Raw genomic sequence first — 72,089 nt, 5'->3', positions numbered from 1 at the left:
ACTAGTCATCTCACATGACTCTATGGCACTTGAACTTGCCATCAATCGCATCACACTCTAGTCACTTCGAGACGTCACCTCATACAAGTGACTATGGGCAAATACTATGTTAATCCGTGTTCACTTTAACGGGGTTCAATTGTCACTACAACCCGTTTGGATGTAACAATGTATAAATTAAAGATAAAAGACAAATGTGATTATGAACATGAACAAAAACAACACTTTTATTTCATTTCAAAATCTAACAAAAACTTGGTACACGTTTAAGTCCCATGGACGTAACATGTCCATCATGCTTAGCCTGCGATAAAGGCTTGGTGAGTGGATCGGCTATGTTGTCATCCGTCCCAACCTTACAAATCGCAATTTCCTTTCTTTCAATGAAATCTCTTATTACATGATATTTTCTAAGTACATGTCTAGATCTATTACTAGACTTCGGCTCCTTAGCTTGGAAGATCGTCCCACTATTATCACAATAGAGAGTGATGGGATCATTGGCGGTAGGTACTTTTAGACCTTCCGTGAATTGCCTGATCCAAACAGCTTCCTTAGCGACTTCCGATCTTTGCGATGTACTCGACCTCCGTTGTAGAATCATGATTCTGACTTCCTTGAAGCTTCTCCACTCTACGGCACCACCATTGAGCATAAACACGAAACCAGCTTGTGATTTCAAGTCATCTCTATCTGTTTGAAAACTTGAGTCCGTGTATCCATTAACACGCAACTCAGTGTCTCCTCCAAACACTAGGATAGAATCCTTAGTTCTTCTCAAGTACTTAAGGATGTTCTTGTGAGCAATCCGTGACTCTCACCTGGATTTCCTTGATATCTACTCGTCATGCTCAAGGCATACGAGACATCAGGACGTGTGCATATCATGGCATACATGATTGATCCAACAGCGGAAGCATAAGGGATCAACTTCATGCGTTCAACATCATGGGGTTCGGAGGGACATTGAGTCTTGCTCAATATCGTCCCGGTTACCATAGGTACCAAACCCCTTTTGGATTTGTCCATGCTGAACCATCGAATAATCTTATCAACATAAGACTCTTGAATTAGTGCCAATATCCTCTTGGATCTATCTCTATGGATCCGGATACCTAATATGCGTTGTGCCTCTCCTAAATCCTTCATTTGGAAGTGGTTACCTAACCACTTCTTAACAGAAGACAACATTGGAATATCATTTCCAATGAGTAGTATGTCATCGACATACAAGATTAGGAACACAACATTGCTCCCACTGAATTTCATGTATAAACATGGTTCCTCAACACTTCGAGTGAAACCATTTTCCTTTATAACATGATTGAATCGATGATTCCAACTTCTAGATGCTTGCTTAAGACCATAAATAGATCTCTTAAGCTTGCACACTTTGTTAGGATTTTTAGAATCAACAAAACCTTCGGGTTGTATTCATGTACACCTCCTCTTCTAAATGCCCATTTAGAAAAGCGGTTTTGACATCCATTTGCCATATTTCATAGTCATGAAATGCGGCAATCGCTAACAAAATCCGTATGGATCTTAGCATGGCTACGGGGGCGAAGGTCTCATCATAATGGAGACCTTGGACTTGGGTAAATCCTTTTGCCACTAGCCTAGCTTTGTAGACATCGTCATGTCCTTCTATTCCATTCTTGATCTTGAATATCCATTTGCATTGGAGGGGTCTTGCCCCTTTAGGCAAATCTACCAAGTCCCAAACTTGGTTTTCATGCATAGAATCCATTTTGGACTTCATGGCTTCAAGCCATAAGGAGGAATTTGGACTAGAGATTGCAGCCTTGTAGGTGGCGGGCTCGTCACTTTCCATAAGTAACACATCGAGTGTTCCATCTTCCTCGATAAGTCCCACATATCAATCGGGATGGCGAATTACTCGACCCGTCCTTCTTGGTGGAGGAGGTACAACCGCATTAGACGACGAAGGAACTTCTTCTTGCGTCTCTACCTTGGTTTGTGGCTCTTGAATTTCATCAAGTTCAAAATTTCTCTCACTCTGTCTCTTAGAAATAAATTCTCTTTCTAAGAAGACAGCCTCATAAGACACAAACACTTTGTTATCTTGAGGTTTGTAGAAGTAGTATCCTCGAGAGGTCGAGGGGTAACTTACAAAGATGCATTTTTCGGATCTTGGGGCAAGCTTGTTGTCGTTCTTAGTTTTGACGTAAGCATCACATCCCCAAATCTTCATATAGGATATATTGGGGATTTTTCCCGTCCACATCTCATATGGAGTCTTTTCGGTGGACTTAGTGGGACTATTGTTCAAAGATCGAATTGCGGTTTGAATCGCAAATCCCCAAAACGAGTTCGGTAACTCGGTTTGACTCATCATGGAGCGAACCATATCAAGTAGGGTTCGATTCCTCCTTTCGGCAACACCATTGAGTTGTGGTGTTCCGGGTGGAGTAAGTTGTGATATAATACCACAACCTTTCAAGTGTGAATCAAATTCAAGGCTAAGGTATTCACCACCACGATCGGATCGTAGTGCCTTAATCCTTTTGTTCAATTGGTTCTCTACTTCGATTTGAAATTCTTTGAATTTCCCAAACGCTTCACTCTTATGCTTCATTAAATAGACATACCCATGTCTACTCAAGTCGTCGGTGAAAGTTATAAAGTAGTCATAATTTCCACAGCGGTGATACTCGTTGGTCCACATACATCGGTGTGTATGAGTCCCAATAGTTCACTAGCTCGTGTCCCTTTACCACTAAAAGGATTACGAGTCATTTTGCCAAGTAGGCAATATTCGCATGTACCATATGATTGATAATCAAATGGTGTAATCACATTAGTCGAAATTAATCTTTTGATGCGATTCTCGTTTATGTGACCTAATCGACAATGCCAAATGAACGCTTCACTTGGGTCACTTGTTTTCTTTGATTGAATGTTATAAATATCATTAGTCGGATTTGAGGTCTCTAAAATGTAAATGCCATTGATAGAGGAAGCTTGGCCTATAACCAAGTCGTTCCTAGAAATAGTACAACGATTGTTCTTAATGACAAAACAAAAATCGTCCATGTCTAGCATGGCGATTGAAATAATGTTTTTAGAGAGCGTAGGCACATAAAAACAATTATGCAAATACAACTCAAATCCATTAGGCAAAGCTAAAACATAAGTTCCCTTGGATTCGGCCGCTACCCGAGCTCCATTTCCAAGGCGTAGATCCACATCTCCCTTGCTAAGCCTCTCCACATCTCTTAAACCCTGTAAATGATTACAAAGGTGAGAACCACAACCGGTATCTAGTACCCATGTCGTAGTGGAAGTATAATTTATATCAATAACATAAATTTCTTTAGGAATTGTACCTTTTGGAGTAATGAGTCCTTCCCTTATATTTCGCAAATATACGGGATAATTCCTAAGCCAATGTCCCATGCCATAGCAATAATGACACTCATCATTAACTTGCTTGAAGTTTTTGATTTTCTTTCCTTTCTTCTTGAACCTTTTGCCCTTAGAAGCAAGAGCTTGATTGCTTGAGCTCCCACTAGCTTTGGCATCTTTATCTTCCAGAGACAAAGACCCTATAGATTGTATGAGGTAGTCTTCCTGAGACGGACTCACATGAGGTCTAGTAGTAGTAGGTGGTTTAGAAGAAGTGATGAAGTTAAGGTTTCCATCCGAACCTATCCCGAAATGAAGTTCTCTAGTAGTATCGAAATCATTGTTGGAGCATACGTCGTCAAGAATATTGTGATAAGATTCAATAGTTATTGGTGCGGTAGCATTTGATGGATTCATTGTAAAGAACTACAAATATGGAGGAAAAGGAAATATTAACATTTGTCTTTTTAAATCATACTTGTAAAATATTAACAAGATATGAACATTTATATAGTGACCTCTACCCAACTATAATAAATGATTCCAAGACCCAAATTCATATCGATTTAGGCACGGTAGGGCCGATTCATCCTTTATCAATATAACTCGGTGGATTAACGTTTAATCGATTCTACTTTTAGAACTCTTGGTCGATAATATTACATTTAACAATTATCTTTAGCCCAAAACACATTCGACAAGGGCACGGTAGGGCCGATACATCCCTTATCAAAAACTTTTGTTGAGTTCAATCCAAATTTCGAATAAATGTGTCCATGATCCAAATCCATATCAACTTGGGCACGGTAGGGCCGATTCATCCCTTATCAACATGAATTCGGTGGATTAACATTCATCACCCACTTCCCCTACGTAACAAGGTTTGTACCCCGGTAGGGCCGAGTGCACTCCCTCGCGAAATAGGTTTTCATGGTTTCTACTATTTGGTAAGGCTATGTCTCAATTAATTGTTTTAGCGAGAGGTCATGTCAATTTATTATCTATCACGTTTTAAGTGAACTAAAGCGGTGAACTACGATAATTCTAATTGACACGGTCGATAAACTCGATGAAAAGATGCATGTTTTAGTTATGGCGATTTAGCGATGCATGTGACATAAAATAAAATGCAAGCATAAAAATAAATAAATAAATCCTAGTATGGCCTTTCCCAAAATAGAAAAACTATTTAACTATTACAAATTCGGAAACCAACTCCATTGGTCCCTTGAACTTCGGTTGTGGCACGCATCTCGAGGTAACACCGTCTTTATGTATCGTCATTCTTGAAGAAATCAGTCTTGGGAACTCCGGAATGAATAAAATTACATAATAAATTACATAATTTCCTATTATACATTTGTAACTAAAATAAAATAAATCTATTAAATTACAAAACGGTGATACGAGATCACAATAAAATTACAACCGAATCGATATTCCCATACATTTCGGGAAATACCAATTAAAATCTAAGGCCATACTAAGTAAAATTACATAATTCAAAATTACATAAATTAAAATTATGACAATCATAAAGGAAAAATGCAGCATTATAATATGTAAGAATATGCTCAATTTTATGCTAAATCGCCTTTAATTAGCCAATATCGTATATTACTCGGTTTTTACGGATTTGCGTGATTTCAACATTTTTATAATCACAAAAATACATAAACTCATATTTATGCATAAGTTAATTACCCTAACCTCTTAGGACTCAAAATTTAGTCTTCACTAATAATTTGACCATAATTAACTCATATTTACAAAATTGTTCATTAATGGACTAAAATTACAAAAATAAGCTATAAACTTCAAATAAATCACAAAATTTCAAATAAATTCAAAATTTGAATTTTAAACTCATGAACATTCTGGAAAAATACCATGACACTCATAATGTTCAAAATCTTAGGTTAAAAATTTCGAAATTTTTCCGGAAAAACAATGTTGCGGTTTATCGGTTTTAACTAAAATAATCATAAAAACATGGAAAAATTATATTCATTAACTTTTCAATTTTAGATCTGAAAACAAATAATAAAATGCAACATTAGACGTTTTTCCTAAGTCATAGATTATGTTTTATTAATTTTTCACTAATAATGTCACTATTTATGCTATTTTTCTTCAAAAATCCATAAATCATGCAAAAAGACTTCTTTATAGCCAATTATTTTACACACATATTGTAAAATTGCATGTGATAACATATTAAATTTCTATGACCAGATTCGAAATTTAACTCATATTAACCTATTTTTCACCTAAATCCGAATTTAATAATGAAAAATTCATTTTTCGAGCATTACAAGTCCAAAAATTATGAAATTTTACAGGTTATCTCAAAATAATATATGTGACAACATATCCAAAAATCAATGGAAAATTCGAAGTATAGCTAATTTTAGACTGAAAATGACATTTTTACTCATAAAATCATATTTAAATGCCATTATTGTATAATATGAACAATAAAAATCCGTAAAACTAACCAAAATATCCTAAAACATTTTAGGACCAGAAATATTAACATGCATGGATTAATTTCGTGATATCTCATAATAACACAAATTTTACAAGTTTTATATGTTATTCTTATAACTCGGAAAAACTTTTAACCGATTTGCATGCAAACAACCGTGGCTCATGATACCGATTGAAGGAAATGTAGATTTATATACATACTAACATACTCATATATGTTTAAACTAATTTGTCATAAAATTAATAAAGGTCTTATGCATGCAAACTAATTAACAAAATAAAGAAGAAATCATCCTTACATTGTGATTTCGGTTCTAATGGGCACAAAAGAAATCTCCTTTTCTTTTGTTCTTGAGCTCTCCTTTTGGATGAACAAAAGATCCAAGTGTAGGATCTCTCCCAAGGAATGATACCCAAGGCTTACTCTTAATTAGAATTAATATTATATGAACTAGTACAATATTAATCTTGTGAAAAATGACCCAAAAAAATTTTGGTATTTTTGCTCTCTAAAACTGGTTAGAGGAGAGGAATTTTGGAGGATTTTTATCTTTCTAAAACTTAATCTTTTTAGAAGTTGGAATGAATAATAATTATCACACACCCATTCATATGGTGAATGATAATTAAAATAAGCAAAAGAACCCTTGTTCTTTTCAAGGGAAAACCGGGTAGGGTGGAGTGGGATGGCCAATGCATGGTCTTTGTGCTCTTACACAAAAGACACTAGGTATGCATGCCTAAATTAGAGTAATAATAATGAATTCCACTAATCTTAATTAACACAATACAATTTGTTACTCACACCCATATTTCGGTCCATTTGGAGATAAAATGGAATCCATTTTATTTTTGTCAATTGTCAATATGTCACATGTCATATGTGACATAAATTTGTTATGTATTTTTAACATATTAAAAATCAACGTATTAATAAAAATACGTCATAAACAAAAATCGACTTAGTAATTCATAATTACTTGTACCAAAATATTTTACCATTTATAAAATCACAACAGATTGTATTTATAATAATTCATTCAAATTTAATTGTTATCTTAAACAATTATTTCATCCGAGTAATGATACGATTCAATTACTCAGACCGTATCTTATTTAATCACATTTCAATATGATACGTAAATTTTACTTCCAAAATCGTCCGTCAATTTTCAAATAATTTAATTAACTCATAACATTATACGATTAATTAAATAATCAATTAAGAGTGTCGTCCTATAGGTATGACCTAGGTGGTCAACTGATCACCACCCACGCACGCAATAATGTCAAACTCTAGTCGACCCAATCATTACCGATATATGTTGACCAGTTGACAGTAACAATACTTCCCAATTGTATTCTTTAAAATGAGATTTAATAATGATATTTAAATCATGTGATCGCACTATTGTTGAGGACACATTTCCCAACACTATCCCCCTCCACCTCTAATGCCGCTCCTCACCTTTAACTGTTCTTTCACTTATAAATTCGCCCTTTCACTTAAAATATATGAAATTTTAAACGCCTTTTTCTCCCTTACTCAAGATCATCCTTAACCAAGCCATTTGATTTAAGGATATAATAAGAATTTCAAATAAAAGTATTTATAGATCTTATTGTAAACGTTTCCTTGGTAATCTAGACAACGATTCCCCATTCTCAATTCATAGTTTTGTATATGCATACCATTAACACATTTTTTCAATCATTTTTATTTTTCTAGAAAATTAGTTTTTTTGCCTTTTGAAAATTCTAATAATTTCTACAATCTTAATAACTTTTATATTATTTTTTCATTTCATGCAAATTGAACATATTTGAATATTTTGCACCTTATTTAAAAAGTTGTTTATGTGAATATTTTACTCATAACTTTGTAGATCTAATACCTGGTACGTGTCGTTAAGCGTATACAAATTAATAATTTATAAACCTTACTTTTGTCTAAGTTTCATATCAGATTTAGGTAGTATAGAACAAGTAAGGGTCGATCCCACGGAGAGACTGGAAAACTAATTAACTATGGAGTAATATTTACACACTAACTTACATATATACCATTCTATTAACATATTTATGGAATTGGGGGGTTTCATTTAGTGAGTTTAAGTAATATGAGATTATCCTAGTATATATATGTGGAACAAGCAACTCAATTAAGCTCATAATATTCCAGTTATGTGTCGATTCGTCTAGCAAATATTCAGCTTAACAATAGGTTAATTGTAGAGAATTTAGCCGCTAAAATCTCCCTATCTTTCCTTACTTTTTAATCGGTAGCGAGCCGCTCGACTACCAATACTAACTAACCAATTATACGCAAGTTTCAAGGTTCCGCAAGCTGACTAGCCGCATTAAGAATTAGAAAGACCTCATTAACCATATTAATTATCTAAGTGTTATCAATACTCAAACAATTAACATATCTAATTATACTCCCAGTTTAGTCTAGTGACATCATTGCAGTACTAAAATAAACTAGTCGCTACTCGGTTAATTAATCTAACGCCGCGCCAAATTAATCAACTAGCAATCGGTTTGTACCATCCACGATTAAAACGAGTATAATGAGAATACCATAAAACGAATATAGCTAAGACGAAATTAACAATTACTAACTGAAAGATTAGTTCAACAAGGTTCCAAAGTTCACAGCAACAAACTAAAATTAACTAGTAATTAAGATGAGAACTAATAAATTGAGTACAAAAAACCGTCCCTTGTTTCGGTTGCAACGCCTCCGCAAGTCAGGCCTCCTATCTTCCTCCGGGTCGGAGCCGCTCCACCCGTTGGACTGCTCCATCTTGCATTACATCATCGTCGATTCCCGTCGCCGGATTTTGGGTTTATTCTGCGTATACTTGCTTGCGTCAATTCTGATTGGGAACTCGGGTATTTATACTCGAACAAAAATCGGTATTTGGGATTGATTTCGGAAAAGATTATGGATATAATTTGTGGGTGAATTATGGAAGGAGATAGAATTTGAGAATCTGTTGAGCTGAGTTTCCGTCTTCTGATCTTCGTGTAACTTCTGGAGTTGGATTTCTATTTCTTTCTTTTTTTCCTCTTTTGTTTAATGCTTGTTAATGTCACACGTGCAAACCCATGCTTACTCTTCCTTCTGATTTCTTATTACTTGCTGTTGGTCCACTTAATTGCACAAATTGAAGCCTACTTCTTTATTTTTTGCACCCATAATTTGGGTGGTCAGTAATGCATACCACCCGTCTGTTATTCCAAATTAGACGTAAATTAATTCATTTAACACTAAAATAACAATTTTAATTATTAAATAAGCAAAGTGAGAAACATATATTATATAGCTCAAATAGTACGAGGGATAACTATAAAAATATATAATTAAGGGGTATAAACATTGGTAAATATCGCGTTATCAAATTCCCCCACACTTAGCTTATTGTCGCCCTCGACAATGACAAAACATGAGCTATAAACAAATTATCAACCTCAAAGATTTTAGACTTACTAAGACAAAGTTTATCGACGACAAACTAAAATATTTTTAGAAATCATTTTAAGTTAGTGCGTCAACGGAAAACATATTTGTAGTTAGATTAGAAAGCAACATATACCAAATTTTACCTCCACTCTAAACTATACAACCAACTAATTAGCCAACATAAATATTTTAAACCGCTTCTAAATTATAATGATAAATAAATGCATTAGCAATACACTCGGTCCAACTATCTTCGTGCGCATGTGCAAGTGTATCGACTCGTAGAGGAGGGGCTCAGCAGTTTAAGGTCCTAGGGAAAGGGGATTTACTTTCTTGTACATAGTACGAGGATAGTTCTCCCGAGCATTCAAGTGTATCCGTCATACCTCAATTAACTTACCACCAACATTCCATAATCACTATCATTCACGTTTTTTCTCTTTTCATTTTTTTTCTTTTCATCTTCTTTTTTTCATATTTTTCTTCTGTTTTGAACTTTTTTTCTGTTTTTCTTCAACTTTTTTCTTTTTTTTTCTTTTTTTTTTTTTTTTTGAATCTCCACCATCCGCATTCCGTGGATATATCCAGTGTCCCTTGTAGCGAGCTTTCGACCAATGGATCCCGCCCATCCGGACAAGTCATTAGGCATTCTCCCAATACATTGATTGGGTTCCCCTAAGGGTCTAATTACTCGGGCACCGGATAGAATTGAGGTCAAGAACTTAAAGCGGGAGTCACCTATGAAAGTAAATTGGTTAATAAGACCGGCTTACGCTCCCACACTCTAGAGTCAACGAAAAGTGTAATAAAGATAGCCAAATTAAGTGCTTTATAATTCTAATTTAAAGGAGACTTAAAATACGTATGTTACTTAATTAATCAATCCAAGTTCAAAATGGAGGAAAAACTCATGTATACACAACTTCAAAACATTTTTTTTTTTTAGTATTACTAATAATATTAGTGAAATTATTTTAAGTTAGTATTTTGAAAAGTTAGATTAGAGCTTGTCGTCGACTTCCTAGTCTAGCTAGTCCAATAAAAACAAGGTCTTTTTTAGTTATCAAGTACAAATTTCTGACAAAATTTTGACAGCATCTCCCCTAAAAATGGTCATATCCAAAAAAAAATTTAAAACCTGTAAAACATATTAAAGACCAATGGCCACCCGCCAACTCCAATTTCAGCATCAAAAACCCAAGTTTCAGCACAATTTACCTCTCCCCCATACTTAAATTCGACATCGTCCTCGATGTTCCAGCATATATAAATTCAGCATATAATAAAAATAAGAGGGAAAAAGGAACTTAGCGGATTCATGTGAAGCATTCACAGCAAGATGCTCCAGATTTGGTGATGATAATGTTCTGTCCTGGCCAACTAAGCTCTCAGTAGCAGCAGTCAGTATAAGTACGAACCATTAAGGAAGGCGCCCCGTAGTTTGTGTCAGCCTCCAGCCTCCAAGTAGAGCTGATCAACTTCTATCCATGGCGTTTAGCAAGGCAGCAGTGCCTGCTTTATCTCATCATCAACTCGCAGCGTCTCAACAGCCATACACCCTGCAAAAAGAAACACTCAACCAAGACAAGTGAAATGAAAACAAGCAAATTACCCAGAAAATCCAACAGTAGTAATAATATCTCTTTTTGTATTTTTATATTTTCTAATTTTTTTGTTGCTACCGACACTATTAACATCCCCCTACAAAGGTAGCGAAACTCGGGGAGGCACTTAAGCCAACTCAACTAAGTAACTTATAAAGCATATTAAATTAAACAAACATGAAAGCAATAAATAATTAAGCTTGGGTTGCCTCCCAAGAAGCGCCTTGGTTTAATGTCCTGGCTCGACATACTTCGAATATCCTCAAAACTCAGTAAGCTCTACAGCCAACTAGCTCCTCTACAGCCAACTGCAAATGTTACTAGCAGCCGCCTTATAAATTAACCAGCTCCTCTCAAAAGTCAGCTTAAACATCCATGTCTTCCAACAACTCACACTTAAACCAGCTCAGCCATAATTAAATCTCACACTCAGCAGCAGCAACAACCGCTAAATTTCAGACAATACTCCTTATTTTATCATCAATCATACTCAGTAAGTACAGTTCAAAGCATGCAATTCCCCAGAATATTCAGCTCCTTACATTTCCTCAAATATCAGCTTATCGATGTCCCAGCTTCAAACACTCACTCCCCCACACTTAATATTAACAACAAAGGAAATTTTAACGTCAACTAAGGTACCATAAATACTATGTAGGGAAGCTAGCAACTTAGGCATTTTAAGTAGAGATCAACAGCCATAATTCAATAAGGGTCAAGTAGACGTAAAACAGAATACAAGTAGTTAGCTAGGCTGCGAGTTCCCTAAAAATAACGTCACTCAACCCATTATTCGCTCATTACTTGTTGCTAAATTTCTCTGAACTCTCATTTTCAACCACCAATGTCATCCTGCTACTTTAACCAAACTCAGCTTAACGATTATAGTTTAGCTAGCTCGAATATTACATAAAAATCTTTTAGAGGACAGTAAACCTCAAACGCTGAAGTACCATCACCACAATACTATTGCCAAATCCTTTAAATGACTGACGGGAAGCTTAATGTCTAAGTTCTAAATTCACCAGCAAGTAGAATCCGACCTAATAATCACTAGCCTCAGAAAAATATAGGAAACTCCAATAAAGGATACACCTGTACACAAGGACACATCCAAAAATATCAAATGATTTACATTCAAATAACAAAAATTTCCACTAAACAAAGCTGAGTCAAAATATTGGTGTAGCTGGATTCAAAAATACAAAGGGAAAAATATAAGCAAACAACATGCAAAAAGTGCTACCAAACATGTTATCTACTCAAAAATTTCCACCTTCAACAAATCCAGCCAGAAAAAACCCAAATTATATATAAATGGAAGGTAGTGTCAAATTTACAACTACATAGAAAATTAATTCTAGCATCAATCTCCCCGGCAACGGCGCCAAAATTTGGTACGTGTCGTTAAGCGTATACAAATTAATAATTTATAAACCTTACTCTTGTCTAAGTTTCATATCAGATTTAGGTAGTATAGAACAAGTAAGGGTCGATCCCACGGAGAGACTGGAAAACTAATTAACTATGGAGTAATATTTACACACTAACTTACATATATACCATTCTATTAACATATTTATGGAATTGGGGGGTTTCATTTAGTGAGTTTAAGTAATATGAGATTATCCTAGTATATATATGTGGAACAAGCAACTCAATTAAGCTCATAATATTCCAGTTATGTGTCGATTCGTCTAGCAAATATTCAGCTTAACAATAGGTTAATTGTAGAGAATTTAGCCGCTAAAATCTCCCTATCTTTCCTTACTTTTTAATCGGTAGCGAGCCGCTCGACTACCAATACTAACTAACCAATTATACGCAAGTTTCAAGGTTCCGCAAGCTGACTAGCCGCATTAAGAATTAGAAAGACCTCATTAACCATATTAATTATCTAAGTGTTATCAATACTCAAACAATTAACATATCTAATTATACTCCCAGTTTAGTCTAGTGACATCATTGCAGTACTAAAATAAACTAGTCGCTACTCGGTTAATTAATCTAACGCCGCGCCAAATTAATCAACTAGCAATCGGTTTGTACCATCCACGATTAAAACGAGTATAATGAGAATACCATAAAACGAATATAGCTAAGACGAAATTAACAATTACTAACTGAAAGATTAGTTCAACAAGGTTCCAAAGTTCACAGCAACAAACTAAAATTAACTAGTAATTAAGATGAGAACTAATAAATTGAGTACAAAAAACCGTCCCTTGTTTCGGTTGCAACGCCTCCGCAAGTCAGGCCTCCTATCTTCCTCCGGGTAGGAGCCGCTCCACCGTTGGACTCGCTCCATCTTGCATTACATCATCGTCAATTCCGTCGCCGGATTTTGGGTTTATTCTGCGTATACTTGCTTGCGTCAATTCTGATTGGGAACTCGGGTATTTATACTCGAACAAAAATCGGTATTTGGGATTGATTTCGGAAAAGATTATGGATATAATTTGTGGGTGAATTATGGAAGGAGATAGAATTTGAGAATCTGTTGAGCTGAGTTTCCGTCTTTCCCGATCTTCGTGTAAACGGAGTTGGATTTCTATTTCTTTCTTTTTTTCCTCTTTTGTTTAATGCTTGTTAATGTCACACGTGCAAACCCATGCTTACTCTTCCTTCTGATTTCTTATTACTTGCTGTTGGTCCACTTAATTGCACAAATTGAAGCCTACTTCTTTATTTTTTGCACCCATAATTTGGGTGGTCAGTAATGCATCTACCCGTCTTTGTTATTCCAAATTAGACGTAAATTAATTCATTTAACACTAAAATAACAATTTTAATTATTAAATAAGCAAAGTGAGAAACATATATTATATAGCTCAAATAGTACGAGGGATAACTATAAAAATATATAATTAAGGGGTATAAACATTGGTAAATATCGCGTTATCAATACCCGTGCCGTGATGTTGTGAATAATTTACCCACAATTAATATCTTACTCATAAATTTGTTTATGTGAATATTTTCTATAAAAAAAAATTGTTTCATTTTTATGTCATTATTTAGTTGTATTTTCTATTCTTCAAGTCTTTTTTTATTTTTCCCACAAATTAGTAAAGGGCTATTTAACAGATTTGAGTATTTAACGCTGTTTTTATTAAGTTCATGTTATTGTATACTTCCTCCATTCAACTCCATCTACCACTTTGCTTTTTCACGTTCGCCAACGCGTATTTTACGCGGTAAATATCGTTAACTACGTATTTGCAAAAATTATAAAAGTTAGATATTTTTAATGTACTCGTAAAGACGAATCAAACAAGATCCCACATGAATATATTATCACTTATGTATTGAGAGAAAATCGAGATTGAATGTGCATTTGTGAATAGTGTAAAAAATAGAAATAGGTAGAGTGGAGTTGAATGGAGGAAGTATTAAATTTGTAGATTGGATTTTTCAGCAGATGGATTTGTTATTTATTTACTTTTTTATCATAATCAAGTTAACAATATATATTTGTTAATATTAATCAAATTTGTGTTATATTAATAGTAAGCAATTTACATCCTACGGCATACTATTTTATCAAATTCATTCTCCTAAATGAAATATGAGAATAGAACATGGGTGGCCCCCTTTATAAAAATAAAATAAAATATGCACTTTCAACCACAGGCTGACACATAGCACTGTGGTTGTTCTTTTAATAAATAGGATTAATAATAACCCGTGTTTCAAAAATATATTTGTTAACCCATTTATCAGCGGGTTTTCAATTACATTTTCTTTTAAACTAGAGAACTATGTTTGGTTCATTTATCTAAAAAGAAATCACTACTTTTCCTTTATCTCACTATCTTTTTTTTTTTTTTTTTTTTTTGACAGCAACAAATAGCATAGCTTACAAAAGAGCTTCTTGAGCAAGATTATGAGCTATCCTATTCACCCCCCTAGGACAGAAACTAAGAGAGCAACAATGAAAATGAGACGCAATAGACTTTAAATCATGGATAATGCACTTAACAGATGCAATGGCCTTCTCCGCTCCAACAACCTGCATAACCAAGATAAGACAATCTGTAACGAGTCTAACATGAAGGTACCCTTCGTCCAAGGCCCATTTGAGTGCCATGATAGCTGCATGTCCTTCGGCATGTAGGGCAGAAGAGGAAAACGAGCGAGCGTGAGCAGTATTCCTTAAGGTCTCATTACCATCCAACAAGCACCACCCCATGCCAGAACTTCTATCGGCCCTCCAGGCAGCATCACACTTGATAGTGCAAATATTTCCGCACCCAGGTCCACCAACAATCCAGTAGGGGAAAGAGTTTCTAATTCTCTTAGCTAGACCAAAAATAGGAGAGGAGTCCAACAAAGATGCTCTAAGGAGGTTAGCATCCTTACTGCACACAACCTCATTCAAACACTGAATGTCACCAAGAATAGAATTGAGAGCACTCAAAGGCTAAGGGCGACGATTTTTGAAGACCATCTCATTCCTACAACACCAAATTCTCCAGAGGGTAGCAATGAGGGAAAAGAGGAGGGATTTAGGATCTGGGCTAGTTAAGAAATAAGTAACCCAGTTAATGACCCAAACCCTAGCATTAATGTCCACCCCTCCCGTGATTCTAAGTCCTAAAGGACATCCAAACCATAACGCCTTTGCAAAGCTACAATCTCTGAAGAGGTGAGAAATAGACTCCACACAATGAGATGAATCATCACAAAGAGAACAAGAGGATCTCCAATTCATTTTTCGTTTAAGGAATTCAGAGCCCACTGGAAGCGCATTAGCCATAAATTTCCACAAAAACATCCTTAGTTTGTTAGAGATAGGCAACTTCCATAGCTTTGATTTGCAGAAGGCCACAATTGGTGCAGACATTCTAGATCGATCAGCATTCGAGGAAGGTCCATTAGAAGAGGCCACAACGGCAACATAGTATCCCGACTTGACTGTGAAAACACCATGTTTAGAGAATTTCCAGTAGAAGGAGTCATCCGAGGGTTGACACGGGATATAAGTTGCGAGGATTTTCTTTGTAACTTCCTCACCCGAATCAAAACCAAGAGAAGAGAGATCTCATCTCCTATGATTATCATGAAGCTCACCAACCAGAAGCGTGGAATCATTAGGAGCTTCAATAGAGTCCCCACAAAAATCATGAAGACTATAGCCTTCAATCCATTTACTCTTCCAAGCATTAAGACGAGACGAAGATCCAATAGTCCAAGCAATATTGTTATAGATAAGATCGGAGCCCCAGACAAGGCTTTTTAGAGCCCACGACGACGCTTGGGGAGCCTTCCAACGCTTCTGAAATAAAATATCGTCTTGAACACCAAGCTTGGGCCCAATAAATTTACTAATAAGGCTTCCCGGAACACATAAGATTCTCCAATCAGACTTGGCCAGAAGAGCTTGGTTAAAACATCCAATATTGCGAAGTCCAAGACCCCCTTCTCCCACTGGCCTACTAAGGAATTATTTACTACACCAATGAATAGACTTATTAGCTCTAGTTCCACTCCACCAAAAATGCACCATCAAGGACTGAAGCTTTGATGTTACACTTACCGGTATGCGAAATACCGATAGAGAGAAAAGAGATAGTGAAGAGAGAACAGAACGAATGAGAGTCAATTTACCAGCCGAAGAGAGAAGAATGTTATTCCATGAGGATAGCCTTCGCTTAGTCTTTTCAACAAGAAATTTAAATAAATCCCTCTTAGAAGACCCAATACTCGTAGGTAAGCCAAGATAGTTGCCAAGATCATGCTTGGGGGCAAGTTTAAACTCAGTCAAGCACTTCTTGACCGTCATAAGTGAGCAATTTGAACTGAAAAGTAAAGAGGACTTATCTTTATTAAGGCATTGCCCGGAGGCAACACAGTATTCATTGATAATGTTCATAAGAAAGTCCAAATTCCCATAGTCACCTCGAATAAAGAAGAGAGAATCATCCGCAAACAACAAATGGGCGATCTCCGGCCCGTTCTTGCAAATTTTGATACCCTTAATGAGATTGACTTCCTGAGCGTAAAGAATCATTTGAGATAGGACTTCCGTGCAAAGCGCGAATAAATAAGGGGATAAAAGATCACCTTGCCTAATCCCACAACAAGGTTCAACTTTTTCCATAGGAGCACCATTCAACAGAATTTCATAAGAAACATATTCTATAGTACTCATAATAAGCTGAACCATAGAGCCCGGCAAATTCAAGTAAGAGAGCACCCCTCTTATAAAGTTCCAGTTCAACCTATCATAGGCTTTACTCATATCTGCCTTTAAAGCCATTATACCCTTCTTGCCATAACTCCTACAATTTACGGTATGAAGAATTTCTTGGGCAATGACAATATTATTTGCGATACTTCTATTAGGGACAAAAGCACTTTGAAATGGACTAACAAGATCATCCATAACCCATTTTAATCTATTAGCAATACACTTAGTGACAACTTTCATAATTACATTGCAAAGGCTAATCGGTCGAAAATCCCCAACTCTCTCCGGGCAATCCTTTTTCGGTATAAGAACAATAAAGGTTTTATTGAAATCCTTAAGCACATTACCCGAATTTAGAATATTTAGAGCTCCTTTAATAACATCATTCTTAACAATAGACCAATACCTTTGGTAAAAAGCCGCCGGAATACCGTTAGGACCTGGAGATTTTAGAGGTCCCAATTGGAAAACGGCTTCACGTACATCTTTTTTCGAATAAGCACGACCCAATTTGTTTCTCTCCTTCATGCCCACTTTCCGCTTAAGATTATCAAATAAGTAACCGAACTTATTTAAGTAATCTTCAAAACATTGAGGCTCAGAATAAGACTTAAATATAGTGGAGAAGTGTTTATGAAACAAACCACCAATCTCCTTCATATCAAAAGTCCATTCATTAGAATCCTTCTTAATCCCCAAGATAAGATTAGCACCAGATCGTCCTTTAACCCAATTGAAAGAATACTTTGTGCACGTGTCACCCTCACACTCCTGTTTCAATTTGGTACGTTGACGCCAATAAGTGCCAGCAGCAATAGAGAATTCCATAAGTTTTTTGTGACATGATTCATAGTTAACAGTATCGCCACTATTCTCAATATCCAAAAGATAGGACTCAAGATTCTGATCAAATCCACTCCACTTAAGTCCCCATTCGTCTTTTTTGTTACAAGCCCAAACTCTGAAAGCGTTATTTATACGGCGTAATTTTGCCAAAAGAGCATAAGAATCATCACTCTTATCTTTTCTTTCCCAGCTTTCTTTAACCAGACCACTACATTCGGCATGATCAAAACACCAAGCCTCTAGCCTATAGACCTTCTTCTTGGTATTGAGAACCATATTTGTATCAAGGATTATAGGTGCGCCGTGTGCGTGATCTGATATTTGAATAGGTAAATGTTTGATAAAAGTATTTGGGAATAGAGAAAGTCAATCATTGGAAGCAAAACCCTTATCAAGTCTTTCGTATATTCGATGAGGGTTCTCCCTATTATTGCACTAAGTAAATCTAGGTCCCTTAAAGGGAATATCCATCAGACAATGTATATTCTTCCAGTATGAGAATAAATTAGCTCCTCTAATTAATTTATCACTGCCACCTAACTTATCAGAAGAGAATTCAACTTGGTTGAAATCACCTATAAGCAAGAAGGGTTTGTCAAGGGAATTAAGATGATAGGTGAAATTATCTCATAGAGCACCCCTCTTTGAATGATCGGGTTCACCATAAACACAGCACAGATACCACATGCTACCCTTACACTGATTGACCAAGAGGATAATAAGATTGCAATTGATAAAGACACATTCTAATTTACAGCTACTTTTCCATCCAACCCAGAGCCCCCCTTTTAAGCCGTTAGCATCACAACCAACAGAATGAAGGAAACCCATAGGTCGCAAAAGAACATTAACTGATCGAACCTCACACTTAGATTCAGAAAGAAAGACAAAATCTAAATTATTATTAAAAGACCTACATATTGCTCTAATTTTAGGAATAACAGGGGCAAGCGGATCCTTAAGACCCCTGCAATTCCAAGCCAAACCTTTCATGGGGAACAATGAGGTTGAGACCACTGCATCCTGGCCGCCCAACAGCATTGCCAAACCCCGACTTCACCCTGCCAAGCACATCTCATACGAAAATCCACCCCAAAAAACCGACTCAAAGAAACCACCATCACTGAATCCTCCAACCCAACCGAAGAACCTAGAACAAGACCACACGAGCAAAAAAAAGTCACTACACCCAGACTTACCCTTCTGACAAGAAAAAAAAAAAGGACCCACTGACCATCATAACAGCCAGCATAGAAGCGAAACCCCATCGGCAACCACAAACATCAATCAAAACCGCCTAAAAGACAAGTCTCGAAGACTTGAAACTCACCAAACACAGGAGCATCAAAGACACTTGCAAGGAGAAGGAGCAGGAGCTGAAGACCCACCAATAAGACAACAAGGTGGATTAAGACACCACAGAGACACCCGAATCACCAAAGGACACCTCACAGGACCACCACCAATCAATCAAACAGACCAAACGAAGGGACGACACTGGTCAACCAACACTAGGGAAAAAGGGAAACAGGTGGGGGAAATGGGGGGATCACCATATCAAACCCAAAGACAGCTACTTAGGAGAGTAGCACAACGGATGAGTTAAACTCATCGACAAACAGGACAAAAGAACCAACAAACCAGGGGTGGGGGGAATGGGGGTATCACCCCTGGCTTGAGAACGAAAAACGGCGGTGACAGGACAAGGTACCGGAGGGAACGGACTAAACACTCTTAAACTTAAATAAAGACGTGACTAAACCACCATAAAAGATGGGCTCCACACGAGGCAATGCTCCTATTAATCCCCTTCACTTTTAATTCATAACTTAGAAACAACTAAGTCAACAGCAATATCAACAAAACCAACTCCACCCAATAAACAAGCAAGGACACCGACGAAAGCCCCACCAGACAGAAACACCAAGGAGGGTTTCAGCTTCTATTCATTTGAAGTTCAATGCATATCGCAAACACAAACACAAAGCCGCCATAAAAGGAGCACCAAACTTATTCATCGGAGGAATAAGGAAAGACGATGTTAACGAAACTTAACACTAAAAAAACACACTCAGACCGGTCACCAGGTGGATTCGAAAACAAACGAAAAACCCGAAAAACGATCCAGCCCAAACCCCACTAAGAACCGGGTCAAGAAGACAGAGCGGAATCGACGGGTCGAAACATCAAATCGGAAAGAAGGAAGATTACCTCGGTAAGGCTAATGACTAAAATAAAAAGGAAACTGAATTGATCCCTTTGTGTAACAATCAATTGTAGGTGAGTCCATTTTTGAAATAATGGTCAAAAATAAAATATTTGTCGTTTTGGGTCGATTTTGAAAATATTTGTCAAAATGGTGTCCACGTAGGCTCGGAATTTCTAGACCTGAAACACGCCACTACTAATGGCGTGTTTTGTGAAGGAAACACGCCATTAGTAGTGGCGTGTCTTTACAACAATTTTTTTACTCAACTGACTAAACTTAAAAAAAAAAAAATTAAAAAAAAAAAAAAATAAAAAAAATAAATTTACACAAGACACGCCATAGGGGATGGCGTGTTTCCCCTCCGAAACCCGCCATTCCCAATGGCGTGTTTGTTTTTAATCATTTTTTAATGAAGTTTTTTTCCTACTCATTATAAACACGCTATTTGTAGTGGCGTGTTTTAGGTCCAGAAATCCCGAGCCTACGTGGACACCATTTTGACAAATATTTTCAAAACCGACCCAAAACGACAAATATTTTATTTTTGACCTCATTGTAGGTCAACTTATCAACCTTAGGCTATCTAGGCATCAACACCACCTAAATAGCAAAATAATACTGGTGCCATGACAAATAGTACATGAGAAAGCTGAAATTGATTATAATAATTAATAAGAGACAAAACAGATCAAGAAACATTAATGATTGATTTTTATACCCTGATTATTCAAACTGTAACAAGCAACTCAATGAATGTCAAAATTGGTCCAAAGAGGAAAACCCAGAGTTTCTATGACAAGGAGAACTACAACTTATCACATGATGTTGTAGGTAGGAGATACGGAAGCATAGGCCGTCATTGCTTTCCTTTCAGGCGTCTTTTGCTCATATCAACTACAGATCCTGCAACATCCTTGTGTTGAATGTATCCTTGTAAGGAAATGTAGCGGTATATATGTAAAAGGTCTTCAAGTATAATGGACGCGAAACATCCAGCTTTCCAATTGCGGAATTCGACCTACAATTCAGCTTCTAATGCAATGTTCTCGATGCTTGCATGGCAGGTCATTCATCATCGGTGCCAAAATACCTGTCTCCAAACTCACCCATTCCTGGGATAACCCGGTAATCCTTGTTCAAACCAGTTTCAATTTCTGAAGTTACAATCTTTATTCTTGGAAAAGTTTTACAAACTGTATGCACTCCTTGAGGTGCCTGATTTTAGGAAATATATAGACAAAAATCAGATACTACGACGAATGAAAGGGTGCAGCACATATTTGGATTGAAGAGCAAAAGGTAACCACCGATGAGATTGACATACAACAACAACAACAACAACATCAGAGCCTTAATCCCAAAATGATTTGGGGTCGGCTGACATGAATCATCCTTTAGAACCGTCCCTGGGTGAACGCACACCTCAAAATGCGAATAAAAAAGGGAAAAATGAAAAACAAAAGGGAGAGCGAAAATGTAATACAAAGTCAAGGTAAACTTTACAGGTTTTAAAATCGAATTTTGGATCTCTTTTATAAAAACTTAAAATTTAAATCGAGAGAAAAGATTAAAACGATTTTGATCTGGATTTCTTTTATAAAAACTTAAAATTTAAATCGAGAGAAAAGATTAAAACGATTTTGAAAACCGAAATAGAATTAACCGATGAGGTTGACATAATGAACGAAAATTCTTACAGATATGAGACTAAGAAATATGATGTTTCCTTCTGGAACACCTTTCTTGATGAGTAAAGATATGGCCTGGACTGCACAGTTCCCTGAACAACAGCCAAAAGATTAGTACTTCAGCACACAGTGACCTGTCATATACATATATCAGATTGGTAGGTTGCAGGTTAGCTAATTACAGGCCGCGTAGAATACAGGCGGAGCTCGTTTCGGGTTCAAAAATACAGATTTATACTGGTCATGGGTTAGGGTACATCCGTACATGTCAATCAAAATACGGATGAACTGTTCTTTATTTTCTTTAGTTTTTACATTATAAATGTATAATTATCCTTAAAATCATTTCATCATTCTTGATTTACACAAATTCTCTCATGAAATAAGCGAAGGTAGCAATGACCGCATATCAAAATTATAAAATAAAGAATGAATGAATGAAAGTAAAATTTAAAGAAATAATAAAAAAAAATAGTGGATTATAAAAATAAATAAAAAATATTTGATAAATAAGTAATAACATACTTAGTTTTATTGTTTACAATAAATAAATAAACAAAAAAAACTAATAACTATAGGAAAACATAATATAGTTAGAAAATAAGTTTTTCTTGTTTAGAATTTAACTTATACCCTGACCCTAAGCCATTTCGCGCAGGGTACCTGACACTGGGTTATAAGGTTTATTGTGAGTTTGGTCGATTTATGAAATTTCGGGTAAAAAAACGGGCTACAAGCTAGCGGGCCTCGGTTTATCAAACAGGCCTAGTCAAGTTTTGCCAAGACTAAATTGTACAGTTTGTACGCCTAAAAGCCACCCATCAAAAACGACTTTTAGGCGTTGCTTTAATAGAATATTCAGAGGTAAAGACGAGAAAGGGAGGAAAGGTGTCTTCGTCGCAAATGTTTCTTAAATTGGAATAATTTTGATTTGGCCCGTAAGAAGGGAACTGATCCTTACATTTCTCCCCAGCCCAATTTACCATCAAGCAAGGGATATTGCATCTCTCCATCTCCCTCCAAATCCCTCTATGCAAACAAGGTCTACCCAAGTGAACTGTTGCTTTGGAGTTCTAGCACTCACTGACGCATATAAGACTAGTAATGAAAGGAATAAGATATACGAAGGGAGAAGATGACAATCAAGGAAAAAGAATAACAGCAACAAATTGGAATGAGGCAATGAGCACACCAGATAGTCAGATACTCTTATTTTATTCGGGAAGGAACTTAATTTCATTTCTAAAGGAGCTAAAGGATATGGAGTAAAGCAAATACACTTTATACAGCTGTGCGCTTTTAACATTCTGTGGCAGTCAGTTGACACAAGTTTTATTAGGGTTAAACGGAAACATCATCGTCGTGTTCCACAAGAACCGTAAGACACAAATCACTAGACTTGACTGCTTCATGAGGTATAAACCAAACCTCGAGATATATTATGTAATGGCTTTTAGTACATACAAGTTTACAACAGCAAGAGCAGAATAAATGACATACACAGTAACACACTGGCGCAAAGAAAGAAAGAGAACCTGTCCCCAGGATTGGATCCAAGAGAAGCACGTGACGATCCGCAATATCTTGTGGTAGCTTTTCATATATCAACTACAATGACGCCGTCATAATTATTAAATGAATCAAAGGTCAAGTTCAACAAAAAAAATGAATCCGATACTACAAATTTAAATATGATGTACCTGCTGCCCGTTGTCGCCTTCTCTGTGTATAAGAATTTTGCCAATTTTTATTCCCTTACAGCATGCCCGTAAAGCATTCTCCATGCTCTCACCACTGAAATCATTATAAAGACTAATGATATTCAAAACCCATTTTTGAAAAACAAGGAGGTGCTGAGCAGTTTAATTTTGCACTACAGGAAAACTAATTCCCGTTCACCCTTGAGAAACCTGAAAGCTAAATTAAAAAAAAAAAACACTAAAATCAAAATAAAAGAACCACATTCGGCGAATTCCATACATTCTTTGTTCATTTTCCAATTCATAAAACACAAAATCAGTATTCTTCGCATTCAGAATTTGACACAACCACATCCAACAAATACAGTGCATCCTATATTCATTATTCCTCTAAAGATAACGAGGAAGACTAAATATTGCCTTCGGAATACGAGTTTACCAATGTATGTTATTCGAGCATCTGATATTGTGGTTATGTTTGGACGTCCATGCAAATTATTAATGACAAAATTTTAATAAAAAAACGATTGTATACATAAAGCAATAATAAATGGAAAGAAAATAAGGCAGCCTCATCAAAGAATGAGTTGGAAGTCCCAAATCATAAACGGATGAAGGGCGGGGAAAGGAGAAGAAAATTCAGGACACAAACTTTCAAATAAATTCACGACTTAAAGTGAAGCCCCCAGTGTCCAAAATACCCCCAACCATTGCAACGGCTATAAATGCTCCTATTACGAGAGTGCCTTAAAGCTTTAGATTTCAAAATTTACAGAAACACGCTAGAACCGTTTCAACACCCTTGCACACTAAGGAAATTTTTTAGGCTATAAGACACGCTAAATCCAAAGTCCTAATATTATCATGGGGCATCTATGCGTTTTCACACACGGGTAAAGTTGAGTAAATCTTAAACCTCACTAAAAAATGGTCGAGAGCCTTTGAGAAATAAATGCAAGTCAAGTTCAAGATTGTCATGAGGTGAGGCCTTGAACGTAAAAGTAATTATTCCTCATACAACTTGTGCTTCTTGTCGGGTAGATAGGTGATATATTATACCGCATCACAATATTTCTTCCTTATGAGTCACGAGAATCTATGCGTAATGAAATTATTGGCTAACAAATTTAACCATGAGCATCTACAAACCTTCTAATTATGGACACCCCGCATAATCTTTTGGCAAAATCAACACCAGTATATACAGATCCTGCAATAAAACAAAAAACAGGATGATAAAGGAACCAGAAAAATCTTCTGGTAAGTAAAGACAAGACTCCGAAGTTTCGGTGTCAAAGAAACCACATACAGAAACCACAAGGACAATACCATACAAGGAGGAGGAGGATTTGACTCTGGGGCCTAATGTCCACCACTAGGCTAACTCGTCTTAATAAGAGAAGAGTCTGTGTTGAAACTAGCATAGTTCATAATCAAAAAGAAGGCTATTGTGGATGTGACTTGCATATTCAAAGAAAGTCTAGAGTACGTAGGTTATGTATCCCTATGAATTTAGAAATTCCCTTGAAGTCAGACTCTCCTCCTGATCTTTGTTAGAGCTTAGATATGTCATGCCATTCTCTAACACACATACAGAAACTTCAGATAAAATAAAATATTTATGCTTCAGATTTTGACTAAAACTAAAGCACGAAATTTACAACATGATCACAACCATAGCAAAGCAATTAAACCAAACCAAGGCAATCCTCGTAATATTGAGAAACTTCTTTCGTAATAAATCCAGGGATGATACAGACGAAAAATACACAGTAACAATCAAGTTACTTCCGTAATTTTTGTCAAAGCTTGTTGCGGATAATATTAGATGCTAAAATGGTTGAAGAACATAAAGGTCATGGTTACTTTGAACAAAATAAAGGACAAGATAACCCCACCTTAAGCAGTAAGCCAGTAACTATTAACTGTAATTCCCTGACAACTAGCTTACCAGTTGGAGTTATAACCTGCTTTTCTGTGAATGGGAGATGTCCCAAGCCATGCTCAACAACCTGCAGATAATAAATACTTTCTTTCTGTAAGTCTAAATAAAATAAAATGTACTAAGATCAAAGGAAAAGTAAATATAGCAAATTAAACACTCACAAATCAGCATAGTTTGCTGTCCCCTCATGCAAAAAAATAGCATGGGAACGCTCCATGAAGGTCATTAAAACAACAAAGACAAGAGACGAACCATGCTGACGACAAATGACTACACCATGGGCAATGGTACAAAACGCAGCATCAGTTGCCGAAACTGCCACAAAATTGTGTTATCGAATGTGCGGGATGCAAGGTAACGGGTCACTGTCATAGTTTTAAATGTTTACCAAAAGTATTAGGTTTTCAAGTCTGCTTATGAAATTTGAGCAGATATTCCATGCTACTGGTATTTGTTATCTCTTGTTACCTCTTTTTTTCACAAATAATCAGCATCTGCAAATGCTTTTATCGAAATGGGTTATATTGCTTTAGGTAGCTGATATATTGGCGTTTTCACATGGCTATATTAGTATATATACATGAAATACAAAGCTTCCATACTTGTATTTATACGAGAAATACAAATGCTTATTAGAAATACCAACAAAAAAAAAAAGAACAGAAAAATATGTATTTGTATTGCTCATACACCTTCATAATTCTCGTATAAAAACAGTATGGAAGCTTTCAGAGAATAGGAGGGGGTATGATGGAAATAACTTAACAGCAACTTGAAAATATATAATGTTACATGCTAGCAAATTAATTATTTTCACACACATACACTGTACCTCTACACAATTTTAGTTAGCAACACCATAGTAAAGATGCACAAACTAGCATCACAAACCCTTCTTCATTATTCTTTAGCTAATCTCTGTTTTTTCTCAAAGATTTTGACTTTTCAAAATTATTGCAAATCTATAATCCCTTTTGACATAGCATCAACAACATTATCCAACTGTCTCAAGAGCTGCCGCAAATGGCGGGGTAACAGGGGGTCTGCTGTACGCAACCTCACCCATGTGTTAATCATAGGAGGTTTCCAAATGACCTAAATTGAAGATTGCATTTTCTACTTCACAGAAAGAAGCATAACCAATTTAGTGAGCCGTTTTGTTTTAATCCATCATAATCCAAAACAAAATTATTTGAGATGGCAATTCAATACATGCAAATAATCACATCTAACTAGAGAAAATATGTCAATACATTCCCTAATAGACTGGCGTGAAGACAAAAAAAAATGTCAGTCATGAATGTTTACCAATCGGATCAGACGATCTGCATAAAAAACAAAGTCGTGTTTTGTGGTCTGTGCATCACGGACCAGCGTATGCATGCCACGTATCTACAAAGAGAGAGCATTAGGTGCATTAAGTATTTCTCATTAACACAGGAAAGAGCACAAGGAATCCACATGAAAAAGTTTTACCTGAAAGGTCGTTTGTATAACATATAGATTAGGGTATATTTTGCAGAGGTCATGTTGACCAAGTTTTGTACGAATATGTTGCACGATCAAATCAACAGCAACATGGTTGTCACCTCCACGAGGGATTATTATATCTGCATACTTCTTGGTAGGAAGTATGAAGTCGTCAAAAGCAGGCTTCACAAACTTCGAGTACTGCGGCATTTCCACCAAAAATATTGCAGAACATCATTTACAAGCATATAGTACCATATTCTCCCTCCGATTCTTAGAAAATGTCCCATTTTCTACTTTTGATCTATATTCTTTAGAATTGCTCCATTTCTTACTTCAGTATGGCTTGTGTGGATACAAATCAATGTTGAGATGGCGAGATCCACCACCCACTCACACAAATTTGATTCCTTAATCTTTGTGCAAAGGTTAAATAATGGAGCAATTTGTAAGAATCAGAGGGAGTACCAAATAATAAAGCAATTACCTACACCCCAAGATTTACACCACCATTCCACTATAAAACTGACAAGTACAATATTGACACTCTAAACATGGCTTTATGAGGAGGTAACACCCTGTTGCTATCGAAAGTGAAGAAAAAGTGTGTTAATAACTCAAAAGAAATTATGACCCGTATATATGAGGGACAACCCGACATTGTTCTCAGATGATTGATAATCAAGAGTAACCAGTTCATGGATGATGCTCCATGCTCATATGGAGTTAACACACAAGAAACTTTTGCTACATGCAATCTATACATTCATTTTCTTGGTATTCAAACAAAAGATAACCTGATCAAGAACCACTGCAATCTCTCTACCCTTTTCAGCTGTATCCCGCCTTATTCTTCTTGCCAATCTCACATCAGCATCTGCACTGAAAATAAAGCTATGTGAAGCGCAATCCAACTCCAAAATTGCAGCGGAATCATACAATAAGCAAAGAAAGAAGTCCCTCTCCGCCCGGGACACACGCAAATAGATGAATTTAAAAGAGCTAGTCGAGGCATTGTGAAGTTGTGAACTTGTGATGTGTGAGTGGTATTATAATTAAAAAAGTACGGAGTAATTCTTAGACTCTTAAGTCATTAATAACTGTCCTAAAATGTTTAACCTTCCAAGGATCAAGTGGGCAAAAGAAAGGTTACATGAGTTGCACCATATATACAAACAAACTATCACCAGTATCATACCATAGATACAAATATCTAGACATCTGATTATGAATTAGAATTGCAACTGTAATTACAAACAAAACATTGCAAAGTTATAAGGCCAATTTCCATCGATTCAATGAAGATGAAAAGATTGTCACCAAGCCATTAGAAGGACTTAAAATAAAGGCTACATCCAAAATCTAGAAAAGTTCACATCAACAACAACAACAACATCAGAGCCTTAATCCCAAAATGATCTAAACATTTAGAGAAAGCTATGCGAAAGCACATGGCATGACAAACTAAAGTCAAACGAGGAGGGACCTGTATCAACAAAAATCTTCATATTCATCAACTCACGAACACGGGGATCATGGAACACAAGTATCCCTTCCAATATAATTACATCTGATGGATTGACCTATCAAAGTAAATAACAACAGGTTATGCACTAATACAATGTGAAATGAACCAATAATCAGCGAGTATTCCCGCAATCTGCAGGGTTAATGCTTCTTTCTTTACAGAACAAAATTAGAGTTTATAAGATTTTTCTTCAATAATTTTTTTTTTTCTTATTCATTTAGGCCTTGTTTGGATAGGAAAAAAGGAGGGAAAGGTAAGGGAGGGAAAAGGAGGGAAGAGAAAGGAAGGGAAGGGGAGGGAGAATGGAGGAGATGATTTGCTCTCCAAATCTTCCTATGTTGGTGGGGAAATAATTTGCCTTGTAGGAGGGAATGGAGGGATCCATTTTCCCTCACCTCCAAATCCCTCTACCTTCATTTTGCTAACCAAACAACGGATTTCTCATCCTTCCAATTCCCTCCCCTCCATTTCCCTCCAAATCCCTCAATCCAAACACACCCTTAAAGTGGGATTGAGGCACTGGGGTAATGTTGTTGTTGTTGTTGTTGTTGTTGTTGTATTCATTTACGCCATGTTTGGATAGGAAAAAAGGAGGGAAAAGAAGGGGAGGGGGAAGGAGGGAAGAGAAAGGAAGGGGAGGGAGAATGGAGGAGATGATTTTCCCTCCAAATCTTGCCTATGTTGGTGGGGAAATAATTTGCCTTGTAGGAAGGAAATGGAGGGATCCATTTTCCCTCCCCTCCAAATCCCTCTACCTTCATCTTGCTAACCAAACAATGGATTTCTCATCCTTCCAATTCCCTCACTCCCTTTCCGTCCAGATCCCTCAATCCAAACACACCCTTAAAGTGGGATTCCAGGCAATACAAGCCAAACAGCTTGATGAAGGCCTTTTACAAGAACCACTACCTAGACATGATCAGCAATTTGATTTTAATGCATATAAGTTCAAGCTAAATGTACTAAAAAAACTTATTTATCAACTATCAATGGGCCAAAAATGAATATGAACCACGCATACAAATCTGTGAAGAAAACAATTACCCTTCGAGCTGGAAACACATTGTTTTTGTAAGTCTTTAAGTCATAATTCGGAATATCTACTGCTTGCCCATGCATTAATTTATCCATGCCACTAAGCATTAGCTCAGTATCAAATGAATCTGTTGACAAAATAATCTTGCATTAAAAAGGAGAGATTCATCACTAGGAAGATAATTAAGCATAATTATAGAAATTCAAGTAGCTAAGATGTGTTCCGCTGCTATTTAAGTGATTGTGATGGCTCAGCTACAAATGTTACAACCAGGGTTGCCGAATTCATAATACACATAATTCGAATTCGCAATTCGCTCAAAATAGGGAATTGAATATGCAAAGTATTACAAAAAAAAAGCAATTCGCGAATTCATAATTACTAATACGCTTCATTTACTTAATGATAATAACAAGAAAACAAAAGAATCATTGCATAAAGTTCAGCAATTCAGCATTACAAAGTGACAGAACCACCAAAATAAGTCTACTGATCATATTTTTCTGGTTTCTTAAGTAAACACAAAGTGACGAAACCAGACAAAACACCAAATATAAGATTAAGTTGCTAGTCTACTGATACATTTTCTCCTTTCCCTTTGATGATCTTTGAAGTTGATCATATTATATTGAATTTTTAGTTTTAAATACACGAATTGTACTTGTAAAATTCGCTAATTTTGATATATAATTCGCGAATTAGTGCGAATTGTACATGAATTAAACTTTTAGAATTCGCTAGTTTTTATATATAATTCGCGAATTAATTCGAGAACGTATTGCGAATTGATATGCGCGTATTAATTTGCAATACGCACCCTATGTTAGCGAATTAGGTAACCCTGGTTACAACAATGGAACACCATGTCGTGCAATGAAAGGATTGAGGGCAAAAAAGGGCGAGGAGCTTTAGTATTAAACAACAGGCACCCTTTGACTTTCGGGTTCAATACACACACACACAACGCATCAAACAAAAACTTGTACTATTTATAGTGTGTATCTACCAATCTGATGGGCTGATGGCTGATATCTCATTCTGGTTCCATCAATTTTTCAAAATTAAAAATCCTCGAAATTTTTGGATAAACAAGAAAATCTCCTTAAAATACTTTACAAAAATAAACTTACTAGGGTGGTCAAAATTGTATTCATGAACTCGAGAAAGCTCTTCCTCAGTCAGATTATGGTAGAAAGAGTCCTGTAATATCAACACATATCAACATTGTCAACTAACAAAGCAAAGAAAGGATTAGGCACCACTGACTAAGTGATAAGACAAACTTAAATTAAGAGCTGTTTAGTGACAATAGTGCTTCAGTAGACTCGTCGCAAACATAAACTACAGTACGATAATCAGATAAAGCTAAAGAAAGGGGTTTTTTTGTCAAAAACTACCTTATATTTAGGGGGTATTTGTAAAAAGACTACCTTATATTATTTTTGTTGCTTTTAACTACCTTTGTTTTCTTTATTTTTGGTCATGAATTACTTGTGCTGAAATCTGACGAGATTTGATCAGTTTAGTGACATTAACGTATCTCACATGACTTTGTTAACATAAGACAACAATTACCAACTTCGACCAAACTGTAATTTAACTTCAGACAAGCAAAAGTTATGTTTACATATGTCAATAACCACTACAAATATTCACTAAACTTAAGTGTGAGTACATCTTGACTTCCTGAAATCGGACCTACGCAAGATTAAAGTAAGAAAAGACTCTTGTGAGATAAGTTAATGCCGTAGAATTGACCAAATATGTCTAGAATCTTGGCGCGGGTAGTTATTAACCAAAAATAAAGAAAATAAAGGTAGTTAAAAACAAAAAAAATAATTTAAGGTAGTATTTTTACAAATACCCCAAAATATAAGGTAGTTTTTGACAAAAAAAAACCCGAAAGAAATAGATAAATGTCGACAAACAATTTAAATAACAAAATATCACACAAAAAAAAATTATGGTGGCAAGTGGCCAACAAAAAGTTAATCATATTCACCAACACCGAATTTGCACAGCACAGACAATCTCTTAACCCCAAAATTTTAAGGGGGAAAAAAAAAGAGGATAAAACAAAGAAAATGAAAAAAAAACCCTTGCAGCTAACTCGTAACAGCTACTGTTACCCAAGCAAGTACTATTACTGTTTTCACCAGACGAGGCCTCTACCTGATTAACAACCACCACACGCTGATCATGAAGCTGCTGAATAATCATATCACAAACTGTCGTCTTCCCTGATGCGGATCCACCTGCAACTCCTGCTTAAGAAAATCAAGTTAACTAAAAGCAGACAAAAGAAAAGTTTTTATGAAACAGAGAAATTAAGTCAGCTTTAAATTCGCGGCCGGAACTTGCCAGGCTTAGTGCTTTGACACATTCCATACAGACCATTCTTCCATTTTCCAAAAACTGAAGGTTTATTCTTTCTCTGTGTTTCTATATAAAGTAAATCACGCCCACTAGGAACAAATAAAAAGAAAAAAGGAAACACGGTCCTTCCCCATAGTCTTTGTAGCTAGCAAAATCAACAAGGGCATGTGTGATGAAGTAAAATGCAAAAGTGCACCCCTCATCGAAGCAAGGTGCGATTTGGCAATATAGGTTTTGTTAAATCGCATGTACAAAAACCTCTTTTTTGCCTTTAAAGCATGCCAAAATATTAAGAGGAAACAGTCAAAACCATGGTACAAGGGGAGGATGGACGGAAGGAACGAAAGAAGAATAAGAAAAAGAATGCAAACAGTATGGTTATTCGTCCACAATATACCTCCGAGAAGCTGCCTGAGCAGGACATATACTAAGTAGTTGTTAAAAACAGCACACAAATATTGACGGCAGCACATACAAGGGGGAATGACCTGTGCAGCCAACTGGGACACATAAGGTTTACCAGACTAAGTAAAAGCAATTTTGGAATCCCCATCTAGCTTCATTGAACTAAAAGAAATTTCTTGAGATTTTACGACGAGCATATTGATGATGTTAAGAGTATTAGCGACACGGACAACAAAGATACATAAACCACACGTACCAATAACAAAAGGCTGATTGTAAATACGTTCAGCTTTCGAATTTGTTGGCTGTTGAATCTCTGCTTTGCGCGACTCTTTGCCGTTCAAGTGAAATCCAGAGAAATGGACTCCCGATGAAGCTTCTATCATGTCTGCTACCGATTGGGAACCCATTTAGGACGCCCTGCAAAATGATTGAATTTTGACATGTCACACCTACATTAAACCTTATTGATCTTCTATCATCAACCCTTTATGCACTCTTAACCGTTTATAAGTATCAATCACATGTACGAGAGGGAATATGAAGAGTCGAAGTAAAATTGGCAATGTCACTCCGACACAACATGACACTCCGACACTTCCATCCTAGCAAATAATTAACTAAAGCTCCAATTAAAATGCCGATCACCCAACTTGGGAATTGGTTAGATCTAACTAAACCTAATTATAACCTCGTGTATCCAAGTTGAAAACATCAAAAAAATTGTCTACCTTATTAATTGCACTAAATTTAAGCACCACATGCATCAGCTCGTGATTTAATATATCCTTCCATACAGTAACTCTGAATTAAAAATCAGGTATTTAATACTATATACTACCTCCGTCTCCGTCCGTCCTTTGTTACGTTTTTATTCATGTACGCGTTATTTTAATCAAAGCTAAACAAATAATTGCGACATACGAGGATATTAATATCAACTGCATCAAAAATTCAAAATAAATGAAACTGTAGTTACCAAAAATCAAATCCCAATGACCCACATTGATCAATGACTATTTCTATGAATCAAATTCATGAACAAAACCCAATTTAACAATTTATAATTACAAAAGATTATAGATCCAACCCAAAAGGTACACAACCCAGAATGCAGCACAAATTTACGTAAGAAATTAAATAAGTAATAATCTGCGATGATTTAAAAAATCATGAGATGTTTATATATCTATGAACAAATTAAAATTGAAATGTAAGATTAAAAAAACAGGGCATGAATATACCTTTGATTCGATCTGATACCTATATATGAAGATATTTAAGAAAAATAATAATGGGAAAAGAGAGAGAGAAAGGGAAAAGGACAGTAGTATTATAAGTGAGGAGAGGAAGTATTGATTAAATCTAATTTATATAGAGTTTTGGGACAATTATCATGAGTAATTAAAATCCAAATTGTGGGTGTGCAAATATATAAAACTAGGGTTGGTGTCCGGTTTCGCCCGGGCTACTTCTATGTATCGTTAAATTTTATTTTCAATGAAATAAACTATGTTGGAGTTGTCTAACTCACACGTTTACTATTTGTAATATATTTTTCTACGGCATATCTTGTAATTATGATGAAATGTAAAATTGTTTTCAAATTATGACACACGTTCACTACCCCGCTATTAATATTATTACTTTCACGACATTCTTTTTTAATATCATTGTGTTCACTACTCCCGTGGTTACTATTGTTTCTTTTACTAATTCCTCTATTTTTTCTGTTAAATTCATTATTCCTGTTAATTTTATCCGGCCTATATTTAAATAAATAAAATATTTCCTTGAGTCGATTGGTTATTTAATTGTTCATACTTTTTCTCATTGTTATCACTCTTACTTTCACTACATTCGTAGTTACTTTCACTGCTCCCGCTATTAATACCGTTAATTTTATTAATCTCGTTGCTGCTACTATTACTTTTACTACATTTAATTTAATGTATAATTCTATGATGATACTAATTAATTCTATAAGTGGGGCATGCTAATTTTAAGGAAAATCATTATATTCTTGTGTTTTCTAAATTTAATTACTTTAATTTAAATGTAATTTCCATAAATATTCTTCATCAAGGCATCTTTATATTATACTTTTAACCAAAACTATATAATATTTACATTGAAGTCCCTTTATCAGGTCTATCACATGGTGCTATCGATTTAAAACTATATAGTATAATTAATTTGTATAGATTTCTTTAATTACATTGAAGTCCCTTGATTTCTGGAATTAATATATAGTATTGATTGATTGCCCATTTTGGGGGTTTAGAGGGATGATTTGAGGGTTTGTGGTCTAGTTAAATAGTCTTGTAATTAGCCCAATTATGTAGAAGGGCTTTTTTTGGGATTGTCATACCATTGTTATAGTAGACCTGGTTAACGGGTTAATCGGGTTGAGTTGAATTGAGTCTCTTTGAGTCGGTTATTTTTAGGTTAACAGAGTTTTAGTTGGGTTAATTCGCGTTCATGTCATTTTGGGTCTCTTTATTATTATCAAGATATTTAGAAACAATGGTGAATTTTCAATAGTAAACATTCGGGTTGGGTCAAGTTCAGGTGTCGGATTAGGTCAAGTTCAGGTATAATTGTTAGAAAGGTAATGGCCCTCTGAGTATGGGTGTTAGAGGCGATTCTACGATATCGTAAATGGGTGTTATGATGTAGGAAATCACTCTTGAAGGGCTTTTTTGGGATTGTCATGCCATTGTTATAGTAGACCTGGTCAACGAGTTAATCGGGTTGAGTTGGATTGAGTTTGTTTGAGTCGGTTATTCTTGGGTTAACAGAGTTTGAGTTGGGTTAATTCGCGCTCATGTCATTCTCGGGTCATGTATTATTATTATGGTGTTATTATCAAGATATTTAGAAACAACAGTCAATTTTCAATAGTAAACATTCGGGTTGGGTCAAGTTCAAATGTCGGATCAGGTCAAGTTCGTCAGATATAATTGTTAGAAAGGTAATGGCCTCGTGAGTATGGGTGTTAGAGGCGATTCTAGGATATTGTAAATGGGGGTACGTAACTTTTTATTGTACCATTGTTAGCAAGGTGGTATGTATGGGCGTTAGAGACATCCTAGGACATCTTAAATGAGAGTGCAAAATTTTGAAGTACAGAGTGTTGTGAAATAAACTGATCGAAGTAAACCGGTCTTTAGAAGTTTGAAGCAATTAGCTAGAAAACCGATCTACTGTGAGAAGAGTAAGGGAAAGGTCCTTCCGGTCCGCTATCCACCCTAGATTACAACTAACTTAACTTTCGTCCTCATTAGGGTAGTCTCTTTGTTCATAACAGTCCTGTTCATTCCAATCTTGACCCAAGAATGAATTTAACAGATTAAGGGGTTTAGAAGCGTGTACTCAACTAAACTTATTACAAATAATATTGCTATAAGCCGTTCTCACAACTAATCGTCTAGCCTATTCACAACATCATCAATTCTCTACCATGACTCCCCTAATCCTAACATAAGAGGGTTTAGCTACTCATGCTATCGATATTAATAACAAGAACAACAATAAGCATGCTAAAGGGAGACATAATAAAGAAACGATAAAGATGAAACATAAACAATTGAACAAGGATAATAAGCAAGAGAACAATGATTAAGAACAAGCAAAGAATTAAATTAAGATTAAAGAGAGAGGAAATATTACAAAGTTCAAATCCCAGGAATAGAGAGGTGCAAGAATTCCAACAAGTAATTAAGAGAGTAATTGAGTGTAGAGTAATATGATAAGATGTGTTTAAGATGTTTTTTAACCTAATGACGACTTCCTTTATATAGGGAAGCGTTTATTAACATAAATAAACCTAACACGGAATAGAAATCCCAAGTAAATAAGCTAGTCACTCGATCGAGGCATTTCATTCCTCTCGATCGAGTGATTCTTCAGCAATTCTCCTCGATCGAGTAAATAGGGCTCTCAATCGAACACCTCCAATATAGCTCACTTCGATCGAGTACAACAAGGACTCGATCGAACACTTTCAACTGCCAAATCTACTCGATCGAGTACAAAAGCTCTCGATCGAGCAAATAACCACTGAAAACAGCTTGGACTCGTTTGGTTAGCTTCTAAGGACCTCCTTCACGTTTCCTGAGGTACGACATTTTGTTCTAAATCTTCATCTCCTCAAAATGTATGCTAAGAGGAATGAATAAGGCACGATTCTACTACTTTAAGGTCCATTCCTGCAAATGAGACAAAACGAACCAAAGTAGCCAATTCGGGGCATTTTGCAATACAAAGCAATGAAAATGATACAGAAATGTGTGCAATAAAAGGCTAAAAAGACAATATAAATTGCACGTATCAATAACTATATAAATATTGATTTGAACTTAAGGTTGACTAAAAGAAAGCATAACATAATCTTAATAATTTGTTCTTATTTAAATCCATTTTTAAAAGAATAGTGTAGAACACGAATTCAATTCACGATTCAATATGTTATTTTAACCTAATAGAAACGACTCCTAAACAAGTACGGAGTACAAATAGATGGTAAACTACACTAAATAGAGTACAGAAAATTCATGTGGTACCTCTAAGGTTTGATTTACTTTGCACAAAATACCCACTTATTTGAACTGAAAACTTAAAGAGATCATTACTTGTGTTAACGAGCTCAACAAGTGACTTTTTTTTCAATTCGATCACCTGTTTTAGAACTACGATTTTAAAAGAGAGTTTGTCTAGTTTGGAACTTGTAACCAAGAGATATGATCACTCAAAGTTTGTTCGGCAGAAAAAACTTTGACGTATAAAACTCATAACCATAGAATCCAAATACGACATTTTAAAAAAATAAATAAATTAGTTCTCGGAAAGATGATTGATTTGAAAACAATCGTCACTTTCTTATCCGTAAACACGAGTTATAACTTTTAAAATATTCCGATTTAAAAAATTAGATATTTTGTAGTACAAAACTAGTTTTGGAGCCCGTGAAAATCACGGGATCATTAATAATTGACTGTGTTTAAGTATTTATTTAAGTAACTTACATGGAGTAGTCCCCCTCTCTCAATCATTTGTTTAATTTTAGTTAAAAAACCACTCACAAACAATTAAAAAAGAAAGTTAAATAAATGAACACGACTGAGGGAGTGGTATTTTAAAATAAAAGTTTAATACACTCCAAATTTTATTACTTCACTTATAGTAAGTACACATACATATATAGAGTTTAAATAATACTCCCGTCAAAATCCTAAAACTCGTACAAAATGGATAATTATACTAGTCTCGTAAAAATATTTCTTATTGGGTATGCAAGCTAATTACTCAAATTTCCACATCCATGTTAGGATCGCATTAACATATACATACCTCATACAATAACATCATTAATTAAATTATCAATTTAATTAATTGAATTGGCATCTCCATTTAAGACTATTAAATATAAATACATGAACAAAAAAAAAGGAAAAAGAAGACACAAAATTCCAATAAAATACTCTAAATTACAGAGAGAACAAAAAAAAAAATGACTTTTGTAAGGACGGGTAATGTTGGTTTAGACAACCTGGTATCAAATAAGACAATATGAATTGGTATTTGGATGAATTTTATAGAAAGAAAATCAATGATTCTCAATTTTCTCTTTTGAGTGGCTAATGATTCTTCAATTGCCTCTTTAATTAACGGCTCTTCAATTGCCTCTTTAATTAATGATTCTTCAATTGTCTCTTTATTATTTGACTATTGCTTTGGTCGGCTTAAAGATTATAGAATATGAATGGTTTTATTGTCATTCTGGTGCATTTTAAAGTACTCGGCCCTATGTTTATCTTGCAAGAAATGGTCGTGAACTTTTATATGAGTAACTTTAACAATTATTCCAAATAATTCAAAAGAAAGGCTACATATATTTAAAATATCACATTTTGTGTTTTAATAATATACTCCGTAGTATATATAAGATTAGATTTGAGATGAAAAGTAAGAGAGACAAGTAAGGATCAAAACTTTATAGGTGAACTTTAATAATTATTATTAGTAGTATAAGATGATTGAACAAAACTAATTACACATTTCTCGGAATCACGTAATAAATAAAAATTTATGCATATACGATTCCAAACATAACTTCTTCATATTAGGTCATTCATCAAAAATTATAATCAAAACAATACTATTATACTTCATACGAAATATTAGCCTTTCCTAATTCATGAGAAAATAAAATATAAAAAAATCATTCAAAAAAAAAATATTTATCCTAAAAATATAGGGAATTACAGAATACTATATTTGATGGAAAGCAAAAAAAAAATGATTTACAGGTTTGAAAGCATTGGAATTGGAACAATGAATTGGAGAATAAGAATCGATTTCTAACTAATTACTAATCATGCATAATATTTATTATGCATATTATAGCACTATGATAAAATCAAATTGACATATGTGCATCATACTTTAACAGTTTGGCTAAGCAATTTGATTTGTAACCTGTTTGACAAAATAAAAATAGAACATAGGTGTTACAAAGGAGACTAAGGTGTAAGAAAGAGTGAAAGACATAATGCAACAACATGTCAACAACTTATTAAAGATTTTTCCTACCATTCGATATTTCAAATACACCATTGTAGCAAAAAAAAAACCGACAAAAATGAAAGAGTCATCCAAACCAAGTAAAAATCTGTAAAGAAGATCCATGGCCATTATTTCCAATCTCGTGCATTGTTATTGATATGTGAGTATGTCATCCTCCTATAATATTAATACAAACACACACAAAAAATAACTAATAAATTTCTAATTAATTCAAAACATAATAAAAATAAAAAATAAAACAATTAATTTAGTTCTCTATGTATACTTTACCTACCAATTTTTTGAATAAAGCTGAAAATTCATTCTCCTACAATATAATATAAACAGAAAAAAAATAACTAATAAGATTCTAATTAATTCAAAACTTAATAAAAATAAAAACCAAAATAATTACTTATCTACAATAGATGGGTAGGATTACAATTCCAAAAAAAAAGCAAAATAATTAATTTAGTTCTTTAGCTATAGCTTACCTACCAATTTTTTGAATAAAGTTGGAAATTCATTCTCCTACAATATTAATACAAACACAAAAAAATAATAACAAATTAACACAAAACATAAGAAAAATAAAAAACAAAACAATTAATATACTTTTTTATGTATACGTTAGGTGCTACTTTTTTAAATAAAATTGAAATTTATGGTGAATATAATAGTTATATATGTAAAAAATTCTATTACTAATTTTCTCAAAAATTTATGAATGAAAGAAAAATAAAAAATATGGTACATAAATACAGAGTATATATAGTAATAATGAAAGGAAAGTTAAAAGATCATTTCATTAAATAAAAGAAATAATGATTAAATAAATAACAAAAATAAATAACAAAAATTATGAGAGAAGATCAATGGTTTACAATTTTTTTTTTTGTGTGTTTATACCTTATATTTTGTTAATTTTCTTAAATTGGTAATCCATGTCACTTTTTTTTGCCATGTCACATTAAAAGTTGTCACGCCACAATTAAACATGACATGTCACAGTTTTTAGGTTAGGCTTTTAATAAGATTTTATAGATTATGGGTGTTCAGTAATATAAGGAGTTTTAATAAAATATTATATTACAAAAATTAATTAAATAGGAAAAAACTTTTAATTAATTTGGTGTGTGTTAAGTATTATGAAGAGTTTTAATCAATTTATTACCATGTTTAATTAAGAAAAATTAAATAGGAAAATATTAATATTGGTGGGTGTTCAGTAATATGAAGATGTTTAATTAATTTATTAACAAGTTTTATTACAAAAGTTCTAAAAAAACGAATTAAATAGGAAAATGTTAATAATGGTGAGTGTTTAGTAATATGAAGAGGTTTAATTAATTCCTTAACATGATTTATTACAAAAATTTCAATTTTAATTATAAATTATGAACTTTATTAACATGTTTTATTATAAAAATTTCAATTAAAATGTCAATATTAATTATAAATTATGAAATTTGATGTAATTTTTGAAGGGTTATATAAATTTTGGAAGACAATATATTTAATATACAAAACTAATTTAAGAATAATGATAATATCCTTTCATATTATAGATATATAAGTGAATTAAATTAATTTATAGATAAATGATTTAAATTAATGTCATGTAATAATAAATTAATAACCCATGTCACATTAATAATATGCAACATCAGATTTAAATATGCCACGTCACATTAAATTTTAATCTAATTGGCTTTTTGGATTCTGCTTGACTTTGTCTAGGTAACATTTATTTGTCATTTTAGGATAGCTTTTTATTATATTTTATAGATACTACTCCGTATCAAATATAAGGTATACGTACCGCGTAAATTTCCGAATAGCATATGGACAGCTAATTGAGGTAATTGTGCGAATCGGTTTGATCTTCCGATTCGGAGAACAACTCCACACTACTAGTAAAAATGTCCAAAATTACAAAAGAAGTTACAAACAAAATCCCTTGACTGTAGACCTGGCAAATCGCACGCACTCCCAACACAAGTGCGATCAACCTAATTCAAGAACAGCATTTAGAAATCGGTGATTTGGACGACGAATTTCAGGCAACAAGGACCTTATACTTGTATGTGTTGCAATTTCGACTTTGTTTTCATTAGGAAATTCTATGTGTTTGTAATTGAAACTTTGTGCATCGATTGTCCTCATTGTTTGATCATTTTCGAATTTTAGTTTTGGGTTATTGATATTAGCTATTTAGCTTGATGATGATTTAATTAGGGTTTAATCACTGATTTCATGCTTATTTTCGTGGCAATTATTGTGGATCGAATTCTTAAATTTTAGCTTACTATAATGAGTTAATGTCTTTGAGAGAGTGAGTTTTGCATTGATGTCGAATTAGGAGTTTTATCTGTTGGTTTTTACGGGCCGGGGGTTCTGTTGAGTTATTTGGTCGTCGTTGTGGGTGTCATTCTGTGAGTATTGAGCAGGGAGCCGAGATGAGCAGCCAGCCGTGGTCTCATGGATTGTGCTTGGTCCTTGTTCTGTCTTTGTTATGCATGTTTGGTTGTGGTTCACCTGCTGAGTAAGGTTGGTTCATGGACGCAGGGGAGTTGTATCACAATGTAATTCACACTTGGTTCTTTGTTTTCAATTCTCTCTGTGATTGTTGGGTGTGAGGTGGCTCGACTGGTATGGGTGTGCAGATGGCGCGGCGTGGTGCTGGGCTGGTTGAGCAGGCAGCCAAACAATATTGCTGCAGCTGGCAGGCTGCGTGCTGCTGGTCTGGAAGCCTGATGTATGTCCTAGCAGCAGTCTTGGTGGTCGTGGCAAGGGCTGCTGGTGGAAGGGGCAAAATGTTTGTTAATAATGTACATTTTGAGTCCATTAAATAGTACTTCCTCCTATTCCCTTGAAGTGTCCACTTTATTGAATATATGTGAGGAATATTTTAATAAAAGTGGACACTTCCGGTGAATAGGAGGGAGTATTAATTTCTCTTATCTGTGGGTATGGCGGGATTGTGGCTCATTGAGTGTTGTTCGCCTGGTTTTTGATTGTTTTTGTTTCTTTCTTCCATGGTTGCATTGTTCTGTGTAATGCATCGATATATTTATTAATAGATTTTCCTAGGCCGTTGGCTAATGTGCTATGTATTAATGTATGATGATCCGTAAGTTCACATGAATAAGTTTATGGTCGGAGTAATCTCTTATGTTACTTGACTTATCTCCTTGTCAGCTGATATTTTCCTCAATAATAATATGACGTATGTGGCATTAAATCTTATTGTTGGATGATAAAGTTTTAGGGGTGCGTCGGAATTTTTCCAATACTAATTTTTCTTATTGGCATAAACTAGTGAGCGGTTAATTTAAAAGAGCCGCAGAAGAGTAAGGCGCTGAAATCTGAACAATTTATTATTGGAAGAGAAATCAGAACTGCTTACTAACAGTAGAAAAATAAAAGAAGAAAAAAATGGTAAAAGGGGTGGTGGGAGAAGAAGAGCGGCTTTCATTGGCGGAGCAAAGGCTCTCTACATCGGGTGAACCGGCGGAGGTGGGTTTGTTGATCGGCAAATTGAGCCGAGAATCGGACCGAGGTTATATCTTCGACTTGGCTCCCACTCCATCAAACGAAACTGGACAACGCACTTGTTTTCTCGTTAACAAGGATGATTCGAACAACAAGAAGAAAAAGAACACCAATCCTAGTAATTCTTCGCCTTCTTCTTCTTTGGTCATTGATATGGATTGGGTCGCTGAGCATGCTCGTGAGGTTATGTCACCCCGCTTTTCCTCTTTATATATTTAACTTTAATCATGGAATGGTGATTTGAGTCGGATTGATTGATATTTTTAGGTTTCAAGAATGATGGTGGGTGGCATTACTGTGGTAGGCGTCTATTTGTGGGCCCCTGAAGCTGCCTTCAAAAATTCCACATTGCTTCTTTCCCAGGTTCTCTTCTTTCTGCAATTTTTTTTGGTTTGAAGAGATCCCGTAGGGGCAATTTTGTCGTATTCTGGTTTTGAGCCCAGTTTATGATTACTATCAATGACTTTTAAAACTGGTAAGCGCGAATGTGGCTGAGTTACCCGAGTTCTAGTTGCATCACCTTTGCGTTTGTGCTTATCTTCATCACCTTATGATCAGTCGAGGTCTAATGTAAAGAAATAAACCTCCACTTTAATTGATTAAATGAATCAATGTACGTAATTACAACATACTTCGTACACAATATTTTTAGTACTTGTAACTCCCTGGTAGTTACTTTAAAATTATGTCCCCATAATTGTACAATATTCTACAACTTATTTACCCCTGACTAGAAATTGTCTCCTTGTAGGAGCTACTCCTAGTGGATAAGCGTGTTATTTGTTAGCAAAACTATCATCCTTATTAGTTAATTAGCTCTTAAAGAAAGAATAGGAAGCCCGGAGCCCCGGACACGCTCCGGGCACTAATCCTAGTAGCTCTCAACTAGAAGACTATCAGGTGAATTCCTCCTTGTGAAACATGAAACCCATCTGAACCTCCTTTGATAAACAAGAAGAATTCCATTCTTGTGCCAGCCATAGTATTTCTGTACCATACTTCCATAATACCTTTCAATCTTAATACTACAGATGTTCTCAGTGTATCTGTTTACCTCATTTGTATTTTTGCTAACTTTGTCCTTCGTAAATTCATTATAAACTCAAAAAGAGAAAAATTATAATGCCTAAGCTTTGAGGTTATGTATTTTCTTGCACGCTACTGTTTAAGAAAACCATATATGCTATCACTATAGCTGCAGCGGGTTTTCCCTCTCCTTATGACCACTCTTTCATGTTTGTGTTGTGCTATTAATTCTCCCAATTGTTCTTTGTTTACAAATACTATATTCATAAACGTGAATCTTCAAAATGTCGCTGTATTTGAGGACTGTAATTTTTTTTAACTCTCCCTAACCTTTATTTTTCTTTTCTGACTTATGAAGTTAATACTGACTAGATATTTGCCTGTAGACTGTTAAGGGAGTAGCAGATGCTGCTCCTCGACCTAAAAATGGTTCAGATGAGATGTTGCTTCTTCACATAAGCTATAGCCCCAGAAGGTAACCTATATATTTGTATGTATGTGCCATATACATCACTTTTGTCAACTTGTTTAGTTCTGTAATAGTGTAATCTATTCTGAATGATTTTATCGTCTTTTGAGCTAGGTGGACATGTAGAAGTTGCTCACTGTCTTCAAATATAACATCAAGCAGCCTTCGACCTTGTGATTTCAAAATGGGAAGGGTCTTGAATTCACTCCAAGCTTTTAGGTGTATTTACAAATTAGATATGAGGTACAGTGTCCTAAAATTGGCATTTCATCACCAATATAAGTCGTTTATTTTTGTTTCTATTTTGGCTATATAAGTCTATCTTTGCCAGTATGCTTTACAAGTACAAGAGTTTGAGATTACATTTCAAGCAGTAGTTTCCTCATTTTGAGAAGTGTAAATTTTAGCTTAACTTTTACATGGACACAGCACACTAGGATACTTTGCTTTTAAACTTTTTAGAAAGTGTTGTTATACGTTGAAAGCTAACTCTGGTTCTTACATAAGTTTGAAAAAGCATGCTTGAGGCACTACTTGAAATGCTTTGGCATGTCTTAAGTGCACCTTGTATATAAGGCAATTAGCGAGGTACAGTACTATGCAATTTCCATTTTTTTCCCCTTCTGTTCCTTTATTTTATTCTTCTCTTTGCAACATTATCCCTACTTTTTACTCATTTACATGTTACGCTCTTAAAATTCAAAATAATTATTGGGTTTATGCCTCAAAATTTCTTTCTAAAAAACACGAATTTATTTACATAAACATTGTGTCTCGTTTCTATGAGGTGCACGCCTTCGCCTCGTTGCCACAGATTCTTGTTGCTGCAGTGCGCTTCACTCCTTTTAAAACGAAGATTATTATGTGCCACAGACCACAGAAACCTCTTAAGATTGATTATATCAAAATTTGATTATTTTCTGTATGTTATTCACCACTGCTCTGCCCTGCTCTTTGCTTTTGTGGTCTTCAGTCATAAAGGGCTGTGATTTCTTAAAAAGTCCGTAAAACAGTATCTATAGTTTAGTGTGTAGAGTCCAGGGTTATTTGTTGTTTCTTTTTCCCTAAATAACCTTGGTCTTGAGGAAGGTCATTGTGAACCACCTTTATTTCTATCTAGTGCCATGCCTAAACTTCTCTTTAGATTGGTTGGTTCCTTCGATATGCTGAAATAAAATTAATAAAAAGTGGACTTGTGCTGTGTATTATACACACGTGAAATATGATACAAGCATTTATCCTGGTCTGTTACATGTTTGTGATACATATCTAGGTTTTACATTTGTATTGGAGAAGGTTAATGACATACATGTGTAAAGAAAATTCCCTGAGTGTATACATGTACCTATATGGGCTATACCTCTAGATTATTCTAAAATAAATTCATTTTTATGGGTATCCTGTGTAAAAGGGATTCTGAGTTAGTGTTGTGGTTGAGAGATGTAGCCACTACTCCACCTAAGACCCCCTTTTGTGAGAGAGTACTTGATTCTTGGGTTGGTATTTGTTGTGAATGAGGGATGTCAAGTTCTCTTTATACCGGTACTAGTGAGACTTTATCTATTGTGGGGTTATGTTGTGGTGTAGGTTTACGCAGCACAATCAAAATTGTTCTCATGATTTTTCTTTTTCTTTTGTGAGCATTATTTTCCCACCACTTCCATTGGCACCCATAATTTAACTTCAGAATGTTCACTTTTAAGGTTTTTCCGGACCCTTAAGTTTTACTTCGGTTTTCAAAATCGTTTTAATCTTTATTCTCGATTTAAATTCTAAGTTTTTATAAAAGAAATTCGGATTTTGATTTTAAAACCTATAAGTTTACCTGGCTTTTGTATTATGTTTCACTCCCCTTTTGTTTTTCACTTTTTGTTTTTTATTTTTTCGCATTGAGGTGTGCGTTCACCCATGGATGGTTCCAAAGGATGTTTCATGTCAGCCGACCCCAAATTATTTTGGGATTAAGGCTCTGATGTTGTTGTTGTATGACTATATTCTAGATGTTATTTTTGTAAATAATGTGATTTATATCTTTCATTTTATGACGTCATAATAAATGCACGAAATTGGTAATTGACGATTTAAGTACTGTTAAAATTAAGACCCTTTGATTTGATTTCACAATGAGACAAAGTTAGGGGGGGTCGCTTACCACTTTCTCGCATATTACTGTTATGTAGGTTTTTCCATTGGAAAAAGAATTTTTAATACTCATTTTTACCGTACTAGGTCTTGTTACTATGATCTTTTAATGTTGTTTTAGTCTATAAGCTTTAAAGTTTGGGTGTTTTAGGTTCTACAATGTTTATTGGTATCTTGACTGTTGTGTATATGATTTACTAGGTTGCCAGTTTTTTCTGAAGATTTTTCAGGCACTAGGACAGTGAACGATATCTTACGAGATACCATCTCGATTCATGCAAAGGAGCTAAAAGATGCAATAGCAATGGTTGATGGAGATCTGGTAGGAGGCTCTCGAATACATTTAAGTGACATCAATGTTGTCGATGTCTGATTATTGACGTTTTTAAAATATAGTCAGACCATGGTACAAAATTGCCCGAAATGTTACATAACTTCCATATATAAGGAGATTCTGCCATTACAATATTACTAGTTGTATTTGTATAACACCCTGTAGTGAAAATTTCTGGAAAAAACTTCCATTATTATGTGTAGGTGTGACGCCACCACAGTATTGTTGTTGTAGCTCTTTTATAAGCTTGCCACGTGGCTGGCACGTGCCATGTTCATGTATTTGATGCTTCCTTTTTCTAAAAGTTTGACGTTTGTGAAGTGTGATAACTGATAAGTTCCTCATTATTCTGTGTATTTATAGGTTACTGTAACTGAAGATCTGCCTTGTACATCTGATAAATTGCACGAAGTTGAGCTGCTGGTACCATTTATGAAACATGGCTCTCTGGAAGGTGGTCTTATTATCCTCATCTGCACATTAATTATTATTTCCTGCATAACTCTTACACGTTCCCCTTTTTTGCATGCGAAGCTAGCAACCGAAAGGAAGTTGTTGGTGTTCTAGTCTTCTGTGGCACCGTTTGTTCGTACTCATATTTGAGCCCAAAAGAACCAGTTTCACAAGTTGTGGCTGATATAAAGGTATTCCAAATTACTTGTGTAACTAAATTGTCACTTATGGTGCTGTCTGTTTCATTCTCCGTGTTTAGTGACACCATCCGGCGACCACAGATGTCCTTATACCTTGATTCAGAAAGAAGTTTATGCCATGTCATAGTGTACCTGGAGTTTTTCTATCTGGGATACCTCTAAGTCAAAGCCTCTGGATGGTTATTTGTGCAGCACCCTAGAATTTTGCCTCTAGATTCATGTTGAAAGTTTAAAGCTATTTTTTATACAAAAATTATGCACTATAAGTTTGTATGGAGTATATAACAAAAACTAGGTAGAAAAAGAAAAAAGAATAAAAAACCTTTTTTTTTGATGTCATCCTATGTCCATAATCTAGATCTGCCAATGAATGTCGTAAGTGGTCCCGTGATTTGATGTTAGACCAGAAATCACCTGGCTGGTGAAGAAAGACAGATAGAAGAGAAAAGTACCAGTTGTCTGCCTGATAACTTTGCAAGCACTTGTCCTACCTTAGCATGTCTGGCTATAACAATGTTGTCTTTGTTTTGTAGGAAGATATTACCAGGAGCTTGAGAACTAGATTGGATATAATAGCTGAAGAGGCTGAGAGGGAAATGCCAGCAGCTTGTAGAGATGAATCTGAAACAAATAGTGAAATGCCCGATGGAAAATCTGTCTACCAGATGATCTTAAAACCTTTGAGGTATAATCATCTTTACATGACAGGTTATCACTTCCTTTATTTTGGATGGTCTTATAACTGTGCCGCCTAATACCAAGTCCTGGAATCCGATGATTTTGTACTCCTTTTTTTTTTTTTTTTTGCATTTGTCTGATAATCGTGAATCCGTGAGAAGTACTGATATTTTAGAAGATCAGCTTATTATTTCTCAGTTTTCTTACTGCTTGTCTGATATTGACGATTGCAGAAAGGAAATTGTTCTGCCATTTCCTCGGAGAGTCTTCATTCCGTGGCTTACTGGCTCATTTGTTTGTGACTATCTACTACCAAGTGAAACATTTGAGGTTTGGCATCCATTTAATTGACACAAAATTATCTTTTCAGTCATTTGCATGGCTTGGAACTTAAATTTATATTCCTTCGTCCAAGTATTCAATTGATGAGTCACCCATTAAAAAACCTCAAACTTGAAGAGGAAATTAATGTGTAGGATGTTCTACAAGAGGGAAGTGGACATACTCTTTTGGACTACGCATGTTGTTGACGTGATATAGTGGACTGTTGGAGTGTGTCAGAGAGTGAATCTGAGTCTTAGTCTTTTCTTAGTCTTTTGTTTAGGTCTACGTTATTAACATTTCTGGTGCAAGGCTTTACAGTGTACACACGTATTTTTGACGGTGTTGTACATTTGATCACTCTTTGTTTACCTTTAACAAATTCTTTGTTTCAGGCTGTTAGAGATCACTTTGTGGAGTTGCTGTCCATTGATACTCCCACAGATGATTCTTTTATGGAACCAGAAAAGGAACTTCCAAATCTGACTGCTAGATCCTTTTGGGATGCGACAACGCCTTTGTATCGAGCGTCTGATGATGCCGTTAACAAAAGGAAGAGCAGAGTTGAGGCTGTAAAGGGTGATGCCAACAATTCAGTAACTTCTGGGAACATTAAAGGCATATTTGCTGCTTTTATTCTGCTAATTGCAGTTATAATTGGCTCACTGCTTTTTGCAAGAAATTCTAGTGAACTATGACACGCTCTAAATGCTTGCTGTTTTTTTGGTTTGATATGGCCCTAATTGCCATTATACTAGATAGACAAGTGTAAGATTGCTCTAGACATCACTTTGAAGGTCGTGATTTACAAACGTTTACTAAGACGACATTTACCAGCAATGCGATGCACCTCAAGTAGTTTTTTTTTGAAGAGTTGGTCTTACATATGAATCCAATTTGTCATTTAACATATGAATCCAATTTGATGCTCAAATCTATATGTTCACGCAATTCGCGCATGTTTTGTCCCTTACCCCAAGCATCGGATAACTGCACTCACTCGAACAATTTATGGTGGTTTTAACAATTTTGTAGTTGATGATATTCTGACCATTCCTTGGACATGTCGTCTCTTATGACGCAAATCCCCTTAATATCGAGATTATACACGTACATGACTCTAAATAACATTACGAGTTGATCTAGAGAATACAATCAACATGGAACATTTGATCACCCCTATACTTAACCTTTCCAAATATTGACATGACACGAGATTTAGTTGGGTCGGGTTTGGGTTAAAGGGTTTGTAACCCGTTTACATGTGACACGAATCCGTCATGACCCGATCTGTTTGCCGCAGTTAAATGGAGATAACATAACTGTACAACAAATGAACTGCTCCATAGTAATTTCAAAAATCTAAGTTAATCCCAAACGGTATGCCCGCCAATCTGCATTCAACTAAACCAAACCTTCAACTTTTTTGCTCAAATTAAAAAGAAAACTTCCACTTTTTAATTTCAAAAGAAAAAAAAAACAATAATAACAATTCAACGCCAACGTTACTTTCAAGCGAGGAGACACATATATTTTAATTTATTTATTATTTATACCCTTTAATTACTTTATCTGTCTCTCCAAATTGCCACACCTCACCATTTTTTTATAAACATTCCTTCCTTCATTACTTCTTACAAAAGAAAAACATAACATTTCAACAACAATATCCAATTCTTATTGTTCAACCAACTTCACTTTACACAACTTCCGTTTTACAATTCTCGATTTTTGAAAGGATTTTCTAGGTAGATTAGATAAGAGATTTCGGGTTTGAGTCGAGTCAGTTTAGGAAGAAGAGACGATGCCGGTTGAAAATATTGCATGTAAGTTTATGTCTCCACATAAGAATTTGAGGGGACTCAAGGCTTTGTTGTCTAATAGTAATGATGTTGATGATATTATTAGTGATCATGAACTCGCCCTTCGAAAAGCTGGTGAAACAGGTATTTCTTTATTTTCACAATAACTTAAATGAGACCGTTATATACGTACTATATGTAATAATCTTACCTTATGCTACCTGCTTTATAAATGAATTAATGACTTGATACATGTATAACGGTCTAACATAGGAATAACTATTGTTCTTGTTTTACCAACTTAATTAGTACGAGTAACTAGTACTCCCCTTACGAATTTCTCTTATGATCGAATTGCCTGCATTTTGACCTCATCGGAGTTTTGAACCAAATTCTTAATTTCCAAGTCTTATAAGTTAGGATGTAGAATATCATTCAAACATGTACAAACTGGAATGTATCATAATTTTCCATAGTATGTGTAATCTTTTTGATAATTCTCCAAAATATTTCTTGTTTCAATAATTTCTTTACCTTAAAAGAGGTATTTTAATAAAAAATACTCCGTAACAAAAAATTTGACTAGAGGTAGTACGTACATTGGTTAGTTAGTTGGCGAGGAAGTCACGTAAGTCCATGACTCGTACCATCTCACGTACAACTTGTGATATCGTAGATGTTTGTTTGCTGCGTCTATTATTTTACCTTAGTGACCATGGTAAACTTACAACATAATCATTTTTATGGAAAATTACATCATAAATGAAAATTTGTGTAATTTGTTTTATTTTAGAACCTAAAGGTAACAATGTAAACAAATGAGCCAAAAGCAAAGTATATGATGCGGGATATGATGATGTTGAGAAGTAAGATAGGCCAGGGTGGCCCATCAGTTTAAGCCTGTAAATTCCCCCACTTTAGAAAAGCGAACCGGGTGGGTCCGGCCAGAAAGTGGAACCCTGGCCTGCATGTCCTTAATGAGCGCCGGTTTAGGTGCACTTGCCTTCCTAATGAAGCTTGGGACCCTTCTTTAATCATGGTTTAGGAAGTTGAATAAATAATCCTAAATTAAGTGGGTTTGATAGGCTAAAGGAAGGCAGAATTAAAGGTTAATGGTGAGAAGGAGCTGGAATGGCTGGACCATATGAGGCAATTGAGGCATCATGTTATGCATGCTTTAACAATCTTCATTATTATTTCATATGTTTGCTTTCTTGTTTTTGGGATCTTAGTACTGTTCCTTGCTTTAGATCTTGACATTTGATGGTCATTTCCGTCTTAGTCTGTACCCTCTCCATTTCATTTTCTCCCTGTTTATTCTAGTAGAACATATTTCAATTGACTCTTAGATCATCTCGGAACAGAATTTGGACCATTGACAGGAAATAGAGAGGATTTTAATTGATTTCTTTTCTTTACAATTTCGTGCATTTTGTCTTTCTCTACATTTTAATTATTGTCAATCTTGATCGATAGTGCTTGATAATTGGTGTAAATAATTTTGACATTTTAGATCAGGCGTGGAATTAACCCGTTACATAATGTATTACAAGTATAAAAATTTCATTACAAAGAGGATTGAAGGACCCCAATTGTACTAATAATAATCCATTCGAAGTAACTAAAAGGGCAGTACATTAGATGGTTGTACCTAAATATTGAGCTAAACCTAGCATTAGTACATTTAATATAGTGAATTGAAGACGTAATAGAAAATTAGAGAATATATCAGTATATCACATGGATGGGTATTGGGTAGTAAATAGTAATGTACTCGTACTATAATTGTGTTTGAATTCCATATTTATTCGGTTTCAACTATGAGCAATGGCGGAACCAAGATTTATACGTAGGACACTGAATTAGAAAAGCATCTCCAATTTTTTTCAGTGCTAGGGGATGATTGCTCCCTACTAACCCCCTTAATTCCGCCACTGACTATGAGTGTCATGTCGCAGCACAAAGGAGGTACCAGGCAGCAGGATGGCTAAGGGAGATGGACCAAGTTGCATGGGACACCCTGCCAAAGGAACCCTCCCAAGAAGAATTCTGCTTAGCTCTTCGCAACGGCCTTATTCTCTGCAATGTCCTCAACAAAGTCCATCCTGGTGCTGTCCACAAAGTATATAATGCCTCTATATTTTTCACTTCTCAAATTTAGACAGTACACTCTTATTAACATTATATTTATCTGAATGATTTACCGCGTCAATACTGTTTTACTGTGGCAAAGGTGGTAGACAATCAAGGGTTGATAATGCAGTCAATGGAGGGGGCAGCACAATCAGCCATTCAGTACTTTGAAAACATGAGAAACTTCTTAGTAGCTGTCGGCAATTTGAAGCTCTTGACTTTCGAAGCCTCTGACTTGGAAACGGTTTCTCTCTTCTTTTTTTTCTTTACTAGTTTCTTAGCTTATATATCCTTCGTTGGTCGTTTATTTACCTTTGGTTTTTCACACAAAGACTAACATTAACGAATGCTATGGATCGTAATCAAATGACTGTATTATATACAGGGAGGCTCTTCAAACAAAGTTGTGGAGTGCATTCTGTGCCTGAAAGGCTACTATGAGTGGAGGCAAGCGGGTGGAATTGGAGTGTGGAGATACGGTGGAACAGTGAGGATCACATCATTCCCCACCAAAGACTGTTCCTCTTCTTCAGTTGGCAGTGAAAGTGCTGATGATTCATTTGATGAATGCGAAATATCACAGTATGAACATCTTTCCGAGTTTCTCCACCTCTCTAGCAACGTTCTAAGTGAGGGATCCAAGGCAGGAAAATCTCTGTGCTTTCTATTGGATCGCTTTGTGCTCAGCATTTTGCAGGCATATATCCATGAGAGGAGCAAATTTGAGGACTCGCCTTTGAATTCAACGGTAGGTAAGACTTCTCCTCTATGATGATTAATGTAGGGTCATTTAGATTTTGCATAACCGTTAAAATGAATGAACAATGTAATAACATTCTCATATCAGAAAACTGGTGCACTATGAGCAGGTTATCGATATTGTGATCAGAAAGGTTGTAAAGGATCTTTCCAGAGTGCTTGTTTCAGAAGGTGTTCAGGTAATTGGGCTAATACAGACATTTTTTTTTTCTCGGGAATTTTTTGTAATGACAGCGCTCATCTAGTATTTGTATGGTGCTTTTGTAGCTCGGCCTTTTGTTAAAGAAAACTTTGAAGTATGAAACAACAGTCACACATGAAGAATTTTTAGCAGCAATTTCCCGGTATCTTAGCCAAAAGTCGGCTGCTATAAGGTCCACGGATATAGCAGGTTTTTGCATATGTGGGGGAAAAAGAGACGTCATTCAGCAGGAATCAGACAATTCAATCAATTATAAAGGTGTAATCGATGAACAACAGAGAGAGCTTCTGGTAATTTAAGTTTTTCAGCTTAGCATTTTGTTTGCCATTCAACTTTATCGTGTTTTTCGTGTCAGTGTAATATTTCTCATCCATCACCATGCTCAAGGTGCACTGACACGCCTAAAAGCAAGGAAATTCAAACAAGAGTGCAAAGCAAGTAATCAATCAAGAGTTTTAAAAGATGGAAATTAATCAATTTGAGAAAGACTTAACCCGACCCAAAGTTTGGCACTTTAGTTGACAAAACCCTTCAATCAATCCTTCAATTATATATTATCACTCTATTGTGAAGATTAATCTTCTAAATCTCCTAAATAATGGCCAAATGACAAGGAAATCACACTTAATCAAATAACCCAACTTAACAATTCTACCAAGTAGAAATCACATACATTGGTCAAATTAACAAGAAGATGTGAGCACAAGAGATTCAATAGAGGTAATTAGACACAATGAAATCACAATTAATGCCTAATTACAAGTTAATCCTTTACTTGCTAATTAAGCCAAGAAGAAATCACATTCATTAGCATAATAACAAGGTGTTGCAAAGATGGAATTACAAGGAAATCACACTTAATAATCCCAACAACAATAAATTAAGGAACTTGATTAATTAAGCAACAAGGAAATCACACTTAATTACTCAATATAAACAAGGATTCCAAAATTCAAACAATAAACACAAAAGGATAAACAATGATAATGAAATTAAAAGAAGGATTAAAGAGTCTTACAACCAAAAGATTAAACCTTGAGTCGGATTAAGATAGGAGATTAGTTCTCCATAATTAGATCTAAAACCCCAAATTAGATGATAATTCTTCAATTACCACTTGATTAACAAAATAAAGTCTAAAATAAAGCATAAGATAGTGAATCCCTAATGCATTCACCTATATATAGTCCTAGGTTAAAGAGGAAATGATGGGCTTAAGTTGGATGGAAGCCCGTAATCAAAACGCATAATACCCAGGTAAGGCGCACGTGCGCCCTATAAGATAGGGCAGGGCGCACGGTGCGCCAGTCTGTACTGGACTGCATTTTCCAAAAGTCATATCTCTCTCTTTACTTGGCCAAATGAGGCGTGTGACCTATCGTTGGAAAGCTAAAAACATAAGCTTTCACCTCCACTTGGCCTTGCATCGATACGAGCTCTAGAACTCAAGATATACTCTTTTGAAGTCGATCCTTGTGCAAACGAAGCTTCAAATCTTCAATTGCTTCATCCTTTCACTTCTTCATAGCTAGTCTTCCTTCTTGCTTGTAGATGTTTGTATCATGGTAGACTTCAAGACATGTCTTTGCTTCCGGTCATTGCTCAAAACTCCATTATTACCCCGACACTCGAAAAACGGCAATAGTGACGTAAATCATATAAAACCGCATCCCAATGTCGCTTTATTGTACTTAAAATATGCTAAATAGAAAGTAGAAATACGAGTCTATCAAACACTCCACACTTAAGCCTTTGCTCGTCCCGAGCAAACTATTATAGAACCAATCAATCAACAAAAGGCTCACAAAATAAGTATGGGTAAGCTCAATCGATCCATCCCTCTTCTCTCACACCTCATCCTACTTATGTCACCCTCATCACATTATCAACATGGTCACTATTCCGTTACAACATCATCACAAAAGTAAGTGACCCAAATCCTCCAATCAAGAGTCGCTCTTCACTCACACTCCCTCCTTGTGTCTTCCCTCATCTAAGATGATCCTAATTTCCACCAATTCAATCTCATTTTCACAATCCAATAACATAACATCCTCCTTATTTCTCCCCCTTATCACTCCATTCATTTGAAACACAAGGTTATCTAGCATCAAACACCTCCAAACTCAATAATTAGACAACCTCAAAATCCTCCAAAAATACTTCAACACAATCCATGACAAATCATACAACAACAACAATATCATCCAAACAACTCAAACACCAAATGCACCAAGTGCTAGTCATAAGATAGGCCTCCAATTCCCCCTCCTAGCCTTGGCACACTTCTAACCTACCCTTCCAACCTTCTTTGACCCCTCCTCTTATGTCACCAACACATGTAGGAAATAGTAAAATTATGTGACAAGACTTAAAAGTTTCAATCATTTTTCATTTTGCCTAAATCTCTCATTTTGCCTAAACCGCCCGCCCTTGCGGGTTTTCGGTTTAGCATTTTCCTCACTCTATCTCACGTGGCTCGCACTCATTTTTTTCATTTTGCCCAGAGTGCCCTTTCGGGTTTTCACTTCGACCTCGGCCACTTTCCCATTTTTGCCTAGGATGCCCTTTCGGGTTTTCATCCTAGCCGGGTTTTTCTTTCTTTTTTCTCTTTTTTCCTTTTTTTCCTTTTTTTTTTGAATTGAAATACGATGCATGAAATGAATATATTACAATATATACATGATATTACCAACACATGTCCACCCCACACTTTGTTTTTCACTTTGTCCCCAAAGTGAAGGTGAACATCACAATCAACCTCAATGAAATGACTTGAGGCACCCACTTTCTCTTCAAATTAGAACAAGTTCAACTCCATCTCACAAGCTCACTAACTTACACCACCAAACACCCTCGACTCTCGATGATGAGCTCAAAGATTCACACCTTACACCTCCTCTTCATCTACTTCACTTGGTATTATCATGGTGTACCAAGCACAAATCATGGGCAAAATGATAACTCAACACACTTCACCATTTTTCCAACAAAACTCTTTCATATTTGAACTTTTGATTGCTTCTTTTTCATTGTTTGATTTGGGGAAGTGAAAGTGGCTATTCTTTTGTAGGTGATTCCACATAATCGAGGTAATGATAGGGAAATAAGGTCTTTAGACAATTAGGCAAAGAAGAGTGGTGATGTATGTAGTGATTGTGTCAAAAAAAATGAGATTGGGAATAATGAGGCACAAGGGTTGCTTGAATAGGCTTGATAAGGAGCATTGGTGGAATTGTCAAGCATGATACTTTTTACTCTCAAGCAAGGACTTATCAAAAGATTTTAATAAATCACTTGCACCATTTCACAAACACCTTGTGTGCACTACTCAAATAGTTGAGTTTTACACACAAGTAACAACTCATAATCCAATATTAGGAAAAGACAATAATAAAAACATTAAAGAAGGAGTACGGGTTGCCTCCCGTAAAGCGCTTTTGGTTTCCGTCGTTTGCTCGACGCCTTTTCAAGCTTCATCTTCTATCAATGGTCAAGAGCGGAGCAACTCAATGCTCGTAGTAACCTATCAAACATGTTAGCCCACAAACAAGAAAAGTGACAATAATAGAAAGTCAAGACATACCAAGCATTCACGATGAGAACATATGCATATGACAAGTGATTCATTGAAGCATGTTCGAAAAACAATGCAATGTCACGATAAGACTCCTTGAAAGAAGGGTTAGACTTGGTAAAAACCAAGTAATAGTGAAAGAACACAAGAGGTTCTTTAGGAATTAGAATGGGTGGCTCTTTCATGTAAACTAGGGGAGGTTCCTCTTTGTGCGGCAAAAGTTCAACAATCGTCATGTTCTCTACCCTCTTAACATTCTCTTTAAAATTCATACTCACTAACTTCTTAGCCAAAGAAGGGTCACAACCAACATCCTCAAGGACCACAACATTTTCGTTTTCTTCCAATTCCTCCGTGGGTGGATTCAAACGCCTTTGCGGTTGGCGAACGGGTTTGGTTTCTTCCTCCCCTAGATAAACATACTTCAAGTGACTTGGCAAGGGCTTTAACTCAACAATAGGAGCCTTAACTATTGAGGGAATAGGTCTCTCATTTGGTAACTCTTCCAACAAAGAGGAAGAAATGAAACAAAAATCACGGACAGGGGTCTGAGCGCACGGTGTGCCCTGGTGGACTGGGTTGGGCGCACGGTGCGCCTGGTCTGCTGCCCTGTTTCTTGTTTCGATTTCTTCCCATTCTTCCATGAATGGGGTTGCTTCCAAGTCCTGCAAATTACAAGACAAAGCATACCCAATATCCTCTCCAACCAAACCATTAGTTAAAGCAACATTTAATGTGTCAATTTTACACAATTCATACACGGTTTGAACAATTGGTTCGAAAATCTCAAGAAAACACAAAGAGGAGGTCTCGGTTGGGTATTTCATTGCTTCATGTATGCTATACTCAATCATTTCCCCTTCAAATTCCATTGTGAGGCGTCCACTAGATACATCAATCTTGGTGTTGGAGGTTCTCATGAAAGGCCTTCCCAACAAAATGGGAGTGGAGCCTTTCTCGGGTTCCATTTCAATCACATAGAAGTCGGCGGGGAAAAGCATTTCCCCCACCTTCACCAATACATCTTCCACAATTCCCTTAGGATAGATATTGGACCTATCGGCCAAAGAAATGACCGTACGAGTCGGTTTCAAAGGCCCTAACTTGAGAGACTCATAAAGGTAATTGGGCAAGACATTAATAGATGCACCTAAATCAAGCATAGCATGTTGACAATCCAAGTCTCCAATTTTACAAGGGATGGTGAACATGCCTGGATCACTACATTTTTGTGGCAAACGTTTTTGAAAAATTGCCGACACATGTTCACTAGCCCTTACCTTTTTCATACTTTTTGCCTTGTTGGTCCTCTTAGTAGTGCACAACTCTTTCAAAAATTTTGCATGCTTGGGCACACTACTAAGAAGATCAAGGAGAGGAATGTTTACCTCCACTTTACGAAAGATATCATAAAGGCTTGAAGTTTTCTTGTCAATCATCCTTTTATCATTCAAAGCACTTGGAAATGGAGCTTGTGGCTTATATTCCGGAAGCGGTTCATTGACCCTTACTTGTTGAGGTGTAGATGCTTCCCCTTGTTCCACTACCACTTCAATTTCATCTTCAACCACATCCTCCACTTCATGAACAATAGGAAGTGGTCTTGTCTTCTTAGGAGCCTTGGGTGCCTCTACCAACTCTCAACCATTCCTCAAAGAGACCGCTTTTGCTTGTTCCTTGGTGGGTGGAGGAATGGTGTGAGAAGGGAGACTCCCTCCTTGGGTGGGTTGAGAATTGAGTATAGTGAGGATTTGACCAACTTGGGTCTCAAGGTTAACAAACCTAGAGTCGGTGAGTCGGTTTTGTTGAAGCACGGCGGTTTGAAATTCCTTGATATTTTGTAGCAAGACTTGGCTTTCTTTTTGCATTGTCATTTGATTCATAGCAAGTGTTTTCATCATCTCTTCCAAGGAATTTTGGGATTGGTTTTGATTTTGATTTGGCTTTTGAAAGGAAGAGTTTGAAGCCCCTTTTTGATTTTGATTTTGGTTTTGATTTTGGTTTCCACCCCAACCCATATTTGGATGAGATTTCCACCCTTCATTGTAAGTGTTGGAATAGGGGTCAAACTTCCTAAACCCAATAGCCTTCACCGCTTCAATTGCCTCCTCCGTTTGCAAAGATGGACACCCATCGGTGGGATGAGTTGGGTCATTACAAAGACCACAAAATTTCACATGAGAAGCACTCCCACCTCCTTTTGTAAGTTCCTTGACCAAATTGGTAAGAAAATCAACTTTCTCCTCCATATGGTTGGAGCTGTGCCTTGAAGAGGATGTCCCACTTGTCTTCCTAATTCTCCTCCCAAAATTCCTAGAGCTTCCTACCAACCTTTCAATCAACTCATTTGCTTCTTGGACCGACATGTATTCAATTCCACCTTGGGTGGCGGCTTTAATCATCCTAGCATCATCCTCAAGTAGACCACCACAAAAGTTCAAGAGAAGGTCGTGGTCGGTATACCCATGGTATGGACAACTAGCAAGAAGTTGTTTAAACCTCTCCCAATACGCATACAAGTTCTCCCCATCCATTTGTTCAACATTACTTATTTCTTTCTTCAATTGAGAGGAGAGACTAGCGGGAAAATACTTTTCTAAGAAAGCCTTCTTCATTTGATTCCAAGTGGTGATGCTCCCGGTAGGGAGATAATAAAGCCAATCATTTGCCGCGTCCTTGAGTGAGAAAGGGAAGGCCCTTAGTTGAAGTTGCTCATCGGTAACCCCATTTGGCTTCATGCTTGAGCAAACAACATGAAATTTGTTGAGATGCTTGTTGGGATCTTCCGTGCTAAGTCCATGAAATTGGGGCAATTGGTGAATGAGCCCGGACTTCAACTCAAAGGTGGCATTTTCCGCCAAGGCCGGAAAGGAGATACACAAGGGCACTTGTGTGAGATCCGGGGCGGTAAGTTCCTTAATAGTTCTAGGCCATGATGATTTGTGGATCCCCGTCTTCACGATCACCCATGATGATTTGTATGGGTATGGGTTGTTCAAAAGGGATGTTGTTATCTTCTCTTTGGTCTTGTTGAAAACCGGGATCAATTTCTTCAATAACCGGGTTGTCTCTTCTAATACCTCCTCCTATCCAAGCAAGTGATCTTTGAATCTCCGGATTGAATGGAAAAAGTGGTTCACTTGAATTCCTAGTATTGACCATAAACAACTCTACACAAGAGCACACAATCAAAAAGTTCACACAAGTGATGAACAAGACACTAACAACAAGAACAAAGAGTAACTAAAACAACTATTCTAAAAACACAAATAACACACTAGCAAAACCGTTACCTTCCCCGGCAACGGCGCCAAAATTTGACACGCCTAAAATGTCGCACTAAAAGACGGCCAAATTAACAATTTATATACCACTAAACACACTAATTAGCACTAATTATAAACTAGTAAAATAGCAAGCAAGGGGTCGAACCCAAGAGAAGATGGGTTTTGCAATAGTGAAATTAAAAGAGTAATTAGAATAATTAAGACAAAGTAACAACAATTATATAAAAAGGGGGGGGGGGTTTTGGGTTGAGTTCAATTGTAACAAAAGCAAGGAAATTCAACAAGAGTGCAAAGCAAGTAATCAATCAAGAGTTTTAAAAGATGGAAATTAATCAATTTGAGAAAGACTTAACCCGACCCAAAGTTTGGCACTTTAGTTGACAAAACCCTTCAATCAATCCTTCAATTATATATTATCACTCTATTGTGAAGATTAATCTTCTAAATCTCCTAAATAATGGCCAAATGACAAGGAAATCACACTTAATCAAATAACCCAACTTAACAATTCTACCAAGTAGAAATCACATACATTGGTCAAATTAACAAGAAGATGTGAGCACAAGAGATTCAATAGAGGTAATTAGACACAATGAAATCACAATTAATGCCTAATTACAAGTTAATCCTTTACTTGCTAATTAAGCCAAGAAGAAATCACATTCATTAGCATAATAACAAGGTGTTGCAAAGATGGAATTACAAGGAAATCACACTTAATAATCCCAACAACAATAAATTAAGGAACTTGATTAATTAAGCAACAAGGAAATCACACTTAATTACTCAATATAAACAAGGATTCCAAAATTCAAACAATAAACACAAAAGGATAAACAATGATAATGAAATTAAAAGAAGGATTAAAGAGTCTTACAACCAAAAGATTAAACCTTGAGTCGGATTAAGATAGGAGATTAGTTCTCCATAATTAGATCTAAAACCCCAAATTAGATGATAATTCTTCAATTACCACTTGATTAACAAAATAAAGTCTAAAATAAAGCATAAGATAGTGAATCCCTAATGCATTCACCTATATATAGTCCTAGGTTAAAGAGGAAATGATGGGCTTAAGTTGGATGGAAGCCCGTAATCAAAACGCATAATACCCAGGTAAGGCGCACGGTGCGCCCTATAAAGATAAGCGCAGGGCGCACGGTGCGCGTCAAAGGTACTGGACTGCATTTTCCAAAAAGTCATATCTCTCTCTTTACTTGGCCAAATGAGGCGTGTGACCTATCGTTGGAAAGCTAAAAACATAAGCTTTCACCTCCACTTGGCCTTGCATCGATACGAGCTCTAGAACTCAAGATATACTCTTTTGAAGTCGATCCTTGTGCAAACGAAGCTTCAAATCTTCAATTGCTTCATCCTTTCACTTCTTCATAGCTAGTCTTCCTTCTTGCTTGTAGATGTTTGTATCATGGTAGACTTCAAGACATGTCTTTGCTTCCGGTCATTGCTCAAAACTCCATTATTACCCCGACACTCGAAAAACGGCAATAGTGACGTAAATCATATAAAACCGCATCCCAATGTCGCTTTATTGTACTTAAAATATGCTAAATAGATAGTAGAAATACGAGCCTATCATGCACCTTCTATTAGGTTTCTAAGAACAGGAGCCCCAAGAAATAATACATTGGTAGTCATTTACAGTTCTATGGATTATTTTTTCACTTCGAAAATATTTGATTTTCTTATAACTTAAAGTTCACATTTACATTTTAAGCAAGATCACTAGTACTCTATTAGACAGTCCTGAACTGCCGAATAAGCGATTTCTAGAAGATATTGTTTACTTATTCTGATTTCGCTGTTCAGGAGCTGAAATCATCTCACAATGAGACGAAACTAGAAGTGCACAAGGTCCAGTTAGTGTGGAAAGAAGAAATTGAAAGACTAAGTGAGATTCATACCTCTACTTGCTATTCAAAGATCTCGAGATTACTATCTATTCCCTCAAAGTAATCTAGAAAATATAATGCTTTTTCTTTACTGCCTTCTTTTGTGCAGATAACCATGTAAAAACTTTGGAAGTGACTTCATCTTCTTACTACAAGGTTTTGGAAGAAAATCGCGTACTTTACAATCAAGTGCAAGATTTGAAAGGTGGTTAATTACTTTTTTTCTCAGAGTCACAATCATACCTTTTGAAAAATTTAGTTTATTGTGTTACAAACATATCATCAAATGAATGTCTCTTGTTTAGGAACAATAAGAGTTTATTGTCGGGTAAGGCCGTTCTTGCATGGGAATTCAACCGGACAATCAACTGTTGATCATATCGGAGAAAATGGAAATTTGATTATTGCACATCCTAACAGACAAGGAAGGGATGCAAGAAAAGTTTTTGCATTCAATAAAGTATTTGGAACTACTGCCACCCAACGTATGAATTTAACCCTTTTGCAATTTACCATTGCTTTTTTCGACTTATCAAAAGATCTTACATGGGTTTTATGGATGTAGAGCAAATATATGTTGATACGCAACCGTTGATAAGATCAGTGTTAGATGGCTTTAATGTTTGTATCTTTGCTTATGGACAAACTGGCTCCGGGAAGACTTATACCATGGTAATGATAATCTTTTAATTTATGTCAAAAATAGCAAATTCAAGGTTGTTCTGTTGGTAGTTTTCAATTAATTCCTAATGTCTCTCTTAATTGTCCAGAGTGGTCCAGAACTGACAGTAGAAGACACATGGGGAGTCAACTATCGAGCACTGCGAGATCTGTTTCAGATGTCAAAGTCTAGAGCTCACGTAATTCAGTACGAAATTGGAGTACAGATGATTGAAATATACAACGAGCAAGTTAGAGATTTGTTGGTTGTTGATGGTTCTTCCAAAAGATATCCTCTCAATGCATTATGTTTTTTATTTTCTTATTTTCTTTCAATTTTTATGAAGAGCCTCAATATCTCGACCATTTATTTGGTTCCTTAACTATGTTTACATTAGATATTCGGAACAACTCTCAGCTCAATGGGTTAAATGTACCTGATGCATCTTTAGTGAGAGTGAGTGGTACCCAAGATGTTCTCGATTTGATGCGTATTGGACTGAAAAATCGAGCAGTAGGTGCTACTGCACTAAACGAAAGGAGTAGTCGATCTCATAGGCAAGACTCAGATTTGGAACAATTTTAAAGGGTTGGTCTAGTATTTTTCTTTCGAATTCTTGATACCATGATTATGATTTGTGCAGTATCTTAACCATTCATGTCCAAGGAAAAGAGTTGATTTCTGGGTCAATTTTAAAGGGCTGTCTCCATTTGGTTGATTTAGCTGGTAGCGAAAGGGTGGATAAATCTGAAGCTGTTGGAGAAAGGTTGAAGGAAGCTCAACACATAAATAAATCGCTTTCTGCTCTTGGCGATGTCATTTCAGCCCTTGCTCAGAAAAGTGCTCATATCCCTTACCGGAATAGCAAGCTCACTCAAGTTCTACAAGACTCTTTAGGTAATAATAATGACTAACACAAACTTTTCCCGTCTCTTTTAGAAAAATGATTGGCTACTGCTGAAGGAAAGGATAAAACCGTCAAAATCCATCCATTGCAAATAACAGTATGATGCCTCATTAAACGGCTGTCAGCAATATCAATGTAACTCCTAAACAATTTTTTCGTCATGGGTCATGGGAAAACTGTTTGTATTTCTTTGTAACGTTGCGTGCATTAGACCGTCTTGCTTCACTATCGTGTTTAGTGTTTGAGGCACTTGTTGTTTTCACTTGATGACGGAGTAACTAAACTCTTAACTCTCCCCTTGTAACTTAGAATTGTAATACAGTTACCGAGTGTTTGAGGCACATTCTCATGAATTCTCATGGTTTTGCAGGTGGACAAGCTAAAACATTGATGTTTGTCCACATAAATCCTGAAGCTAATGCAATTGGAGAGACTCTAAGCACTCTAAAGTTTGCGGAGAGAGTTGCATCCATAGAACTAGGTGCTGCTCGAGCCAACAAAGAAACAACAGAAATCCGTGACCTTAGAGCTGAGGTTTGTTCAATGCCTTTGATTCTTGATCAATCCTTGAAACATCAGCTAATAGTTTAACTATTTTCTGCAGATATCCAACCTGAAATCTTCCCTTGAGAAAAAAGAAGCAGAGCTTGAGCATCTAAAAGGCTCGAACCCCAAAAACGTTATTGACAGTCAAAAAGTAGTAAGAGCAGTCTCTCCAATGAATGTGCCAAGGATTGGACGACCAATGAATGAGAAAACACCTGAGGTATGGCAGTTGTTTTGGCTTGTGAAAAGTAAACAAAACCGCCAATTTGTGCATTAGCACCAATGAAGAAGTTACTTACATTTGAAGTTTTTGCATGTTTAGGTAAAAAGCTGTCCGCAGGGGAAGCAAAGAAGATCGCGTCTTCTATCTGGGTCCAAGGATATTGAGTGCGTGCCAAAGATGCCGCATATTTCTGAAGAGAAATTTGTAAGGCCCGTAATGACAAGGTCACCATCACCTCCTGTTAGAAGATCTGTGTCAACTGATCGAGGTGCTCTCATGAGGAGTAGGCTCAAGCCTGAAATAATAGAGAAACCAATTGGGAAAGTCCAATTACCAACAAGAGCTTCAGTTAACAGGTCTATCTTTCCAACACTAGGCAGTACAGTGGTTGAGCCACTATATGACAATGCGCAACTTAAGGAAGTGGTTAATGCTAGGCCAGTGAGAAAGAGTAAGAATGAGGGCAAATGTAAGTTAAGTCAACCGCTCTCCCGTGTTCCGAGGGTTGATGAAACGTTCCCATTGGTCGAGGACGAGGAGGCCGTAAAGAGTGACTTTTCTGAGCCAGAAAATGATAATCACGGCCTTATGGGGTCACCATTTCGTAACATTTCATCAATAAAGAAGTTCCGTCAGACCTCGACTAGGAGTTCTCAGTATATAGAGCCCAGGTACTGCTTTTCACCTAACATATCTTGAGAGACACATCCATGATATTAAATCGGGTTTAAAATGGATACTCTATTCTCGGCTATGGCTTAGCGTGCTTCATGTGTAGTTTCCTAACTTCCTGCTTCCGCTTAAGTATATTTACTGCTTTGTCATTAACTAAATGATGCATAACTTTGTGCAGAGAACTACTACCTACAGTTCAATCAGTTGCAGGTGCAAAGATTGAAACTAAGGTTCAATCAGGCATTCCTCGGAATCCAAGAGAAACTAACAATGCATCCGTGTCTGCTCTAAGGAGAAGCCTTTCTACACCGCGTGGCAGGTTTTTCATGCTGCCTTGAGACTTCCGTAGAAGCCCATTTCATTGATTTTTCAGCTGATTTTGTTGTATCATTGTATGTGTACAGTTGTTTAATATAGGGTGGCAGTGTTCTGTGTTGTGTGTTTTAAAATTTGAGTTGAGCGCTTTTGTAACTGATCAACGGCCAAGGGAACATGTTACTCGCCGTGTTGGTAACTAATATACGGTTTGGATCGGAGACTAGATCCGGAATCCAAAATTTCAATATCCCATATAGAATTTAACAACTAGGATCTATAGTGTAATTTAAATTGGAAAATGAGCAAAATGAATAAATCTCAGTATTTGAATGCTCCAGTTGAAAAAACACCAAAGCAAACCCGAATTAGCATTACTATTGAAAACAAATTTCCAAATTCGGAACATGTTTTAAATCGAAAAGCCAAAACGAGGAAGTGACAAATAAGCCCCAAACGTTTGCCACTACGTGCAAATTAGCCTCACAACTTTCTACTAGTATAAATTAACCCCATTAATTGTATCCGACGTGCAATTAAGCCCAATTTGAAATATTTGGGTAAAGTTCTTGCCAGAAAAAGTTGACATGGCACCGGGAAGATGACCATGATGTATTAAGTTAAATAAAAAAAAATTAATTGGTTGCAATTATCACACCTGCCACTCTAATTCTCTATCACTTACCTCTCGACTCTCGTTACTTCCCCTTGTCTCTCCCTCACAAGTCACACCTATCTATTTTCTCCATTTTTGTTTGATGTAGTCTACAATATGCTCATTCCCACATACAATATCGTTTACATTTTGTAATTGAAAGTTTACCAAAGTACCCCCAAAACTGGAAAAAGTGAAATTTGGGGAAAATTGAATTTACTCTTAATAATATCAGGGGCATCTCCAATCGCTCTCTAAATTTCCTCTCAAAAAAACCCGTAAAAATCCCCAATCTCTCCGTCTTGATCCACCACTAGCTGCCTACTCCTCTACATCCCTCTACTTTAAAACTGCCTCTCTGGAGATGTGGCCATACTTTGGTCTGTCTCCGGAGGTCGGACCTTCATCTCTTGCTTAACAACCTTTCACTTTGATACCCGATTGTTTTTCTTCGGGTGGGTTTCTGTTTCTCCGACGCCGGCAACGATTGGATCTTTTTTCCGGTCTCTTTTGTCTTCCCTTGTCCGATCCTTCGAAGTTTGGGTCTTTGTTGTTGCACGGTCTTCCTCTTTGCCGGTTTCGTTCCTTGTCTCGGGTCTTGATGGTCTTGCATGTCCTTCCCCGGTGTTTGGTGGTCTTGCATGCCCCCTCCCCCATCTCCTTGTCCTGTCTTCGTGTCTTTGGATTTCCTCCCAGGGGTGATCCCCTCATTCCCCTCATCTCTGGGTTGGTTTTCTTGGTTTTGGTCGATGAGTATAGTTCATCCGTCTGTTTCCCACCTTTCGGGTTTTGCATGTCCTTTTGGTGTTAAGGGTGGCAGGTGTTGTGTGTTGGTCTTTCTGTTAAGGTTCGTTTGGGGCTTCGCGATAGTCCGGGTTTTGTTGTTTTGGGTTTCGTGTATCGGCTTGGGTCTGTTGTGGGAGATTTTGATCTGATCTTGTTGATTTACGGGAGACTCTCTCTTCCGTCGTTTGACACGGGTTCATCATAGTTATTGGTTTGGGGTGTTGGTCTGATTTGGCAGTTTCATTTTGGAGCGGATTGTAGTGTTGATTGTGGTGGTTTTTCCTCTTATTTTCCATGTTTTTAGTTATAAGTGTCATGTTTGTTTTAGTCAGTTTAATTTACTTATCATGTTCCTCAATAAAGATCTCCTTGAGAAAGCGTCCCCTTCAACGGTCTAGGGTGTCCTGTCCCGCTATCTTTTAGGTTTTGCTTCAGTCTTGGAATCAAGGTCGGTGCCTTTTGGACCCTGTGGAATGGAGTTTGGCTGCGGGGTTGTCCTTGTTCTCATCTCTCTACAGGCTGGTTTTATTGGTTTGTTGGTCCTATGATCAATGGGTACGATTACTAAGGTGTAGGAGAGTAATCTCCACCGATGGCAGACTTCGTCGTCTTGCTTTTCACCCTTTTTATCTACGTTCTTTTCGCAAGAGCGTAAGTACACCTTGTTATTGCCACCCGGCGGCTCGTATGTGCCAGCGGTCTTTGGAAGTCAGTTATGATCGTGAAGCTGGTGCAAATGCTCGTTATTCATATTCCGTTTTACTCCATACTATCTTAAGTTTAATAGTTTGTATTACTGATATTGTTTTAACTTTAATTAGTGGATGTATTATGGGCTCAGAGAGTCTGAACCTTGTGTAATACATCTTTTCACAACTGTAAAAAAAAAAAAAACTATATAATGCCATTTTAACGCGATCTGAGCTTGAAAATTGAAGCTCAGCAACAATTGAAATTAGATAAAGATATCAATTGAAAATTCAAGTATGTTCATCCCATATCACTATCATGTTTTTTATTTTTTATGTTTTTGCATGCCACTGTCATTTTTTTCTGGAATTCCAAACTGTGAAATTTTGATTTTGATGATTGACTAATTGTTTGAGGTTGATCTTATTGTGATAAAGTTGTAAGAAATTTGAGAAGTGTCAACCGACTCATCTGTGTTTTTTTGCCTCTATTTATAGATCAGTAATTAAGAATTTCGCAAAGTTAGTCTTAGTTAACAAAGACAGTAGGAGGTGTTCATACAGAAATGAAAAGGGAAAAACAAGAGAGAGGGAGAGATCACTATTCTTGTGTTTGAAGAATAAATGGCTGTCAATATTTAATTTCATGTTAATTAATTATTTATTTATTTAACTTAATCCATCTTAGTCATCTTTCCGGCGCCATGTCAACTTTTCCGGCGAAAAATTTACCCGAATGTCTCCAATTGGGCTTAATTGCACGTCAGGTATAACTAATGAGGTTAATTTGCATTGGTAGAAAGTTGTGGGGCTAATTTGTACGTAGTGGCAAACGTTTGGGGCTTATTTGCCACTTCCCCACAAAACCCGCCCCCAAGTATTGAAAGATTTTATGGATCGCCATAATTGAAGTTTGCAGAGCTTGAAGAAGCAAAGATGATTGTTTCTTAAAGAGCAGAGAATTAACAGAGGAAGCAAATGCTAAATTAAATCTTGATATAGTTAATTTACGGACAAGTTGAGACTTCCTTGTAACTAACTCTTAACAAACTTTCTAACAGACTTTGTAACAAATTGTAAATGTTAAGGTGGCGGGAAAATCATTGCTATAATGCTATGTTACTCAGACACGTGAGACTGTGAGAGGAGTGTCGTATCCGATACGTATCGGCGTATTGGACACGCGATTATGAAAAATTAATGATACGGCGACACGGTCAAAGGAGTATCTTGACCAACTTTGTAGATAGTGATACGACACCGCATTGCTAAATTTCAAGGGAGAAGTGAAGTAGTTGTAGGGAGTTTGGGTTCTTTGAAGTGAGACCTATAAAATATTTCTTATGTTTATAATTAATTAATTGTGGGAAATGAAAGTTTGACTTTTCAGCATCTCAATAGAGTGTATACAACAAGGCACCACCCACGTGAAAGTGAAACAACTATCAAAGAAAGAGAAAGTGTAAATATAATTAAATAGCAGTGTGGAAAGACCAAAAGGGCCCTACTTTTTCCCTCGTACAATCTTCTCTCTATCTACGCCTCTACCCTTTCTCGTCTTCAATCTCCAGCGAAATCCGGCAATGCCGGCGACTCATTGCCGGCTTTTGATGATAGTTTTTCGAAAAAGCAACAACCCAGGTCAGTGTCAGGTCATCTTCAACACTGTACCAGTGTTGTGCCCTTTTTCGACGTATCGGGTACGTACCACGTGTCGTATTACGTGTCATGTCGTATCAACACGCGACACCGGTAAGCTGCCGTGTCGAAGTATCGCAACTATAATGTAATATGCCAACTAGTGTTGCATAGAAATATCCATAAGTCCATAACTAGGGGTCATTAAAGCTACCCATAGACTCCCTTCGTCCCAATCATTTGTTTGCTTTTGATTAAAATAACACTCACAAAGAAAAAAAAGGCGAATAAATAATTGGGAAGAGGGATGACACAGCTGTCGCAACCCTATCAAAAATAAAACCAACCGGCTCTAACTAATGCAGCAGAGGCAAGTCGGGTATCAAATCCACAGGGAGATGGAAAAATGTATGCTAAACTAAGTCTGTCTAAGTAACTGTTTCATGGGGTTTTGATTGTTTTAGTTCTAAACTACGAAGTTATAAGGAAAGAGAGCAGAGAAGAGACAAGGATTAAACTTTAGAGAAATTGGCAAATAACGAGAGATAGCTAAGACAGTCGGTTCACCATGGTTTTTTAGGAGTACATAAGAATGGCCTTCCTAGTATAATTGGGGTCCGGGTATCCTCAGCTATGTCTAAGACAATGAAGTCTACTGGTATAAAGAACTTGCCCACTTTGACAAGCACGTCTTCTAGGATACCTAAGGGTCGTCTAACCGATCTATCAGCCATCTGGAGGCTAGGGTGATATTAGTCATTTTAAGATGACCCATATTTAGTTTCTTGCAAACAGAGTAGGGCATGACGTTGACACTGGCTCCTAAATCACATAGAGCCTTATCTATCACTTCATTGCCTATGGTACAGGTAATAGAGAAACTACCCGGGCCTTTCATTTTAGGTGGACCTTTATTGAGAATTAGGTTACTAGACTCTTCCATAAATACATCAGTCTCAAACTCACTCAGCTCTCTCTTACGCATCAAGATATCTTTCATAAATTTTGCAAAAGAAGGTACCTGGGTAATTAACTCGGTAAAAGGAACGGTCACCTGAAGATTCTTGACCACTTCCACAAACTTACCGTACTATCGCTCGACCTTAGCATCTTTCAGACGTCCCGGATAAGGAATTCTGGTAACAATAGGCGAGTCTGCGACTTTCTCTTTACCTTTGTCTAAACGTGGCATCTCCACAGCAGGGGAAGACGATACATCAACGAGTTTAGACTTTAAAACGGCCTTTACGCCGTTGCTTGTACTCGATCGAACAGAATGTTCACTCGATCGAGAGCTTTTATCATGGGAATTACTCGATCGAGGCATACGAACCTCTCGATCGAGAACATCAATTTGGGCACCACTCGATCGAGAGCTAAGATCACTCGATCGAGAATATTTAGGGGAAAAACTACTCGATCAAGGACAAGATTCACTTGATTGAGTATTTGGATGATGTTCAGCAGCGACATCGTCAGTTTGTTCTTCCACAACAGTTTCCGGACTTTCATTAACAGATAAATCAGCATTTTTCGGCATTTTTGGTCCATCATAAGTAAGACCACTTCGGAGATTTATTGCATTAATCGGATCACAAGGAAGTGAATGACTTGCTTGGTTCGTTTGCTCGGATGTAAGTTGTGCGACTTGATCCTGCAATTTCTTCATAGAACCTTCATTTTCTTCCGCATTTTTCTGGACTTGAAATGCCAAAGATAGCAGAAGTTCCTATAAAAATGGGAAATGCCCTACCTTTGACCGATATGCCCTTAGGCACGACCATACATAACATACAAATCACACTTGGAAAGGGTGGACAATTAGCTAGAGCAGCGGGTGCTGTAGCGAAACTGATTGCAAAAGAGAGGAAATCGGCCACATTAAAATTACCTTCTGGAGAGGTCCGTTTTATATCCAAAAACTGCTCAGCAACAGTCGGACAAGTGGGGAATGTTGGAGTGAACCAAAAACGTTTGGGTGGAGCCGGATCTAAGCATTGGCTAGGTAAGCGTCCTGTAGTAAGAGGAGTCGTTATGAACCCTGTACTTAACCTCTGCTATTTCTATATTTGTAGAGGAAGGTTCATCTTGTTGCGGTATTGGATCAATGAAACTAGGAGTACTTAGTACGGCCATATCTTTGTAAATTTGGGAGAAGGAGACTCCTTGCTTGAATTGTTGATAAGCACGTACTCGCTCTACCTCTGCCATACAAGTGATAGGATCATGTCCTTCCGCACCACATCTACTACAAATCATTTCTTGCTCAATCATAGCATGGACCTGCTCATGTTCACCTGTAATTTGTAAAATCTCCGGATTGACACACCTCTCATTGGGAACTTCCACCAAAGCTACAAAAGATTCACCAGCTCTTTCATCCACTCGTCTACCTCCTCTGGGATTTCCATACTCAGCTACATGAATGGCCATATCTTCAATAAGATGCCATCCCTTATCATCTTCAACATTTTTCTGAAATCTACCTTTGGCTGCATTATCCAATATGGCTCTTTGATCAGCGTACAACCCATTGTAAAATTGGGTGCATAATAACCATCGTTGGAAACCATGATGAGGTACAGAGCGAACTAGTTTCTTGAACCTAGTCCACGCTCCATTCAGATCTTCGGTAGGTAGTTGTGTGAATGTAGTGATTTGGCCTCTTAGTGCATTAGTGCGCTGCGGTGGGAAATACCTTCTGTAAAAGGCCAAGGCTAGGGAATTCCAGTCAGTAACACCAGCAGATTCCCTATCCAAATCTCTCAACCATTCCCGAGCGTCATCAGTCAAGGAAAAAGGAAAAAGAACTCCCTTGACTCTATCTTGTGTCACCCCAACAACTAAAGGAATGGTGGAACAATACTCAGTAAACAACTCCATATGCTTACACGGGTCCTTGCCAGCTACTCCCTTGAAGAGATTCCTTTCAACCAACTGAATGTAAGCTGGATGAATTTCAAAGGTGCCTGAATCTGTAGTAGGAAGCAAGAAACCCTTGGGCAGAGAATCTACATTAGGTTCCGAGTGACTGGCGATGTTCGGCATTTTGGTAAGCAAAGTTGTAAGAACAGCAGATATGAGAGTGCCCTCTTCTAGGACAGATCACTTGCAAAACAATTACGGCACTAGAGAAAAATATGAGATCAGTCTCAAGGAATGAATTCCTTGAGGATGAGAGACAAACTTAAAATAAAGCAACAAAATAACGCCATGTCCCTGGAAACGGCGCCAAAATTTGACACGGCTGT

General features: G+C 36.3%; 3 protein-coding genes across 6 annotated transcripts; 2 read left to right on the top strand and 1 right to left on the bottom strand.

Moving 5' to 3' along the window:
- Window positions 1-20,866: 20,866 nt before the first annotated feature.
- LOC141657212 (uridine kinase-like protein 3) lies at window positions 20,867-33,674 on the bottom strand. 4 transcript variants are annotated; one of them, XR_012548690.1, is made up of 15 exons: window positions 33,573-33,669; window positions 32,585-32,748; window positions 31,720-31,811; window positions 30,678-30,747; window positions 29,556-29,674; window positions 28,470-28,566; window positions 27,781-27,860; window positions 26,990-27,184; window positions 26,822-26,905; window positions 25,520-25,580; window positions 24,718-24,778; window positions 23,569-23,662; window positions 23,404-23,476; window positions 21,785-21,960; window positions 20,867-21,721 (listed from the first exon to the last, which is right to left on the bottom strand). XR_012548690.1 is itself a non-coding variant. In XM_074464368.1 (15 exons), exons 2-15 carry the CDS (start codon window positions 32,736-32,738, stop codon window positions 21,246-21,248), a joined length of 1,413 nt encoding a protein of 470 aa, XP_074320469.1. In that variant the 5' UTR covers window positions 32,739-32,748; window positions 33,573-33,674; the 3' UTR covers window positions 20,867-21,245. The 4 variants fall into 4 exon arrangements, 3 of the variants coding, with proteins under 3 accessions (XP_074320469.1, XP_074320471.1, XP_074320470.1); XM_074464368.1 differs by having other exon boundaries at window positions 20,867-21,395; window positions 21,878-21,960; window positions 33,573-33,674; XM_074464370.1 differs by having other exon boundaries at window positions 20,867-21,395; window positions 21,878-21,960; window positions 33,592-33,648.
- A 7,058-nt stretch (window positions 33,675-40,732) lies between these two features.
- Window positions 40,733-48,941, top strand: LOC141657211 (uncharacterized). Its single transcript, XM_074464367.1, has 11 exons — window positions 40,733-40,978; window positions 42,218-42,633; window positions 42,718-42,813; window positions 43,863-43,951; window positions 44,060-44,188; window positions 46,289-46,409; window positions 46,785-46,875; window positions 46,956-47,065; window positions 47,608-47,759; window positions 47,986-48,082; window positions 48,469-48,941. Exons 2-11 carry the CDS (start codon window positions 42,334-42,336, stop codon window positions 48,769-48,771), a joined length of 1,488 nt encoding a protein of 495 aa, XP_074320468.1. The 5' UTR covers window positions 40,733-40,978; window positions 42,218-42,333; the 3' UTR covers window positions 48,772-48,941.
- Window positions 48,942-49,650: 709 nt separating this feature from the next.
- On the top strand, window positions 49,651-65,272 carry LOC141657210 (kinesin-like protein KIN-14F). The gene is made up of 17 exons (XM_074464366.1): window positions 49,651-50,019; window positions 51,834-51,997; window positions 52,109-52,252; window positions 52,394-52,756; window positions 52,878-52,946; window positions 53,035-53,259; window positions 61,661-61,742; window positions 61,853-61,948; window positions 62,049-62,228; window positions 62,309-62,415; window positions 62,514-62,692; window positions 62,797-62,961; window positions 63,048-63,301; window positions 63,682-63,845; window positions 63,916-64,077; window positions 64,180-64,751; window positions 64,934-65,272. The coding sequence occupies exons 1-17, from the start codon at window positions 49,878-49,880 to the stop codon at window positions 65,091-65,093; spliced, it is 3,228 nt and encodes a 1,075-aa protein (XP_074320467.1). The 5' UTR covers window positions 49,651-49,877; the 3' UTR covers window positions 65,094-65,272.
- The last annotated feature ends 6,817 nt before the right edge of the window (window positions 65,273-72,089 follow it).

Source organism: Silene latifolia, chromosome 5, assembly GCF_048544455.1.
Source record: "Silene latifolia isolate original U9 population chromosome 5, ASM4854445v1, whole genome shotgun sequence".
Taxonomy (NCBI): Eukaryota; Viridiplantae; Streptophyta; class Magnoliopsida; order Caryophyllales; family Caryophyllaceae; genus Silene; species Silene latifolia.
Note: the sequence above shows the minus strand (reverse complement) of the source record. Positions and strands in the feature narration are given on the sequence as shown.

Excerpts from the sequence above, each read along its gene's own strand:
- LOC141657212 (XM_074464368.1), bottom strand. The coding sequence starts at position 32,738 with ATGGGTTCCCAATCGGTAGCAGACATGATAGAAGCTTCATCGGGAGTC. Across the intron at positions 28,567-29,555 it reads ATGTGTTTCCAGCTCGAAGG|GTCAATCCATCAGATGTAAT; the intron begins GTAATTGTTTTC and ends TTACTTTGATAG. Across the intron at positions 27,861-28,469 it reads GAAGATTTTTGTTGATACAG|ATGCTGATGTGAGATTGGCA; the intron begins GTCCCTCCTCGT and ends TTTTCAGTGCAG.
- LOC141657211 (XM_074464367.1), top strand. The coding sequence starts at position 42,334 with ATGGTAAAAGGGGTGGTGGGAGAAGAAGAGCGGCTTTCATTGGCGGAG. Across the intron at positions 42,634-42,717 it reads TCGCTGAGCATGCTCGTGAG|GTTTCAAGAATGATGGTGGG; the intron begins GTTATGTCACCC and ends TGATATTTTTAG. Across the intron at positions 47,760-47,985 it reads ATGATCTTAAAACCTTTGAG|AAAGGAAATTGTTCTGCCAT; the intron begins GTATAATCATCT and ends TGACGATTGCAG.
- LOC141657210 (XM_074464366.1), top strand. The coding sequence starts at position 49,878 with ATGCCGGTTGAAAATATTGCATGTAAGTTTATGTCTCCACATAAGAAT. Across the intron at positions 52,757-52,877 it reads ACTCGCCTTTGAATTCAACG|GTTATCGATATTGTGATCAG; the intron begins GTAGGTAAGACT and ends CACTATGAGCAG. Across the intron at positions 64,078-64,179 it reads TGAATGAGAAAACACCTGAG|GTAAAAAGCTGTCCGCAGGG; the intron begins GTATGGCAGTTG and ends TTGCATGTTTAG.